The 71934-nt window shown below is 40.5% G+C and overlaps 2 protein-coding genes across 3 annotated transcripts; both read right to left on the bottom strand.

The window, feature by feature from the left end:
- Nucleotides 1-20130: 20130 nt before the first annotated feature.
- On the bottom strand, nucleotides 20131-36728 carry YEATS4 (YEATS domain containing 4). Of its 2 annotated transcripts, XM_007528398.3 has the most exons (7): nucleotides 36456-36728; nucleotides 33895-34014; nucleotides 31104-31170; nucleotides 30915-31009; nucleotides 26398-26490; nucleotides 26196-26283; nucleotides 20131-20773 (listed from the first exon to the last, which is right to left on the bottom strand). In XM_007528398.3, exons 1-7 carry the CDS (start codon nucleotides 36504-36506, stop codon nucleotides 20604-20606), a joined length of 684 nt encoding a protein of 227 aa, XP_007528460.1. In that variant the 5' UTR covers nucleotides 36507-36728; the 3' UTR covers nucleotides 20131-20603. The 2 variants fall into 2 exon arrangements, with proteins under 2 accessions (XP_007528460.1, XP_016046019.1); XM_016190533.2 differs by lacking the exons at nucleotides 30915-31009; nucleotides 31104-31170 and having other exon boundaries at nucleotides 36456-36725.
- A 10805-nt stretch (nucleotides 36729-47533) lies between these two features.
- Nucleotides 47534-50676, bottom strand: LYZ (lysozyme). The gene is made up of 4 exons (XM_007528399.3): nucleotides 50499-50676; nucleotides 49469-49633; nucleotides 48266-48344; nucleotides 47534-47945 (listed from the first exon to the last, which is right to left on the bottom strand). Exons 1-4 carry the CDS (start codon nucleotides 50632-50634, stop codon nucleotides 47879-47881), a joined length of 447 nt encoding a protein of 148 aa, XP_007528461.1. The 5' UTR covers nucleotides 50635-50676; the 3' UTR covers nucleotides 47534-47878.
- Between the last annotated feature and the right edge of the window lie 21258 nt (nucleotides 50677-71934).

Raw genomic sequence — 71934 nt, forward strand, 5'->3', positions numbered from 1 at the left:
CGGTCCTTGCACTTTGCGCCACTTGCGCTTAACCTGCTGCGCTACCGTCCGACTCCCAATAGTTAAACATACCCAGGTCCAGGAAGTTCTAGCCCGGGGAAGGGTCATGGGACCCCTTTTTTTGTGAATGGGGACTCTTTCTCATCAGAAGAGCCAGGAGACCCTGTATGCTACTGACTACACAAGCAACTGGGTTGATACAGATGCCTTTCACCAAGGTAGGGGATTTATGAAGGAAGGATCAGAATGAAAGAGGATAACTTAAGTTTTGGATACATTTGATGGAGATACTTAAAGACATCTAAAAACAAGAGGTAATTGAGCATAGAGTCCTAAGTCTAGCATGGGAATTTGGACTGGTAATCTAGTCTTAGAGCAATTAGTGTAAAAACAGTACTGGAAACCTTGAATAAATAAGCAAATGCTGGTTCAAGGTAGAACCCTAGATAATTAAAAAATAAAATAAAATAAAAATGTATTTGTAAGATAAACAGAAGAGGGAATTCTAACAGACTGAAAAATATTAGCCAAAAAGGTTGGTGAAATAATTTTGGAAGGGTTGGGAAAACAACAGAATGGTTACACAAAAGATTTTCATATTTAAGACTCTGAAGTCCCAGTCTCAGTTCTTAGCACCACCATAAAGCAGAGCTGAGCAACACTCTGATCTCTCTTCCTCTCTGTGGGTATCATCCTTTGTTAAAAAAAAAAAAAAAATCAGGAGTAGATAGCATTAATGGTTATGCAAAGAAACTCTCATGCCTGATACTCCAAAGTCCCAGGTTCAGTCCCCCACACCACCATAAGCTAGAGCTGATCAGTGAGTGATCTGGTTTAAAAAACAAAGTGGTCTGGGAGGCAGTGCAGTGGATAAAGCACTGGACTCTCAAGTGTGAGGTCCCCAGTTCAATCCCCAGCAGCACATGTACCAGAGTGATGTCTGTTTTTTTCTCTCTCCTCCTTTCTCATGAATAAATAAAATCTTAAAAAAATAAAAGAATCTTACAGGAAGAAAGGAAAAGATTCCAGGAAAAGAAAACTGTTCAGTTGGATATGGCCCCAGGATCACTGGTTGGAGCAATGAAAGGAAGAAACTGAAATTAGGAGGTTAGGAAACATTTTTTTTTTTAAATCAGACTTTTTTTTTATATATCAGAGCACTGCTCAGCTCTTGCTTATAGTTTTCAGGTGATTGAACCTGGGGTTTTGGAGACTCAGGCATGAAAGTCTGTTTGCATAACTATTATACTCCCTACCTCCGCAAATGAAACAAATTCTTCAAGATAATTTTTGGAGTCACTCACTAAATAAGAAAGTGACTGCTCCTGACAAGATTAAATAAAAGGATTACGTGTATTTTGTACTTCATGTTTCCTCAGCAAATCACTATGGCAAAGAGCAAACTGAACTAATATGGTCAGTTTAGAACATCTCACTTTATTTTTATTTATTTATTTTTTACTCTTAAATTACAGAGCAGAGCCTAGAGCTCCCTCTTGTGGTTAATTATTGATTTGTGTGTTTTCCTAGACTTGAGAAGCATTAGAACAAGGATCAGCAAACCGACCCTGAGGCTGCATCTGTCAAGATGTCTATTTTGGTATGGCCTGTGAATGAAAAATGTTTTCTTATAATTTTTAGTGTTTGAAAAAAAATCAAATGAAAGAAAAAAATGTCTTATTTTGGTATCAAGGTTTTTCTCTGGGCCTTCATGCCTGCATGATCCGACCACTACCAGCAGATTCTTTTTTCTTTCTTTCTTTCTTTCTTTCTTTCTTTCTTTCTTTCTTTCTTTCTTTCTTTCTATTTTTCGAGAGTGAGAGACACAGAGAAAAAAATAATGTCTCAAAACTTCCCAGTGAGGAAAGGAAAGCCTCTTTAACAAAGCTGCTGGTAAATTTTGTACTAAAGGCTAGAGAGATGCAATCTCAGACATGATTCAGTAGGTAGCTCCCAGGTTTGAGCCTCAGTACCACATATGCCAGACTGATGTTCTGTTTTACTATCTCTTTCTTTCTCATGTTAATATATAAGTAAATATTGTTTTAATTTTTTATATTTATTTATTACCTTTTTTGTTGCCCTTGTTGTTTTATTGTTGTAGTTATTATTGATGTCATTGTTGTTGGATAGGACAGAAAGAAATGGAGAGAGGAGGGGAAGACAGAGAGGAGGAGAGAAAGATAGACACCTGCAGACCTGCTTCACCGCCTGTGAAGCAACTCCCCTGCAGGTGGGGAGCCGGGGGCTCGAACCGGGATCCTTAAGCCGGTCCTTACGCTTTGCGCCACCTGCGCTTAACCGCTGCGCAACTGCCCAACTCCCTATAAGTAAGTATTTTAAATAATTATGGCGATAACAGTTCTATTATGTACAAGTGAATCTATACCTGTGAGTATTATGTAGATGTAAGGAATCTGAGTAAGAGGGCTGGGGACGCAGCATAATGGTTATGGAAAAAGGCTCTCATGCCTGAGACTCTGAGGTCCCACGTTCATTCCATAGCCTCACCATAAGCCTGAGCAGTGCTTAGGTGTACCTCTCTCATGAAAAAATAAAATAAAATAGGAAGTCGTGCGGTGGCGCAGCGGGATAAGCGCATGTGGCACGAAGCGCAAGGACCAGCCTAAGGATCCTGGTTCGAGACCTGGCTCCCCACCTGCAAGGGAGTCCCTCCACAGGCGGTGAAGCAGGTCTGCAGGTGTCTATCTCCCCCCATTTCCCTCCTCTCTCCATTTTTCTCTGTCCTATCCAACAATGACGTCAATAACTACAACAATAAAACAACAAAAGGGAATAAATAAATAAATATAGTTAAAAGAATAGAAATACATACTTTAAAAAAAAGGTGGGAATACGGCAGTAGCGCAGCGGGTTAAGCGCATATGGCGCAAAGTGCAAGGAACGGCATAAGGATCCTGGTTGGAGCCCCTGGCTCCCAACCTTCAGGGGACTCGCTTCACAAGCGGTGAAGTAGGTCTGCAGGTGTCTATCTTTCTCTCCCCCTCTCTGTCTTCCCTGCCTCTCTCCATTTCTCTTTGTCCTATCCAACAACGATGACATCAACAACAACAACAATAAAACAACAAGGGCAACAAAAGGAAATAAATAAATAAATAAATAAATAAATAAAAGGTGCTTGGTGAATCGGACAGCCTCATGTAGAAAAGTGAAACTAGTGTGAGTGGGAGAGTACAGGTCTTGGAAAAGGATGACAGAGGACCTAGTGGGGGTTTTATTGTTATATGGAAAACTGAGAAATGTCATGCATGTACAAACTATTGCATTTACTGTGAAATGTAAAATATTAAGCCCCCAATAAAGGAAAAAATTATTTAAAAAAAAAAGTGAAACTAGACCACCACAAACACCATGAATTAAAATTAGCTCAAAATGAATCAAAGATCTGTATATTATATCCGAGACTATAAAACATCCAGAAGAACATATCAGTGAAACATTTCAGGACTTTAACATTAATGATGTATTTGGAAAGGGTGAGGGTAGATAGCAAAGAGACTCTCATGCCTGAAGCTCCAAAATCCCAGGTTCAATCCCCCAGACCACCATAAACTAGAGCAGTGATCTGGTTAAAAAAAAAAAAAAAGTATTTGGAGACTCCACCCCATGGTCAAAGTAAACTAAAACAAGATTGAACTAGTGGATTAAATCAAATTGAAAAGCTTTTATACACAAAAGAAAATTCCATAGGGATAAACAGGAAACCCAGAAAATGGAAAAATATACTTGCACTTTGCATTTCTGACAAGCAGTTGATATCAAACATCTATAAAGAATTCATATAGCTCAACAAAAAGAAAAAGAACAACCCAATAAAAAAGTGGCCAGCGGGAGTCGGGCTGTAGCGCAGCTGGTTAAGCGCAGGTGGCGCAAAGCACAAGGACCGGCATAAGGATCCCGGTTCGAACCCCGGCTCCCCACCTGCAGGGGAGTCGCTTCACAGGTGGTGAAGCAGGTCTGCAGGTGTCTATCTTTCTCTCCTCCTCTCTGTCTTCCCCTCCTCTCTCCATTTCTCTCTGTCCTATCCAACAACGATGACAACAACAATAATAACTACAACAATAAAACAACAAGGGCAACAAAAGGGAATAAAGAAAATAAATATTAAAAAAAAGTGGCCAGAAAATATGAATAGGCAGTTCTCTAAAGAAGACAGACAGGGCTCAGGTGGTGGCACACCTGGTTAAGTACACACATTAGGGGATCGCGCTGTAGTGCAGTGGGTTAAGCGCATGTGGCATGAAGCACAAGGATTGGGTCTTGATTTGAGCCCCTGGCTCCCCACCTGCAGTGAAGCAGGTCTACAGGTGTCTAGCTTTCTCTCCCCCTCTCTGTCTTCCCCTCCTCTCTCCATTTCTGTCTATCCAACAACAATGATATCAATAACAACAATAATAACTACAAAAAAAAAAAAGGGCAACAAAAGAGAAAAAAAAAGTACACACATTAGAGTGTGCAAAGACCCAGGCTCAAGCCCCGGTCCCCACCTGCAGGGGAAAAGCTTCACATGTGGTGAAGCAGGGCTACAGGTGTTTCTCTGTCTCCCTCCCTGTCTATCTCCTCCTCCCCTTTCAATTTCTCTTTGTCTCTATCCAATAATAAATAAATAAAAAGATAAAAAAAAAGAAGAAGATAGACACATGGCCCACAGACATATGCAGAAATGCTTCACTTCACACATCACCAGAGAAATACAAATTATTATTATTTTTTTTAAATTTCTTTATTGGGGAATTAATGAATGTATTTACTGTTGAATGTTTTACATTCAACAGTAAATACAATAGTTTTTACATGCATAACATTTCCTAGTTTCCCATATAACAATACAACCCCCACTAGGTCCTCTATCATCCTTCATGGACTGTATTCTCCCCAACCACCCACCCCAGAGTCTTTTACTTTGGTGCAATATGCCAATTCCAGTTCAGGTTCTACTTATGTTTTCTTTTCTGATCTTGTTTTTCAACTTCAGCCTGAGAGTGAGATCATCCCATATTCATCCTTCTGTTTCTGACTTATTACACTTAACATGATTTTTTCAAGATCCATCCAAGATCGGCTGAAAATGGTGAAGTCACCATTTTTAATAGCTGAGTAGTATTCCATTGTGTATATAGACCACAACTTGCTCAGCCACTCATCTGTTGTTGGACACTTGGGTTGCTTCCAGGTTTTGGCTATTACAAATTGTGCTGCTAAGAACATATGTGTACACAGATCTTTTTGGATGGATGTGTTGGGTTCCTTAGGATATATCCCCAGGAGAGGAATTGCAGGCTCATAGGGTAGGTCCATTTCTAGCCTTCTGAGAGTTCTCCAGACTGTTCTCCACAGAGGTTGGACCAATTGACATTCCCACCAGCAGTGTAGGAGGGTTCCTTTGACCCCACACCCTCTCCAGCATTTGCTGCTGTTACCTTTTCTGATGTATGACATTCTCACAGGAGTGAAGTGGTATCACATTGTTGTCTTGATTTGCATTTCTCTGACAATCAGAGACTTGGAGCATTTTTTCATGTGTTTCTCAGCCTTTTGGATCTCTTCTGTGGTGAATATTCTGTCCAAGTCCTCCCCCCATTTTTGAATGGGGTTATTTGTTGTCTTGTTGTTGAGTCTGGCAAGCTCTTTATATATGTTGGTTATTAAACTCTTATCTGATGTATGGCATGTAAAGATCTTCTCCCATTCTGTGAGGGGTCTCTTGGTTTGGGTAGTGGTTTCTTTTGCTGTGAAGAAGCTTTTTAATTCGATGTAATCCCATAGGTTTATACTTGTCTTAGTCTTCTTTGAAATTGGATTTGTTTCATTGAAAATGTCTTTAAAATTTATGCAGAAAAAAGTTCTGCCAATATTTTCCTCTAAGTATTTGATAGTTTGTGGTCTAACATCCAAGTCCTTGATCCACTTGGAATTTACTTTTGTATTTGGTGAAATACAGTGATTCAGTTTCATTCTTCTGCATGTTTCAACCCATTGTTTCCAACACCATTTGTTGAAGAGACTCTGCTTTCCCCATGTAATAGTCTGGGCCCCTTTATCAAAGATTAGATGTCCATAGGTGTGGGGCCTCATTTCTGGGTTCTCAATTCTATTCCACTGGTCAGTGTGTCTGTTCATGTTCCAGTACCAAGCAGTTTTGATAACAATGGCCCTATAATACAGTTTGAGATCTGGGAGTGTGATGCCTCTAGTTCTGTTCTTTTTTCTCAAGATTGTTTTGGCAATTCTAGGTCTTTTCTGGTTCCAGATAAACATTTGTAGCATTTGTTCTATTCTCCTAAAAAATGTGCTTGGGATCTTGATGGGGATAGCATTAAATTTGTAGATGACTCTGGGTAATATATTCATTTTGATGATGTTAATTCTTCCAACCCATGAACATATCTTTCCACTTCTTGGTGTCTTTTTCAATTTCTTTGAGTAGTGACTCATAATTTTCAGTATACAAGTCTTTCATTTCTTTGGTTAGGTTTAATCCTAGATATTTTATTGTTTTTGTTGCTATAGTAAAAGGAATTGATTTCTGGATTTCAATTTCTTCTAACTTAGTGTTTGCATAGAGGAATGCCATTGACTTTTGAATGTTAATTTTATAGCGTGGTACCTTACTGTATTGCCTGATGATTTCCAAAAGCTTCTTGCTGGATTCCTTAGGTTTTTCCATGTATACTATCATGTCATCTGCAAATAAGGAGAGTTTGACTTCTTCTCTTCCAATCTGTATTCCTTTAATTCCTTGCTCCTGCCTGACTGCTACAGCAAGAACTTCCAACACTATGTTGAATAGTAATGGTGATAGTGGGCAGCCCTGTCTAGTACCTGATCTGAGATCTGAGTGGAAATGCTTCCAGTTTTTCATCATTGAGTATGATGTTGGCTGTAGGTTTGCTATATATAGACTCCACTATCTTCAGGAATTTTCCATCTATTCCCATTTTTTGTAGTGTTTTGATCATAAAGGGATGTTGTATTTTGTCAAAGGCTTTCTCTGCAACTATTGATATGTCCATGTGGTTTTTGGTCTTGCTTTTATGGATGTGGTGGATCATGTTGGTTGATTTATGTATATTAAACTAACCTTGCATGCCTGGGATAAACCCCATTTGGTCATGATGAACAATCTTCTTAATATACTGCTGTATCCGGTTGGCTAGAATTTTGTTCAATATTTTCGCATCTATGTTCATCAGAGATATTGGTCTGTAGTTTTCTTTTTTGGTTGTGTCCCTGTCTGCTTTTGGTATCAGAGTGATGTTAGCTTCATAGAAGCTGGAAGGGAGTATTCCAGTGTCTTCAACCTTCTGGAAGACATTTGAAAGTAGAGGTTTTCGTTCTTCTTTGAAGGTTTTGTAGAATTCATTTGTAAAACCATCTGGTCCAGTACTTTTATTTTGGGGAAGATTTTTGATAATTGTTTCAATTTCATTAGCTGTAATGGGCCTGTTCATGTTATCTACTTCCTCTTTACTTAGTTTTGGAAGTTGGTAGGTATCTAAGAGATCGTCCATTTCTTCCAGGTTCTTTAGGTTGGTGGCATATAGTTGTTCATAGAAGCCTTGCATGATATGTTGAATTTCTGCAGTGTCTGTTGTGATAACTCCTTTTTCATTTAGTATTCGATTTATTTGGTTCTTCTCCCTTTTTTGTTTTGTGAGTCTGGCTAAAAGTTTGTCGATTTTATTCACTCTTTGGAAGAACCAACATTTACTATTGTTGATCTTTTGTATGGTTTTCTTATTCTCAATGTTTGACTTCTGCCCTAATTTTAGTGATTTCTGTCCTTCTGGTTGCTTTAGGGTTCCTTTGTTCTTCTTCTTCTAGGTCTTTAAGATGTGCAATCAGGCTGTTTATTTGTGCTTTTTCTTGTTTCCTAATGTATCCTTGTATAGCTATGAACTTCCTCTTAGTACCACCTTAGCTCTATCCCAAATATTTTGATAGCTTGTGTCTTCATTTTCATTGAAGTCTCGAAACATTTTGATTTCTTCCTTGATTTCCTCTTTGACCCAGAAGTTGTTAAGAAGTGTACTGTTGAGCTTCCACATTTTGGGACTGTTACTAATCTTTTGTTGATTGTTAAGTGTTAGCTTAATTCCACTTTGGTCTGAGAAGATGCTTGGGATGATTTCAATGCTCTTGAATTTGCTGATGCTGTGTTTGTGGCCTAACATATGGTCTATCCTTGAGAATGATCCATGTGGATTTGAGTAAAATGTATATTCCAGTTTCTTGGGATGAATGACTCTGAAAATATCTAATAGTTCTAGTTTATCTACCTCTTCATTTAGCTCCCTTATGTCTTTATTGATTTTCTGCCTGGATGATCTGTCAAGTTGAGAGAGTGGGATGTTGAAGTCCCCTACTATGATTGTGTTGCTGTTAATATATTGCTGTAGCTCTTTCAGGAGACATTTGATGTACTTAGATGGCTTCTCATTGGGTGCATAGATATTAACAATTGTTAAGTCCTCTTGATTGACTGATCCTCTGAGCATTAAGTACTGTCCATTCCTATCTTTTAAAATCTTATCTATTTTAAAGTCTATCTTGTCAGATATGAGAATAGATGTTCCTGCCCTTTTTTGTGGGCTGTTGCCTTATATGATAGTTTCCACCCTTTCACTTTAAGTCTGTTTGTCTTGTTGAGTTAGGTGAGTTTCCTGTAGACAACATATTGTTGGGTTGTGTTTTCTGATCCATCTTCCTACTCTGTGTATTTTAATAGGTGAATTCAGGCCATTGACATTTATTGATATCAAAGACTGAAGATATTTTAACGCCATTCTTGTAGAGTTTTAGAGTGTTTTGATATATGTCCTATTTGTGGTGGTCTGGTTGTTTATAGACCTTTCAGAACTTCTTTCAGGGCAGGCTTGGTGATGGTTGCTTCCTTCAACTGTTGCTTGCCTGAGAAGGTTTTGATGCTTCCATCTAGTCTGAATGACAGTCTAGCAGGATATAGTATTCTTGGCTGAAAGCCTTTCTCATTGAGTACTCGTTAGATATCTTGCCATTCTCTTCTGGCCTGTAGTGTTTGTATGGAGAAGTCTGCTGCTAATCTTATGGGTTTTCCTTTGTAGTTGACTCTGTTTTTCTCTTGCAGCCTTCAGGATCCTTTCTTTATCCTTATTCCTTTCCATTCTAAGTATGATATGTCTTGGTGTCTTTAGGTCTGGGTTAATTCTGTTTGGGATCCTCTGGGCTTCTTGAATCTTTATGTCTTTGATGTTGTCTAGTTTGGAGAAGTTCTCAGCTATTATGGCCTGAAGAATGCTTTCTTTCTCTCCTTCTGTTTCTTCCTCTGGTATACCAATAATGCATATATTGTTTCTTTTGAAGTCATCCCATAGGACTCTTGTTGTTTTTAGCATCTCTTAATCTCTTTTTGAGATCTCTTACTTCTTTTTTAGTTGTCTCTAATTCGTCCTCGATCTTGCTAATTCTGTCTTCAGCCTCATTGATTCTGTTCTCTCTGCCCTCTACTGTTTTCTGGAGTTCATCTATTTTGTTGCCCTGTTTTGATACTGTTTTAGCTTGTTCAGCTAGTTGCGTTCTTAGCTCAGCGATTTCAGCTTTCAGCTCTCTAATAACTATGGGATAGTTAGTATTTTCTTCCAGAGTCTCATTTGTTGTTCCTGTATTTCTGATTACAATTTTTTCAAATTCTTTACTCACTCCTATGATTATTTCCTTAGATAGTGTTTGGATATTGAACTCATTATTTTGTGCTTCACCCTCTGGGGAACTTTTAGCTGGACTCTTGTCCTGGTTCTTTTCACCAATATTTCTTCTTCTTGTTTTAACCATTTTATATATTATGTTATGAGTTCCTTCTCTCAGTACTTTTCAAATTACTGATCACTATTGTCTGGATTGACTTGTGTCTAAGTAAGTTAATTAAAGGATTCATAGTTGTGGAAGTTAAAAGTTGTTTCACTAGTATTTTAATCCCTGAGTTGGAGCTCAATGGTTTAAAAGCCTCTTTTTTTTTTTCTTCCCTGTAGGCTATGGGAGCCTGAAGGCTTTTAAACTATAAGTAGGCTTCTTAGCTTAATCCCTGACTCCTGACCAAGAGATAAAGGAGGGTGTGGCAGAGATAATCCAGTGGTTATGCAAAGAGACTTTCACAGCCCCACAGCTATGCCTCCGAGGTATAGGTCTTCTCCTGAGTTTCCTGGTTAGATCTATGTCCCCTGGTGTCCCTCCCTGTCGCTGCTCCAGATTCTGAGGACAGTAGCAATGGAGACTCAGAGTTGCACTTGGTGAGTCTCTGGGGAGTCCTCTCCTCCCTTCAGCTGTCCCCTTGTTGGTGGAGCAGACTGGAGGTGGTGTCTCAACTGATAAACTGCTGGACTGTTAGCAGTCAATTAAATTCTCCCTAGGCTCCTCTCTGTCACCAGCAACATGTGTTTGTACTCACCGGTGATTTAGTGGGTTCCTGTGGTCATTCTAGTCCTGTCTTGTTTCGGTCCCAGGTGGTCTCCTTTGGTATTCCTAGTTGATCTGGGAGAGGACAGGAGAGGAGAGAAAGAGATCTGCTACTGCTTGTAGCTCTGCCTCCATAAGTCTCTGGAAATGCAAATTAAACCACATGGAGATTCCACCTCATACCTGTGAGAATGGGCTTCATTAACAAAACAAGAGAAGGTAAGTGCTGGAGAGGACTTGGAGACAGAGGAACTCTACTACACTGCTATGGGAGTGCAAACTGGTGCAAACAGTATGGAGAAATCTTAAACAAACACAAGTGGAAATACCTTATGATCTAGAAATTCCACTCCTAGGCATTTACCCCAAAGATATAATAACACTGATTCAAAGGGATGTATGCACCTCTATGTTCATGGGGTTTTAGTCACAATGCAAAAACTTGGAAACAACCAAAATGCCCTTTGGGAGCCAGGTGGCAGTGCACCTGGTTGAGTGCACATGTTACAATATACAAGGACCCATGTTCAAGCCCCCGGTCCCCACTTGCAGGGGGAAAACTTTGCAAGTAGTGAAGCAGTGTCTCTCTCCCTCTCTCCCCCCCCTCTTGATTTCTGGCTAAATAAATAAAAAGATAATACAAAATGCCTTTTGACAAATGAGTGGATAAAAAGTTATGGGACATACACTCAATGGAGTACTACTCAGCAATAACAGTGGTGATATTGTGTCCTTTTCGACAAAACAGATGCAACTGGATAAGATTATGCTTAGTGAAGCAAGGTGGTAAAGGACAACTACAGAATGGTTTCACTCCTATGTGGAGTATAGAGAATTGAATACACAAATGTGAAAGAAAGAAAAAGGTGTGCACATATCTAAGGCTGTAGGAGAACTCCAGTGGTTATCTAAGGGGGTGGGGACACAGACTTTTGGTGATGGGAGCAATGAGAAAATATACTTCTAATGAAAAAAAAAGAAAGAAGAAAAGAAAGGCACAGAGTGGTCCGGGAGGTGTCGCAGTGGATAAAGCATTGGACTCTCAAGCCTGAGGTCTTGAGTTTAATCCTCCTTTCTCATTAATAAATAAAAATATTTTTAAAAAGGAAAGAGAGGTACAGAAAACTGAGAAATGTTATACATGTACCAACAACCATATTTATTGTAAACCATTAGTACTCTCAATTAAAAAAAAAAAAAGAAACAAGAAAAAAAAGTTTCTCCCTCTTTTCCACCCTCTGACAAGAAAAGCAGCCAAGGAATGGTGAAATTGCACACACACAAGACCCTAGCATATTATTATTTTAAAAAAATATTTATTTATCCCTTTTGTTGCCTTTGTTTTTTATTGTTGTAGTTATTATTGTTGTCATTGTTGGATAGGACAGAGAGTAATGGAGAGAGGAGAGGAAGACAGAGAGGGGAAGAGAAAGATAAACACCTGTAGACCTGCTTCGCTGCTTGTGAAGCGACTCCTCTGCATGTGGGGAGCTGGTGGCTTGAATTGGGATCCTTACACCCCAATCCTTGAGCTTCGTGCCATATGCACTTAACCCGCTGCGCTAACGCCGGACTCCCAAAACCCCAGTTTATTAAGCAAATAAACAACGACAACAGACAACAAAGGTTGACATCAGAGATAATACTAAAGAAAAAGTATCTGAAAAAGGTCTCTGTAAGACATTTCAAATACCTATGCTATATTATGTCCAAACAGGACTTGAAACCAGAAATCTCTGACATGTTCCTAATGGCTAGCAAGTTTTTATCTCACTATTTTTGTATTCATGCAAAACATGTTCAAATTTTATATAGTCTCAAATAACTCCAATTAGTTAAAGAAAAGAGATTTGAGATGTATTTAGGCATAAACAACAGGCAATTTTTTTTTTTTTAAAAAGCTAATGCCTGCAGAAGAGTCGCTACACAAGCAGTGAAGCAGGTCTGCAGGTATCTGTCTTTCTCTCCCCCTCTGTCTTCCCTTCCTCTCTCTATTTTTCTCTGTCCTATCCAACAACAACGACATCAATAACTACCACAGTAAAACAACAAGGGCAACAAAAAGGAAAAATAAATAAATAAATAAATAAATAAGCTAATGCTTTGAACATGAGAAGAATTAAGTATTATTGAGGGGAGAAAAAAAAAAGCCCATAGCTATAGATTACTAATCTGAGTCACCTTGCTGACTGACTCAACACCTAGCCACAGCCCCTTAATCTCCTATCTGTAAAGTATGGGTAGTCGTACTAGCTACCTACAGTCCAGTTTTGAAAAATAAGACTTAACACTTTGATCTTCATTAAAGAAGTGAGCTGCCTAATTACCTGAGTTTTCTTAAACTGCTTCTAATCTTTAACTAGATTAAATTATTATGCTTGGTTAAAAAAAAATACAAGGACAACAGAAGGGAAAATTAAAAGAAAAAATTCTTTAAAAAAAGAGAGAGAGAGAGAGAGAGAGAGAGAGAGAATACGGGCAGTAGTAGCACAGTGGGTTAAGCGCACGGATTGGCGTAAGGATCCCAGTTCAAGCCCCCGACTTCCCACCTGCTGGGGGATCGCTTCACAAGCGGTGAAGCAGGTCTGCAAGTGTCTTATCTTATCTTAACTTCCTTTTTTTCTTTCTTTCTTTCTTTCTTTCTTTCTTTCTTTCTTTCTTTCTTTCTTTCTTTCTTTCTTTTTGTCTCCAGGGTTATTGCTGGGGTTAGGTGCCTGCACTATGAATCCACTGTTCCTGGAGGCCATTTTTCCCATTTTGTTGTTCTTATTGTAGTTGTTGTTGTTATAGCTATTGTTGTTGTTGGATAGGACAGAGAGAAATTGAGAGAGGAGGGGAAGATAGAGAGAGGAAAGACATCTGCAGATCTGCTTCACAGCTTGCTAAGCACCCCCCCCCCCGAGGTGGGGGCTAGAACCTGGATCCTTGGGGGGGGGGCTTGCACTTTGCGCCATGTGCACTTAACTTGCTGCGCTACTGCCCATCCCCCATAGGTGTTTTTCTCACCCCCCTCTGTCTTTCCCTCCTCTCTCGATTTCTCTGTCCTATCCAACAACAACGACAGCAATGACAACAATAATAATAACAATGATAAACAACAAGAGCAACAAAAGGGAAAAAATAGCCTCCAAGTGCAGTGGATTTGTAGTGCAGGCACCGTGCCTCAGTGATAACAAATGACAAAAAAACAAAAACAAATACAAACTTTTGTACTTGTAAGAAGAATGAAAAAAAAAAGAAGCAAAAACTTAATATTTAGAAGTATAGTCTAGGGGGTCGGGCGGTAGCACAGAGGGTTAAGCACACATGGTGAGAAGCGAAAGGACCAGTATAAGGATCCCGGTTTGAGCCCCCGGTTTGAGCCCCCGGTTCCCCACCTGCAGGGGAATCGCTCACAGGTGGTGAAGCAGGTCTGCAGGTGTCTATCTTTCTCTCCCCCTCTCTGTCTCCCCTCCTCTCTCCATTTCTCTCTGTTTTATCCAACAATGACGACAACAATAATAACAGCTACAACAATAAAGCAACAAAGGCAACAAAAGGGAATAAATAAATATTTTTAAAAAACTGGAATACACATTTTACTCAAGTCCATATGGGTCATTCTCAAGGATAGACCATATTTAGGCCACAAAGACAGCATCAGAAAATTCAAGAGCATTGAAATCATCCCAAGCATCTTCTCAGAACACAGTGGAATCAAACTTAGCACTTAACAATCAACAAAAGATTAATAATAGTCCCAAAATGTTTCCAACAGTACACTTCTTAACAACTTCTGGGTCAAAGAGGAAATCAAGGAAGAAATCAAAATGTTTCGAGACTTCAATGAAAATGAAGACACAAGCTATCAAAATACTTGGGACACAGCTAAGGCAGTACTGAGAGGGAAGTTTATAGCTATACAAGCACACATTAGGAAACAAGGAAAAGCACAAATAAACAGCCTGATTGTACATCTTAAAGACCTAGAAGAAGAAGAACAAAGGAACCCTAAAGCAACCAGAAGGACAGAAACCACTAAAGTTAGGGCAGAAGTCAACATTGAAAATAAGAAAACCATACAAAAGATCAATGAAAGTAAATGTTGGTTCTTCAAAAGAGTGGACAACATCGACAAACCTTTAGTCAGACTCACAAAACAAAAAAGGGAGAAGACCCAAATAAACCAGATCATAAATGAAAGAGGAGATATCACAACAGACACTGCAGAAATTCAACATATCACGTGAGGACTCTATGAACAACTCTATGCCACCAAGCTGAGAACCTGGAAGAAATGGATGATTTCCTAGATACCTACCAACTTCCAAAACTAAGTAAGAGGAAGTAGATAACATGAACAGGCCCATTACAGCTAATGAAATTGAAAGCCAACATCACTATGATACCAAAAGCAGACAGGGACACAACCAAAAAAGAAAACTACAGACCAATATCTCTGATGAACATAGATGCGAAAATATTGAACAAAATTCTAGCCAACCGGATACAGCGGTATATTAAAAAGATTGTTCATCATGACCAAGTGGGGTTTATCCCAGGCATGCAAGGTTAGTTTAATATACATAAATCAACCAACATGATCCACCACATCCATAAAAGCAAGACCAAAAACCACATGGACATATCAATAGTTGCAGAGAAAGCCTTTGACAAAATACAACATCCCTTTATGATCAAAACACTACAAAAAATAGGAATAGATGGAAAATTCCTGAAGATAGTGGAGTCTATATATAGCAAACCTACAGCCAACATCATACTCAATGATGAAAAACTGGAAGCATTTCCACTCAGATCAGGTACTAGACAGGGCTGCCCACTATCACCATTACTATTCAACATAGTGTTGGAAGTTCTTGCCGTAGCAGTCAGGCAGGAGCAAGGAATTAAAGGGATACAGATTGGAAGAGAAAAAGTCAAACTCTCCTTATCTGCAGATGACATGATAGTATACATGGAAAAACCTAAGGAATCCAGCAAGAAGCTTTTGGAAATCATCAGGCAATACAGTAAGGTATCAGGCTATAAAATTAACATTCAAAAGTCAGTGCATTCCCCTACACAAACACTAAGTTAGGAAAAATTGAAATCCAGAAATCAATTCCTTTTACTATAGCAACAAAAACAATAAGCTATCTAGGAGTAAATAGAACCAAAGAAGTGAAAGACTTGTATACTGAAAATTATGAGTCACTACTCAAAGAAATTGAAAAAGACACCAAGAAGTGGAAAGATATTTCATGTTCATGGGTTGGAAGATTAACATTATCAAAATGAATATACTACCCAGAGCCATCTACAAATTTAATGCTATCCCCATCAAGATCCCAAGCACATTTTTAGGAGAATAGAACAAATGCTACAAATGTTTATCTGGAACTAGACGAGACCTAGAATTGCCAAAACAATCTTGAGAAAAAAAAACAGAACTGGAGGCATCACACTCCCAGATCTCAAACTGTATTATAGGGCCATTGTCATCAAAACTGCTTGGTACTGGAACATAAATAGACATACTGACCAATGGAATAGAAATGAGAGCCCAGAAGTAAGCCCGCACACCTATGGACATCTAATCTTTGACAAAGGTGCCCAGACTATTAAATGGGGAAAGCAGAGTCTCTTCAACAAATGGTGTTGGAAAATATGGGTTAAAACATGCAGAAGAATGAAACTGAACCACTATATTTCAACAAACAGAAAAGTAAATTCCAAGTGGATCAAGGACTTGGATGTTAGACCACAAACTATCAGATATCAGTGGAAAATATTGGCAGAACTCTTTTCCGCATAAATTTTAAGGACATCTTCAATGAAATGAATCCAATTACAAAGAAGACTAAGATAAGCATAAACCTATGGGACTACATAAAATTAAAAAGCTTCTGCACAGCTAAAGAAACTACTACCCAAACCAAGAGACCCCTCACAGAATGGGAGAAGATCTTTACATGCCATACATCAGACAAGAGGCTAACAACCAGAATATATAAAGAACTTGCAAATCTCAACAAGACAAATAACCCATCCAAAAGTGGGGGGAGGACATGGACAGAATATTCACCACAGAAGAGATCCAAAAGGCTGAGAAACACATGAAAAAATGCTCCAAGTCTCTGATTGTCAGAGAAATGCAAATAAAGACAACAATGAGATACCACCTCACTCCTATGAGAATGTCAGAAGAGGTAACAGCAGCAAATGCTGGAGAGGTTATGGGGTCAAAGGAACCCTCCTCCTCTGCTGGTAAGAATGTAAATTGGTTCAACCTCTGTGGAGAGCAGTCTGGAGAACTCTCAGAAGGCTAGAAATGGACCTACCCGATGACCCTGTAATTTCTCTCCTGGGGATATAGTCTAAGGAACCCAACACACCCATCCAAAAAGATCTGTGTACGCATATGTTCTTGGCAGCACAATTTGTAATAGCCAAAACCTGGAAGCAACCCAGGTGTCCAACAACAGATGAGTGGCTGAGCAAGTTGTGATATATATATACAATGGAATACTACTCAGCTATTAAAAATGGTAACGTCACCGTTTTCAGCCGATATTGGATGGACCTTAAAAAATTCATCTTGGGAGTTGGGCTGTAGCACAGTGGCTTAAGCGCAGGTGGTGCAAAGCACAAGGACCGGCGTAAGGATCCCGGTTCAAGCCCCAGCTCCCCACCTGCAGGAGAGTTGCTTCACAAGCGGTGAAGCAGGTCTGCAGGTGTCTATCTTTCTCTCCCTCTCTCTGTCTTCCCCCTCCTTTCTCCATTTCTCTCTGTCCTATCCAACAACAACAACAACAACAACAACAGTAATAACTACAATAATAAAACAACAAGGGCAACAAAAGGGAATAAATAAATAATAAATAAATTTAAAAAAAAGAAAAAGAAAAATTCATGTTAAGGGAAATTCATGTTAAGTGAAAAATTCATGTTAAGTCAGAAACAGAAGGATGAATATGGGATGATCTCACTCTCAGGCCGAAGTTGAAAAACAAGATCAGAAAAGAAAACATAAGTAGAACCTGAAATGGAATTGGCGTATCGCACCAAAGTAAAAGACTCTGGGGTGGGTGGGTGGGGAGAATACAGGTCCATGAAGGATGACAGAGGACCTAGTGGGGGTTGTATTGTTATATGGGAAACTGGGAAATGTTATGCATGTACAAACTATTGTATTTACTGTTGAATGTAAAACATTAATTCCCCAATAAAAAAAAAGCGGTGAAGCAGAGCTACAGGTGTTTTTCTATTTCTCCCTTCCTCTCAATTTCTGATTATCTCTTATTTAATAGATAATAAAATTTAAAAAATAAATATATGTATATTTTTAAAGAATTAAACTAGTCAAAGGAGACACATAATGCTTTTTAAAATCTTTGTTTATTGGATAGACACAGCCAGAATCAAGAGGGAATGGGGATGATGGAGAGGGAGAGAGACAGAGAGACACCTGCAACACTGCTTCACCACTTGTAAAGATTTCCCTCTGCAGGTGGGGACTAGGGGGATAGAACCTGGATCCTTGCATATTGTAACATGCCACTCAACCAGGTGTGCCACCACCTGACCCCTAATTTTTTTTTTTTTTAAGGATAACTATGTTTATCACTCTGGCATTTTCAATGCAAGGAATCAAACTAGGGACTTCATGCTTTAGGCATTGACATAGTTGTCTCTGTATGAGCCATACATTAATGCTACATATTTCCTTTCTTTTTTTTTAATTTTAATTTTTATTTTTTTGTTGCCCTTGTTTTATTGTAGTCATTATTATTATTGATGTTATCGTTGTTGTTGGATAGGACAGAGAGAAATAGAGAGAGGAGGGGAAGACAGAGAGGGGGAAAGATAGACACCTGCAGACCTGTTTCACCACTTGTGAAGTGACTCCCCTACAGGTGGGTTGCAGGGGGCTCAAAAGGGGATCCTTACACCAGTCCTTGAGCTTTGCGCCATGTGCGCTTAACTAGCTGTACTACCACCCAACTCCCTAATGCTACATACATTCTAAAATATTTGTTTCTTAATGTTCCTAAGTTGCCAATGTGGTTTAGTCAATATGGTCTTAAAATGATTCATGGCTGAAGACTGTTTAGATGAGTAAAAGTAGAGGGGAGGGGGAACCAGCCGGTAGTGCAGTGGGTTAAACACGTTTGGCGCAAAGCACAAGGACCAGCGGTAAAGATCCCGGGACTCCCGGTTCGAGTCCCCGGCTCCCGACCTATAGGGCTTCACAGGCGGTGAAGCAGGTCTGCAGGTGTCTATCTTTCTCTCCTCCCTTTGTCTTCCCCTCCTTCCTCCATTTCTGTCTCTCTGTCCTATCCAACAACGACATCATCTACAACAAGGGCAACAAAAGGGGATAAAAAAATCTTAAAAAAAAAAGTAGAGGGGTGGGTTGGAAGTGGTGTACCTGGCTAAGTGCACACATTACAGTGCGCATGGACCTGGGTTCAAGCCCCCAATCCTCACCTTCAGGGGGAAAGCTTCACAAGTCGTGAAGCAGGGCTACGGGTGTCTATCCCCACCTTCCCTCTCAATTTCTGGCTGTCTCTATGAAAAAAAAAAAGTTTAAAGAAGAAAGTAGAGGGGCTCACTACATGAATCTGAACAGGAGAGTAAGGAGGAAAAGGCAGATAAATCATCAATGACACATGGCTATTTAAAAAAAATATTTATGTATTCCCTTTTTTGTTGCCCTTGTTTTTATTGTTGTAGTTATTGTTGTTATTGATGTTGTCGTTGAGGAGGGGAAGACAGAGAGGGGGAAAGACAGACACCTGCAGACCTGCTTCACCGCCTGTAAACCTGCAGGTGGGGAGCGGGGGCTTGAACTGGGATCCTTCTGCCTGTCCTTGCACTTTGATGCACCTGCGCTTAACCCGCTGCGCTACCGCCTGACTCCCACATGGCTATTTCTTTAGGTGTCTTCTAACTTGCAGTGAAATTAAATATTTTGTTTCTTCTTTTTAACCAGTGCACTGTTCAGCTCTGGTTTAGGATGATGTGGGAGACTGAACCTGGGACTTTGAAGCCTCAGGCATGAGAGTCTGTTTGCATGACCATTATGTTATCCTCTACCTCATATTTTTCTATTTTATTTACTGGGCAGGGACAGAAATAGAGAAAAGGTGAAAATAGAGAAGAGACACGTGTGTCTCTGCTTTATTGCTTGTGAAGCTTTTCCTCTGCAGATTGAGGCTGGGTGCTTGCACCCAGGTACTTGTACATTGTAACAATGTGGGCTCAACCAGGTATACCACCACCTGGCCTCATATTTCTTCTTCTTTTTTTTAATATTCAGTGCAGTATTTATTCCCAAGAGTCAAAAGGTGGTCACAACACAAGTGTCATTAAACAGGTGAATGGACAAACATATATACATCATAAAATTTTATTCAATCACAAAAAGGAATAAAGTTCCAATACATGATACAATGTGAAAATAATGTGCTAAGTGAGATATGGGGAGGGGGGTGCTTTTATGATTCTCTCTATAAAATCTATGGCACTGTAGTTGTCAGGATGAACAATGCTAAGATAGGGATCTCGGCACTGAAGAGTTTCTCTGTGCTACAGTGAGTGTCACTAAAGGATGTGTGGTCACAGTACTATGGAAATACACTAGCTGCGGCTCCAGGCGTTTCAAAGAGGAAGAAACACATCACAAGGCAGAGACAGGTTCCATAAACTACATTTATTGAATACTTCCCGAGCACATCAAATATGAGAGTTATGACAAGGGAGGGAAGCACATAAGGAAATTAAATATACACATTATCTCACCATTAATTTATATTAACTTGGTACAAGATTTGTACAAGTTATACTTTATAGTGAAGTTTTGATGTCTGTCAAAGGATAAGCTATATATACAATGCAATAAAAAATTCTAAGTTGTGCTTAACATCATAGAATTACCCTAAAAAATGGCTGATAAAACACCTATACAGCATTTCAGTGTACATGTACATTTCACATTAAAGGTTGTTTAAAAAGTACAAACATTTTGATGCTATAGCTGAGAAACCAATAATTATATATACACACATAAATAGTTTCTCTAAGAAACATAGTACTTGAAATTCATTTTCCCTTTAATATTCACTTATTTTCACTTTAGCCTGTTATCAAGTTCTCTTCAGAACGGCTTATATCTCTTTTGTCTGGTCGTCTTCTTCGAGTTTCCTAATTTCATTTTTTAAACAGTTTATAGTTTCACGACTTGCTTTTAATCGCTCTTTGAGCTCTGCAATTTCAAAGCTTGTTTTTTTTTTCGCTGCTTCTAATTTTTCTCTGGTCTTCACTTCAATTTCTGCAACTAAGGAGAAGAAATACTTTTATTGAATTATTTCACCTTCTTACATGACTAAGCTACGTTATCTAGTAACGAGTTATGGACATATACTTATGTCAATACTTTCATAATGAAATGTGGACAACTTAACATGCATAACACTAAATACTAGAGTGGTGCTGGTGGTGGCAGGGTATGACCCAGGTTCAGTCCCTATACCATATGCCAGAACTGAACAGTTGAGCAGTACTAGGACTAAAATAAGGAAGTCTGAACTCACAAAAGAGGATTTAAATATTTAAGTAAGAAAGAAATCCTAGCTACTGAATATTTTAATTCAGCTGAAATTTGCTTTTCTCCATAACATAGCTGTAGCCATGTAAGTCTTCCACAGGTTTACTATCTTTTCTGCAGGTGTCTCTTTCTCTCCCCCTCTGTCTTCCCCTCCTCTCTCCATTTCTCTTTATCCTATCCAACAATGACAACATCAATAACAACAATAATAACAGTAAAACAACAAGCGCAACAAAAGGGAATAAATACAAAAAGTTAAAGGGCTGACTAGCAGTGAAAAATGTCTGCTAGGGAGTAGGGCGGTAGTGCAGTGGGTTAAGTGCAGGTGGCGCAAAGATCCTGGTTCAAGCCCCTGGATTCCCACCTGCCGGGGAGTCACTCACAGGCGGTGAAGCAGGTCTGCAGGTGTCTTTCTTTCTCTCCCCCTCTGTCTTCCCCTCCTCTCTCCATTTCTCTCTGTCCTATCCAACAATGATAACATCAATAACAACAATAATAACAGTAAAACAACAAGGGCAACAAAAGGGAATAAATAAACATTAAAAAAAGAAGAAGAAAAAGAAAAACGTCTGCTAGTGGTCTGGGAGGTGGCGCAGTGGATAATATGTTGGACTCTCAAGCATGAGGGCCTGAGTTTGATCCAAGGCAGCACATGTACCAGACTGATGTCCAGTTCTTTCTCTCTTGCTCTGTCTCTCCTCCTATCTCTCTCATTAATAAATAAATGAATAATACTAAAGAAAAGAAAAATGTCTCCTAAACCTCTACCAACCAACACTTAATCCTAAAGATATTCAGTTAGGCTTGTTATCTTTTCAGAGATAATTTACTCAAGGAAAAGCATATACTTAAATGTGATTTCTTCTCCACCACTAGAACAAGCAATATACAATTCATTGCTTTGCACCTTGCTATTTCACTTAATAGTATTTCTGAAAAGTTCATTTTATATTACAGAACTGTGTCCTTTTTAATTGCCACCAGGGTTATTGCTGGGGCTCGGTGCCAGCACTATGATTCCACTACTCCCTGTAGCCATTTTTTCCTACTTTATTTGGTAGGACAGAAAGAAACTGAGAGGAGGGGGAGAGAAAGACAGACACTTGCAGACCTGCCCCGCTGCTCGTGAAGCATCCCCCTGCAAGTGGGGAGTGGGGCTTGAACCCAAATGCTTCCACATGGTATTGTGTGTGTTCAACCAGGTGCACCACTGCCTGGCTCCCCATCTCCTTTGGATGCCTACAGAGGACCTCATTACACAGAATGCATAATCTCATCCCCAGTCATCCCCCCTTTCCCCGACCATTCCTCTTAAAATTTATTTTATTTTTGGACTCGGGTGGTAGTGCAGCGAATTAAACGCAAGTGGCAGAGTGCAAGGACCAGTGTAAGGATCCCAGTTTGAGCCCCCCACTTCCCCACCTGCAGAGGAGTCGCTTCACAGGTGGTGAAGCAGGTCTGCAGGTGTCTCTCTTTCTCTTGCCCTTTCTGTCTTCCCCATTGCTCTCTGTTGTTATTCAACGACAATAATAGTAACTACAACAACAATGAAAAACAAGGGCAACAAAAGGGAATAAGTAAATAAAATAAAATTTTTTTAAAAAATCTAAAATTTTATTTTAATCAGAGCTCAGCTCTGGCTTTATGGTGGTACTGGGGATTTAACATGCCTGTGGTGCCTCAGCTCTGAATGTTTTTGTATAACAATTATGCTACATCCCTGTCCTAATCTTGTCCCTTTTGACATGTAGTCAGCATATACCTGACATTTTCCCCCCTATAATAAGTAGTATTATGATGACTACACTATGCATAATTATTTCAGTATACTTACAGGATAAATTCCTACAACTGTAATTATTAGGATAAAGAATAGTTTTCACAGAGTCTGAGTTAGTTTACCTTTTTAATTCATTTAATTATATTCAACTTATTGGTGAAACAAATCAGTTGTCTTTCACTTCTTTTACTAAGCGTAATCATCCTCTGTTCCATCCATTTTATCCCAAAAGACGGAATGGCTTCTACTGTTTAGTGGCACAGCAGTATTCCATTAAACGTGTGTATCCCATGGCTTCATTATCCAGTCATCTGTCAATGGCTATTTAGGCCAACTCTATTTTTGTCACTGTGAATAGTACTGCTCTAGGTGCTTGGCTGATGGAGAATAATACTTTTTTTATGATGCCATATTATCTTGATTTTTCTTAATAATTGGTGATAACTGCTTCTTTTTGCATTTGAAGTAGTTAAAAATGTTTGACTGAACAGGCTGACCATGAGGATCTTTTCTTCTGCATTCCAGAAGGTGGCGCTAGAATTTAAGTTTTGGGTTTTTTTCTACTGGAGTTGCACTAAGGGGAAAGAAAGAACTATAGGGTTGGTGGAACACATTTCTGTGCAGAAAAATTCATCATGACTTTTCTAACAACCCAATAGTTTCCAAGTGGAGGGACATGTGGGCTGGAGATACCCACAGTCTGTAGAGAGATCCTCTACTGCGGACAAAGAAGTGATAGGCAAACATTGCTGAAATCCCGAAATAAACAGTATGAAATATGTTTGTTTCAATGCCCTTAAAAAAAATTACTATTTTCTTTTTTAAAAATTATTTAAATTTAATTTTTAATTTTATTTGACAGGACAGAGAGAAACTGAGAGGGAAAGGGGCACAAAGAAAAGAGAGAAACTTGCAGCACTGTTTCACCACTCATGAAGCTTCCTTCCTGTAGATGGGGCCGGGTGCTTGAACCCAGGTCGTTACACACGGGAAAGAGTTCACGCACCAGAATCCTCTCTGGCGTTTTTTTTTTTTTTTTTAAACCAGAGTACTGCTCAGCTTTGGCTTTTAGTGGTGTGAGGGACTGAACCTGGAACCTCCAAAGAGATCTTGGACCCTCAGGTATGGGAAGCTTTTTTTTTTTTAAATATTTTATTTTATTTTATTTATTCCCTTTTGTTGCCCTTGTTTTATTGTTGTAGTTATTATTGTTGTTGTCGTTGTTGGATAGGACAGAGAGAAATGGAGAGAGGAGGGGAAGACAGACAGGAGGAGAGAAAGATAGACACCTGCAGACCTGCTTCACCGCCTGTGAAGCGACTCCCCTGCCGGTGGGGAGACCGGGGTTCGAACCGGGATCCTTATGCCGGTCCTTGTGCTTTGCACCATCTGTGCTTAACCCGCTGCGCTACAGCCCGACTCCCAATGGGAAGCTTTTTGCGTAACCACTGCACTATCTCCCTAGGCAGCCCTTTTAGTACATAAAATAAAGTCTATTTATGTGACATTATTTTATGTATTTATTACTAACATAGAAGAGAAAGAGAACCAGAGCAGCACCCTTGGTACATGAGCTGCTGGGGATTCAACTTGGGAACTTCATGCTTGAGAGTCTAACACTGTACCACCTCCCAGACCACTATGAGATGTGATATATATATATTTTTAACACTACTCAGCTCTGGCTTATGGTGTTTATAGGGACTGAATCTGTAGTGCCTCTGGCATGAAAGTCGTGATACAGAAGGTACAATGAATAAAATGTGCTTATTTTTTCTTTTTTAAATCTTTATTTATCAGATAGAGACAGCCAAAAATTGAAAGGGAAGGGGGGTTATAGGAAGAGAGACACCTGCAACACTGATTCACCACTCATGAAATTTCCCCTCACAGGTGGGGACTAAGGTTTTGAACCCAGGTCCTTGTGCACTGTAGTATGTGCACTTAACCAGGTGCACCACCAGCCAGCCCCTATTTTTTATTTTCTACGTAGAAAAAAAATGAGAGATACACATGGAATGGAGACAGACAGGCCAGAGCGCCACTCCAACACGTGTAGTGCTGGGGATCAAATCAGGAACCCTTGGCATGCAAACACGGCGCTGTAAAAGTTGATCTATTTTCCCAGCTGCCACCCTGGCGTATTATTTGCCTCTTTTTCCTTCCCTTTTTCCCTCCCCAACCACATGGGCTTCATCTCAGAAATCTGAGTACATCTGGAAAGAAAAAAGTTCCTCCAGCTACAATGTGTGCATTGGGCAGCTGCTGGCGTTGACGAAAGCCCACTGCATGTCCCCTTTGGACAGGGAGGTGCTTGGGCAGCTTCCTGTTTTTTTTTTTTTAATTATTTTTATTGTTGTAGTTATTATTGTTGTCATCATTGTTGGATAGGACAGAGAGAAATGGAGAGAGGAGGGGAAGACAGAGAGGGGGAAAGACAGATACCTGCAGACCTGCTTTACCGCCTGTGAAGCGACTCCCCTGCAGGTAGGGAGCCGGGGGCTTGAACCAGGATCCTTACACCAGTCCTTACGCTTTGTGCCAGGTGCGCTTAACACGCTGCTCTACTGCCCGACTGTCTCCTTTGTCTGTTCTAACCCCCCCACCACCCAAACCCATCTCTGCCCCACCTCTTATGACAGGGTTCTCTCCCCAGGAATCACAACAAATCCATTGTTTCCTTTAAGTTTTGCCTGGTTTTGCATGCTCCAGATTTTCCCGTTTCCTAGCAACTGACTTCCTTGGGTATACTGGTCCCAAGGTTATGTCTACCCAGTTCTGGGTGAGTCACTGGACTCTCAAGCAGAAGGTCCACAGTCTGCTGCTCTGTATCTTATATGCCAGAATGATGCTCTGGTACTCCATATGTCTCTCCCACAAAAATAGTCTTTTTTATAAATTAAGATTAATGAAAAGCTATGTGTAAATATAATTAGGGAATAAAAGACAAAAATATTTAGTAGAATGGGCGAGATTGCCTTTTCCCTTTTTTGAGAGTAGGCTTACCCCAGGAATAAATTAAAACAATAAATATTTTGGCTTTTAAGTCCTAAAAAAAAAAAAATCTCTATTTGTTGTTATGAAAAAATTAATAGTTATGGGACCAGGAGGTGGTGCACCTGGTTAAACACACACATTACAATGTGCAAGGACCAGGTTCCAGCCCCTGGTCCCTACCTGCAAGGGAAGAGCTTCACAAGTGATAAAGCAGGATTACAGGTGTCTCTCTGTCTCCCTCTCCCTCCCTTCAGTTGATCTCTGTCTCTATCTAATAATAAATAAAACTAAATTAAAAAAATAGTCATTAACTATATAACTATCACCACTATAGTAATTAGTCTTTAGTACTAATTATGAATTCATGGCACTTACATTCTGTTTCATGCTTATAGGCTCCTAAAGTTAGCTGACGAGATGTTGTTAGTAACTGTTGCATCATTGCTGTTGGGTCTTGAAATATCTAAGCAAATAGAATGAAAAAAATAAATAAATAAAAAGAAACACCCCATTACTAAAATGTTCTCTAACTTTTAAAGGTTAAAAGATTCTCATTATATATATAAAATCTTCTTACCATTTCATCATAGAACTCTGAAACCACAGTCTTTTTTCCCAGCATTGCATTGGTATCTGACTGAAAAAGCTTTAATAAGTGATAGAGGGTTACCTATGGAAAAAAAAAAAAAAGAAAATAGAAATTACATTTGTGTAGTGGTTTTCTTTTATATATATATATATATATATATATATATATATATATATATATATATATATATTTATTTGTTCCCTTTTGTTGCCCTTGTAGTTATGTTGTTGTTGTTGGACAGGACAGAGAGAAATGGAGAGAGGAAGGGAAGACAGAAGTGTGTGTGTGGGGGGAGATAGACACCTGCAGACCTGCTTCACCACTTGTGAAGTGACTCCCCTGAAGGTGGGGAGCTGGGGGCTGGAACCAGGATCCTTATGCAGTGGTTTCTTTTCTTTGTTCACTGGGGTTATTGCTGGGGCTTGGTGCCTGCAGGACAAATTTACTGCTCCTAGTGGCCATTCTTTTCCTTTCTTTTTTCTTTGATAGGAGAGAGAAACGGAGATGGGGAAGACAGAGAAAGACTGAGAAACATCTGTAGTAATTGCTGCACTGCTTGTGAAGCTTTCCCACTGCAGGTGGTGAGCAGAATGTGTAGTAGTTTTCACTGTGAGAGGGGAAAGACCACAGCACTAAGTCTTCACCTTGAATGTAGCAGGGGCCAGGCTCAAATCTGGGTCGCACACTAGCAAATCAGTACACTATCCAAGGCAGCTATTTCACAGAAAGAAAAAAGGAAAAAAATGGCCACCAGAAACAGTGGATTCATAGTCACCAAACCCCAAAGGTAACCCTGGTGGCAGAAAAAAATAAAGAAAAAAATAAAAATTAACACAAGACATAGCCATGAAAATTACGCTGGAAAACATAAAGATGTGAATTTTTTTAAAAAAATTATTATTTCTAATTTGATAGGCTAGGAAAATACTGACAGGGAAGGTGAAACAGAGGAGGAGACAGAGACATCTGCAGCACTGCTCTACCACTCGCAAAGCTTTTCCCTGCAAGGACTTGTCTTGGGTCCTTGAGCACATTAACATGGGTGCTCAAGCAAATGTGCTACCTCCCGGCCCCAAAACATGAATTCTTTTACTAACATAAGTGAAAATAGATAAATAGTAACAAATATTCTGTGAAGATTTAAGTTTAAAAATCCACTGTGGGAAGAAACAGAATTGATACTTTTAGAAGGGATGATCTAGTGGGGGTTGATAGCATAATGGTTATGCAAAGAGACTCTCACATTGGAGTCTCCAAAGTCCCACCCATTCAATCGCCCACACCACCATAAGCCAGAGCTGAACAGTGCTCTGGTGTAAAATAAATTAAAAAATAAATAAAATTTAAAAAAAAATAAGAAGGAAAGACCACTACTAAAATGTTTGATTAAGGCAACATAATTTCTTTACTGATCTATCTGATCACTACACAATAACATAATAACTTAGTGGGTCACTGACAAGAGAAACATGTTGCCAAACAACTTCAAGTAACACCATTAAGTCATTAATTAAAAAAAGAGACTTCAAAATAGGTAGAATAAGGTATCACTTGAGTGAAATCAAACCTAAATTGAGTGAATGAATGATAAATGCTAGATATTAATATTCTCCATGCTAGAAGATAAACCCAAATATATTCTTTTAAAAAAATATTTATTGTGGTCTAGGAGGTGGCACACTGAATAAAGCACTGGACTCTCAAGTATGAGGTCCTGAGTTCAATCCCCGGGAGCACATGTACCAGAGTGATGTCTGGTTCTTTCCAGCTCTCCTCCTGTCTCCTTAATAAATAAAATATTCTTAAAAAATTATTTATTTATCCTTTTGTTGCCCTTGTTTTATTGTTGTAATTATTAATTGCCGTCGTTGTTGGATAGGATAGAGAGAAATGGAGAGAGAAGAGAAAGATAAACACCTGCAGACCTACTTCACAGCTTATGAAGCGACTCCCCTGCATGTGGGGAGCCGGGGGCTGGAACCGGGATCCTTACGCCAGTCCTTGTGCTTTGCACCACCTGCGCTTAACCCGCTATGCTACCTCCCGACTCCCCCCAAACTATATTCTTATTTGACACAATGACTGAAGGAATTCCTATGTGAGAAGAATAAAAGACACTAATACAAATTTGACTGTACAAAAAAAACAAAAAAAACAAAAAACAGAGCAGCCATCTTCCAGTAAACTGTCAAAATGACTAACACAAAGGGAAAGAGAAGAACCCGCTATATGTTCTCTAGGCCTTTTAGAAAAGATGGAACTGTTCCTTTGGCCACATATATGCCAGTCCATAGGAAGGTTGATATTGGAGACATAAAAGGAATGGGCACTATTCAGAAAGGAAGGCCCCACAAATGTTACCATGGCAAAACTGGAGGAGTCTGCAATGCTACCCAGCATGCTATTGGTACTGTTGCAATCTCTCTCAAAAATAAAATTAATAAAGTATTAAAAACACACAAACAAAACTTAGTTCTGCCAAAATCCATGAATGTTCTCAAGCACATGGGTTGGGGTCAGGTGGTGGCACATCTGATTAATCACACACATTACAGTGCCCAAGGACCCAGGATCAAATTCCTGGTCTCCACCTGCAGGAGGTCAGCTTCACAAGTGGTGAAGCAGGACTGCAGGTATCTGTCTCTTTCCCTCTGTTTCCCACTTTAGTTTCTCTCTGTGTGTATCCAATAAAAAAAAAAATAAAAAAAAAAATAGAATCAAGCACATGGCTTAATGTCTGAGCCTTAGTATTTTCTTTTTTAATATTTATTTATTTATTTATTTATTCATTCCCTTTTGTTGCTTTATTGTTGTAGTTATTATTGTTGTTGATGTCGTCATTGCTGGATAGGACAGAGAGAAATGGAGAGAGGAGGGGAAGACAGAGAGGAAGAGAGAAAGATAGACACCAGCAGACCTGCTTCACCGCCTGTGAAGCGATTCCCCTGCAGGTGGGGAGCCGGGGGCTGGAACCGGGATCCTTAACACTGGTCCTTGTGCTTTGCACCACCTGTACTTAACTCACTGCACTACTGCCCAACTCCCAGAGCCTTAGTGTTTTCACCTCTAAAATGAAGGCATCACCAGCCTCACAAAGCTACTGAAAAAACAGAGTAAAAGCTTTAAGAAACTCTGTATTACAAAGCAACATTCAGAAAAGGTGGAAAGGCCATCTTTTATCAAAATGAGAACTATTCTGGTATCTTTTACCAGAATGAGGATTCATAAAATGATATGAAGTAAAAGTTGCCAATACTGATGGCAGCTTGAAAAAAAGGAAATGACCTTTTTTATTCTTTTTTTATTTTAAAAAAATATTTATTTGTAAAGGTTTTTTTTTGTTTGTTTTATTTTCCCTTTTGTTGCCCTTGTTGTTTTTCATTGTTGTTGTAGTTATTGTTGTTGGTATTGATGTTGTCGTTAGATAGGACAGAGAGAAATGGAGAGAGGAGGGGAAGATGGGGGGGGGGAAGAGACGACGACAGACACCTGCAGACCTGCTTCACCGCCTGTGAGGCAACTCCCCTGCAGGTGGGGGGCCGGGGGCTCGAACCAGGATCATATGCTGGTCCTTGTGCTTTGCACCACCTGCGCTTAACACGCGGTGCTACCGCCCAACTCCCAAAATATTTATTTATTCTCTTTTATTGCTCTTGTTTTTATTGTTGTTGTCACCTGTGAGGGGACTCCCCTGCAGGTGGGGAGCTGGGGGGCTCGAACCAGGATCCTTATGCCAGTCCTGCTTTGCTTCACCTGCTGTGCTACCGCCCAACTCCTGGAAATGACCTTTTAACTTAGAGTTTCAATCATAAAAAAATGGATACTCCCATCACAGACAGCATGTGAAGTCTACTTAGTACTGATAACCAAATCTACTAAGACATTTTTGTTATAATATCTATTATTTATTTTCAATAAACATTCACTTTCCATTTTTTTGGTACTTATGTATTGGACAAAGACATTCAGAAATTGAGAGGGATGTGGGTGATAGAAAAGGACAGAGACAGAGACACCTGCAGCCCTGCTTCACCACTTACAAAGCTATCCCCTGCAGGTGTGGACTGGGAGCTCGAACCTGGGTCACTGCACATTTTAACATGTGTGCTCGACCAGGTGTGCCACCAACTACCCCAACATTCATTTTCGATCCCTTCTTTCTACGTTTCAAAAATAGAAGTCTGAAAAGCATTTTAGTTAAAAATGAAAGACTTGGATGAGGAAGATAGTGCAGCTGTGGTACGCATGTGAGAGGTCCCAGGTTCTATCCCCACCACCTCCAATAGCTAGAGTTGAGGAGTCCTCTGGTTAATAATAATAACAATATAATTAAATAAAATTAAGGTAAAAAAAATCTCATAAAAAGTAGAAAACCTTATTAACTCATGGCAAGACACATTATACCATAATGTACAGAAAGTATATTTGAATAGAATAAAAATATAACAAGCTGTCCTATGTCTCACATTAAATAGTTTACATGTACTAAAGTTAACATTACTCACAGGTCGTTCATTAGGATCAATGAAAAAGATTTTGATGATTATTTCAAATTCACCCCATCCTGTTTCAGTAATTTCATATGGAGGCTTAGTAACAACTGTAGAAAGAGGGGGGGGGAACACGTAAATTACTGATGTAATCCCTTAGGTTTCTAAAAACTTGTATATTAAGAATAAAAAACTGTCCTGTACCTCTAAGAGGATTGCCATAGCTTTCATGTAATTTAAACTGGATCTTCTTCACATATGCTGACATATCCTAAGGTACAGAGAAATTAGTTAGTTCTGCCATCTACTTATAAAAAAAAAGAAGGGAAATGCACCAAGCACTTCCTAGTTTAATAAAACAGAATTCCCAGGGTTGGGAGATAGCCCAGATGGCAGTGCTGGTACCTTACCATGCACAGAGCACTGGGTTTGAGCCCTTGGCACAACAGAGAACTACTAACAACACCTAGAACTTCCATGGATCATGGAGTGGTGCCATGGTCTCTCAAAAAAAAGAAAAAAGAAAAACTCGCCCTGGGAAAACTGGCAATGTAACATTAAAAAACCTATTTCCCCAGTAATCCAGTTCTAACTGGAAAGCTTTAAAAAGTACTGATTTGGGCTGGGGAGAGAGCATAATGGTTCTACAAAGCCTTTCAAGCCTGAGGCTCAAGGCTCAAGGTTCCTAGCACAGCATAAGCCAGAACTGAGCAGTGTTCTGGTCTCTTTCTCTCTCTCCGTATCTTTCCCTTTGTATCTACTCTTTCTCATTAAAATAAATATATATACACACATATATATTTTAAAAAGCATTTATTTATTGAGAGAGAAATAACCAGAGCATCACTCTGGCATACCTAATGTCAGAATTCTACAGCGGTACCACTCCCGGACAACTGGGAAAGTTTATGTCAAAGGAAACATTTTTTTTTTTTTAATTCAAAATATGTAGGAACACATATATTCCAACCCATGCTGAAAATCCTGTTTTTTTTTTAAAGAATTTATTATTTATTCATGAGAAAGGAGAGAAAGAACCAGACATCACTCTGGTACATGTGTTGCCGGGGATCAAACTCAGGACCTTATGGTTGAAAATCCGATGCTTTATCTGCTGCGCCACCTCCCAGACCACCAAATCTTGCTTTTATAGACATCTCTACAAATAATACTTTAGCTCAATTCTTATTTTTTTCAAAAAAACAGTATACTTCCAATAATTTTGCAGAAATAATCATATAAACCAAAGCAAATCTACAGTCAACCTCTAAGAACAAAATTCTGTTACAGGACTAGAAGAAAAGCTTATCAGGTAGACAGATGTCTGTCTGCATGAACAAGGCCCAGCTTCCAGTCCTGGCATCAGCTGGGACTCAGGGCTATGACACCAGAGGAAGCTTTGGTACTGCGGGATCTTTCTATCTGAATGAAAAAGTGGGCCCAGGAGCTGTGAAATAGTACATGCATGAGACGTGAGACACCAACTCATTAAAAAAAAAAAAAGTAATTATATATAAACAGCCAAGTAAACAATCTAAAACAGATATAAAACTCCTTTTATTTTGAAGCAGAAAACATTTTCATTATTTCTACCACAAAAGAACTTCCTCTGATGAAGATAACTTAAAAATATAATAATTATAGAGGGAGTCGGGCGGTAGCGCAGCGGTTTAAGTGCAAGTGTGAAACACAAGGACCTGTGTAAGGATCCAGGTTCCAGCCCCTGGCTCCCCGCCTGCAGGGGGTCGCTTCACAGGCAGTGAAGCAGGTCTGCAGGTGTCTTATCTTTCTCTCCTCCTCTGTCTTCCCCTCCTCTCTCCATTTCTCTCTGTCCTATCTAACAATGATGACATCAATAATAACAATAAGAACTACAACAACAATGAAAAACAAGGGCAACAAAAGGGAAAATAAGTAAATAAAAAAAATTTTTTTAAATAATTATAGAGGGAGTCGGGCGTTAGCACAGCAGGTTAAGCGCAGGTGGCACAAAGCACAAGGACCGGCATAAGGATCCCGGTTTGAGCCTGGGGATCCCCACCTGCAGGGGAGTCACTTCTCAAGCGGTGAAGCAGGTCTGCAGGTGTCTGTCTTTCTCTCCCCGTCTTCCCCTCCTCTCTCCATTTCTCTCTGTCCTATCCAACAACAACGACATCAATAACAACAACAACAATAAAAACAAGGGCAACAAAAAGGGAATAAATATTTTAAAAACCTAAAAAAAAATAATTATAGAAAAATATAAAGCAGAGTAATAATAATGTTTATATTGTGAAGATTTATTATTATTAATAAGCAGAGAGAACCAGAGCATCCCTTTATCAATAGGCATATGAGGTACCAAACTTGTTAAAGAATGCAGCCTTATACATACATAACACTGCTGAGTGGCCTTCCAATCCCAATTTTGTATTCATTACTTTTAGGAGAGGGAGAGAGAAAAAAAACACCAAAGCACTGCTTCACCATCCACAGAACTAGGAGTGCCTCTTTAAAAAAATTTTTTTAAATATTTATTTTCCCTTTAGTTGCCCTTGTTTTTTTTTTATTGTTGTTGTTAATGTCGTCATTGTTGGATAGGACAGAGAGCAATGGAGAGAGGAAAGGAAGACAGAGAGGGGGAAAGAAAGACAGACACCTGCAGACCTGCTTCACCGCCTATGAAGGGACTCCCCTGCAGGTGGGGAGGGGGGGGGGTTAGAACCTGGATCCTTTCGCCAGTTCTTGCGCTTTGTGCCACATGCGCTTAACCACCGCGCTACCAGCCGACTCCCTAGGAGTGCCTCTTCCGAGGCTCACTCACAGGGTCTCAGACACAACAGGGCATAGGCTACCCCAGGTGATAACTAAGCGGTCCTACTCCTTCAACCTTTGTACAATACCCTAGTCCACTAATGTTATAATCTAAAAACTACTAAAAAAAATAACGCAACAATTTATCTTCACACAAGCTAAATTTCAGCTTTAAAGATTATAGAAAACAACAAGTGCTTACCTCGTTTTTATATGGCTTTACATACACTGTCCATTGATGGGTGTGCCCATCCTCTTCTCTTTTCTTTCCGAAATATCGAGCCACATTGCCATAGACTATTGGCTTAACAATAGTAACCCCCTAAAAGAAAAGGAATTTAAACAACAATAAGTATTCTATCACTATCCAAAGAAGCAGAACGAGGACTCTGAAAGTTTGTCTAAGGAATGGCTGGTTGGGGGCCAGGCTGTTCACTGTCGAGTCCATAGGTTACCGGGCACGAGAACCCGGGTTTGAGCCCCTGGTCCCCACCTGCAGGAGGACGCTTTACAAGTAGTGAAGCAGTGCTGCAAGTGCCTCTCTCTCTCTTTCTCACAATCTTCACCTTCTCCCTAAATTTCTCTCTGTTGTATCAAATATACAAGAAAAGAAAGAAAGAAAGAAAGAAAGAAAAGAAAGAAAGAAAGAAAAAGAATGGCTTGCAGCTCAGTAGCTTATAACACAGATTTCACGTAAGTCAACTTCAGACAATTCAGATAATTACAAGCAGATGAATGATGTTCCTCCTTTACAAATCGCTACTTAAGGAACGGGGAGAAAGCTCAGTGGTAGAGCACTGGACTTGTACGCCTGAGGTCCTATCACTCATAAAAATAAACTTGATCGGGAGTCGGGCTGTAGCGCAGCGGGTTAAGCGCAGGTGGCGCAAAGCACAAGGACCGGCATAAGGATCCCGGTTTGAACCCTGGCTCCCCACCTGCAGGGGAGTCGCTTCACAGGCGGTGAAGCAGGTCTGCAGGTGTCTATCTTTCTCTCCTCCTCTCTGTCTTCCCCTCCTCTCTCCATTTCTCTCTGTCCTATCCAACAACGACAACAACAATAATAACTACAACAATAAAACAACAAGGGCAACAAAAGGGAATAAATAAATAAAAATAAATATTAAAAATAATAATAATAAATAAACTTGATCTTGCCCCAAAAGAAAAGTCACCAGTTGGAGCTCCAGTGGCGCAATCGGTTAGCGCGCGGTACTTAATACAGAAAAGTCACCAACTTTGACCGCCATTACCAGGTGGTAATGTCATCAGCTTATGACTAAAAAAAGTCAGAGCTGGGGAGACAGCAATAATGGTTATGTAAAAGACTTTCATTCCTGAGGTTCTGAACTCCCAGGTTCAATTCCTGCACCACCGTGAGAGGTGAGCAGTGCTCTTGTAAAGAGGAAGAAAGAAGAAAAATTAACTAGACTGATGCACAGGTGTCCCCTCTATCATGTATCTTTTTTTTTTAGTATTTATTTATTCCCTTTTGTTGCCCTTGCTGTTTTATTGTTGTAGTCATTATTGATGTCGTTGTTGTTGGACAGGATAGAGAGAAATGGAGAGAGGAGGGGAAGACGGGGAGAGAAAGACAGACACCTGCAGACCTGCTTCACCGTTTGTGAAGCGACTCCCCTGCAGGTGAGGAACCGGGGGCTGGGGGCTCCAGCGGGGATCCTTCCGCCCGTTCCTTACGCTTTGTGGTATGCTTCTTTTTTATATATATTTTTTACCAGAGCACTGTTCAGCTCTGGCTTATGGTGGTGCGGGGGATTAAACCTGGGACTCTGGAACCTCAGGCACCACTATGCTATCTATCCTTCGCCCAGGATCTGTTTCTTTCTTTTTTTTTTTTTTTTTTTTGATTCCAGGATTATTGCTGGGGCTCAGTGCCTGCACTACGAATCCACTGCTCCTGGAGGCCATTTTTTCCCCCTTTTGTTGCCCTTGCTGTTTATTGTTGTTGTTGTTATCGTGTTATTATTGCTGTCATTGTTGTTGGACAGGACAGAGAGAAATCGAGAGAGGAGGGTAAGACAGAGAGAGGGAGAGAAAGACAGACACCTGCAGACCTGCTTCACAGCTCGTGGAGTGACCCCCCCCCCCGCAGGTGGGGGTGGGGGGGCTCGAACCGGAATCCTTTCGCTGGTCCTCGCGCTTAACCCGCTGCGCTCCCGCCCAGCCCCCAGCATCTGTTTAATGAAACAAACCTGACTACAGCTCTGCTGGGACACAAAGGATCAAACCAGAGCAGCACTGCAGACGGAGAGGTGGAGGTGGTTGGTGGTGGTGACGGCGGGGATAGGGGCAGGCAGTGAAGTAGGCGGGAAATTTGTCAGCGAATCAAAACATCACTAAGTCAATCTGTCCGACTGTGCTACAGGCTTGAATCAAAAACCAAAGAGGCGGGATGCCGTTGAGCGGGTGAGAGACACCGGGCTGTTTTAACAGGCTTTTTGATGGACAGCTGGGGCATCGCTTAGGGACTCTGCGAAGACCCTAAACTCGGGGCAGCCTCGCGGAGCTCTCGTAGCCCTGGGATCTCCGGGGATCTCGCTTAACCCCGCCTTTGTGAGATTGTCAGAGGGAGTCAGCGGCTCGAGTCCAGCCTCTGCCAGCTACAGGAGGCGCCTGGCCAGGACTCTCCACCCCGAGCAGTGGCGACAGTGTCCCGCTCTCCCGCGGCCAACACTGGGATGTCTGTTTGGGGGCTGCGATAGTTGGGGGGGGGGTTTCCTGCTGGTCCGAGCGGGCACTGACCTTCACTCTCCCGCCGGAGTCAGGTCCAAATTCGGCCATTCTCTTGAACATATTGTCCTATGGAAAAAGCCGCCGCCGCCGCCGCCAACGAAAGAGACCGGGGCCGGCGGGGTCGCCGCTCCCCTCAGAGGCCCCGCTCCTCCCGCGCGGGCCCGCGTGGCGCTTTCAGCCCGGGACGGCGAGTCACCGCGGCTCACCGCGCAGAAGTGGCGCCAACTTCTCGCGACAGGAGGGGGTCCCGGAAGCCCATTCAGCCCTGAGAGGGTGGAGAAACTAAGAAACGAGCTAAGAAACGGCGGCGGCAATGTGCGCAGGCGCGACGGACGAAAGCGCACACGCGTGCGCATGGGCAGCCAATTGCCGCCGGGTTCCCTCGAGCCTGTCAGCCTAGTGAGTGACGTCATAACCGCGACTCTAATTTGGAAATAAGAAAAATAAGAGATCTTGTCCGCGGTTCAATTTTTCTCTGTCTTCAAGCACATTTATGTACCTGACCAGCTAATTTCTTGGCAACAACTCCTTTCTTTTCTGTTTTTTTTTTTTTTCAGTTCAACGTGTGTAACGACCTCCGTTGCCCTCTGGAGAAACTGCTCTCAAGAAAGACAATGATCCCTGGGGCCGGGTTAGGTGCAGGTACTACCATGCTCGATGCAATTTCAACCAGCCGGTTCCCACCTGTAGGGCTGCAAGTGTCTCATCGCTCTCTCCCTATCTGCCCTTACATGTCAACTTCTGGCTGTCTCTACTCAATAAATAAATAAATATAATAAAAATTGAAAGAGAGAGAGAGAAACAATGATTCCCCAATGCAACTGACTCAACTTGATTATCAGTCTTTATGTCCTAATTTCCTTTTTTCTTGTTTGTGTCCTCATTTGGATGAATCACATCAGCTTGTTTTCCTTTTTTTAAGGACACGAGTTTCCGAACTGAAAGACCCTACCTCGTACCCAGTGCAAAGATTAAATAAATCCACATCATTATGCACTTTCAGAATAGTGGAGATAAAGAAAAGATCCCATACACTTCCAGGTTGTAAAGACTCCACAGTCAGAATTAGTTTAGGTTGCTCAGTAGCAACACTGGAATCTGGAGAGCAACGGAATTCTTTAGATTTGGTTCTGCAGTTGATCCCATTGCAATAGACGACTTTCAAGATTCTGCAGGAAATTTAATTCCAATTTATATTCCATACCGAGTCAATTTGCAACAAAATGTGACTAGAATAAAGACAATTTCATATACAATAAATCTTGAGGAGAGGGGAAGTGCCCCTCATAGGTACTATCTCAGTAAGATCTTGGAGATGTGGTTTATAAAAATGAGGTCATAATTTTTTTTTAAAATGGAAGTTTAGGGGCTGGGGAGAGCATAATGGTTATGCAAAAAGCTTGTTGTTCCTAAGGCTACAAGTTCAATATCCAGTTTACAAGTTCCAGGTTCAATATCCACCAACACAATAGGACAGAGCAGAGCAGTGCTCATAAATAGATAAATAAATAAATATTAAAGGGGGCCAGGCGGTGGTTTACTCGGTTGAGTCCACATATTACCATACTCAAGGAACCACTAGACCACCCACTCCCCATCTGTGGCCATGGGGGATGGAATGGAGCTTCACTAGCAGTGAAGCAAGTACTGCTAGTATCTCTTTATTCTTCTTTGTCTCCCCAGATCCTCTCAATATATTTCTGTCCTATCAAATAAAGGAAATAAAGAAAAAGAAAGAAAAAAAAAAGGCCTTCAAGAGCAGTGGATTCATCACGTAGGCAGCTAGCCTTAGCAATAAAAAAATTATAAAGGGGGGGTCGGGCGGTAGCACAGCGGTTAAGCGCAGGTGGCGCAAAGCACAAGGACCGGCATAAGGGTCTCGGTTCAAGCCCCTGGCTCCCTGGCTCCTGGCTCGGTTCAAGCCCCTGGCAGGGGAGTCGCTTCACAAGCGGTGAAGCAGGTCTGCAGGTGTCTATCTTTCTCTCTCCCTGTCTCCCCCTCCTCTCTCCATTTCTCTCTGTCCTATCCAACAACGAAGGCATCAATAACAACAACAATAATGACTACAACAATAAAACAACAAGGGCAAAAATAAATAAATAAATAATTATAAAGGACATTAAGAAATACAGGGAATTATAATATGGACAGAAAATACAGCCTCAAGATGATGTTTAAGGCATGTATTAGGCAAAGATAGCAAGAGAGACATTTAGATTTGGTCAGAAGTCTTTGTGGAAAAAAAAAAAAGAAATCTTGAATTACTGCTTTAGAAAGCTAAAATTAGTGCTAGAGAGACAGCTTAATGGTTATGCAAAAAACGTGGAGCACCTGGTTGAGTGTACATGTTACAATGGTTGTGTCCCCAGTCCTGGGTGGGGAAGCTTCAGAAATGGTGAAGCAGTGCTGCAGGTGTCTCTCTGTCTCTCTCCTCTATCACCTCTTTCTCTCTAGATTTCTGACTGTTACTATTCAATAAATAAATAAAGGTAATACCAAAACAAAAATATAAATAAAGTAACTAAATAAAAGATTTTTATGCCTGAGGTCCTGAAATCCCAGGTTAAATCCCCAGCACCACCATAAACCAGAGCTAAGTAGTGCTCTGGCAAGATCATCATCATCATCTCTAGTTTCTTTCTCTCATGTGATCCTCTCTCTAAAATAATATCTTAAAAATGTCAATATTGTGTGGTCCGGGAGGTGGTGCAGTGGATAAGGCTTTGGACTCTCAAGCATGAGGTCCCGAGTTCAGTCCCCAGCAGCACATGTCCCAGAGTTATATCTGGTTCTTTCTCTCTCTCCTTTTTAAAAAATATTTATTTATTTATTTTATTTAAGAAAGAATTAATTAACAAAACCATAGGGTAGGAGGGATACAACTCCACACAATTCCCACCACCCAATCTCCATAACCCACCCCCTCCCCTGATAGCTTTCCCATTCTCTATCCCTCTGGGAGCATGGACCCAGGGTCATTGAGGGTTGCAGAAGGTAGAAGGTCTGGCTTCTGTAATTGCTTCCTCGCTGAACATGGGCGTTGACTGGTCGGTCCATACTCTCTCTTTCCCTAGTAGGGTGGGTCTCTGGGGAAGCTGAGCTCCAGGACACATTGGTGGGGTCTTCAATCCAGGGAAGCCTGGCCGGCATCCTGATGACACCTGGAACCTGGTGGCTGAAAAAGAGAGTTAACATACAAAGCCAAACAAATTGTTGAGCAATCATGGACCCAAAGCTTGGAATAGTGGAGAGGAAGTGTTAGGGAGGTACTCACTGCAAACTCTAGTGCACTTCTTCTTTCTTACTTTGGTGCCATACTCCAAACTCAGTCAATTTCTGCTTTGCGTTTCTACTTCTTTTTTTTTTTTATGTGCATAACATGCATATCATTGCTCATTAATAAGTAAATAAATCATTTTTTAAAAGTCAGTATTTATCACACCAAAGTAAAAGACTCTGGGGTGGGTGGGTGGGGAGAATACAGGTCCATGAAGGATGATAAATGACATAGTGGGGGTTGTATTGTTAAATGGGAAACTGGAGAATGTTATGCATGTGCAAACTATTGTATTTACTGTTGAATGTAAAACATTAATTCCCCAATAAAGAAATAAATTAATAAAAAAGTCAATATTAAGCTTAAAAAGTAGAGGTAGTCGCTCATGAAGGGAAGAGATAGGTAAATATGCCTTGTATCTGATTAACATTGAAAATTTGTAACCTTGTAATCCGGGAGGTGGTACAGTGGAGAAGGCACTGAACTCTCAAGCATTAGATTCTGAGTTTGATCTCTGTACCAGAGTACCAAATTTCCATACCAGCACATCACAGAGTAATGTCTGGTTCTTTCTCTCTCTCTCTGCCAGAAGCCATTTCTCTGCTTGATAAGCTTTGAAACAATGGGAGCCCTCGAGACAAGTTTTATTTCCCCCTGGGCAGGCATTTCCCCTCAGGTAAACCATTTATCAGAAATCAAGTGACACAACACATAGTTGTGGTAATAAACATGGTTTCGGCCATTGTTTGTTGCAAGGAACATTCCACTTTGAAGTTTGCTCCCCCTCCTCCTCCACCAGCATTCCCTCCCCCTTTCCCAAAGCCTTATAATGCCTGTGAACACAATAAAATTTTGCAGCTTGATCAGAAACCTGTCTTGCTTTCGTTCTTTCGTGTCTCTTGTCCCTGTCATTCCAGGTCTTTAGGTTCCTAGCCCCTGTTCACTGCCCCGCTGGCTGGGGCATCTCTCCTCTTATCTTTCTCATTAATAAGTAAATAAAATCTTTTAAAAAAAAGTAAGAAAGAGTGCAGAGTGCAAGGACCAGCATAAGGATCCTGATTCATGCCCCCAGATCCCCACCTGCAGGGGAGTCGCTTCATAAGCAGTGAAGCAGGGCTGTAGGTGTCTATCTTTCTCTCCCCCTCTCTGTCTTCCCCTCCTCTCTCCATCTCACTCTGTCATATCCAACAACAACGACGTCAATAACAACAACAATAATAACTACAATAAAACAGCAAGGGCAACAAAAGGGAATAAATATAAAAAAGAAAGAAAATTTGTAACCCTGTTAAAATTTAAAAAATGAGGGTAGAATAGAGAGCATAAAGGTTGCAAAGAGACTCTCATGCCTGAGGCTCTGAAGCCCAAGGTTCAATTCCGTGCACCACCATAAACCAGAGTTGATCAGTTCTCTGGTAAAAAAAAAAGGGGGGGGGGATCAGGTGGTGGCACACTGGGTTAAGGACACATAATACAAACCCTAAGGACATGCTTAAGGATCCAGGTTTGAGCTCTCAGCTCTCCACCTACAGGGGGCTGCCCCCTGATTATCATTTTAAATAATTTTCTTTAGTAAGTTCTAAGATTTTTAAAAAATATTTATTTTCCCTTTTGTTGCCCTTGTTGTTTTATTGTTGTAGCTATTACTGTTGTTATTGATGTCGTTGTAGTTGGATAGGACAGAGAGAAATGGAGAGAGGAGGGGAAGACAGAGAGGGGGAGAGAAAGATACCTGCAGACCTGCTTCGCAGCTTGTGAAGTAACTCCCCTGCAGGTGGGGAGCCGGGGCTCGAACCAGGATCCTTAGGCCAGTCCTTGCGCTTTGCACCACATGCACTTAACCCGCTGCTCTACTGCCTGACTCCCCAGTTTTTTTTTTTTTTTTTTTTAATGAAAGCACTGCTCAGCTCTGCCTTATGGTGCTGGGGATTGAATTTAGAATGTCAGTGCCTCAGGCACTAAAGTTTTTTGCAAAACCATTATGCTAGCTCCCTAACACCTAAGAAAATATTAATTTGTTTATTGCTAATTAAATATTTTAAGAAATTTAATAGTGGCTCCTAAGAAATTATATTTTCTTATCTTTTTATTTATTTGATAGAGACAGAGAGAAATCAAGAGAGTAGAGGCGTATAGAGAGGGAGAGAGAGGAAGCAGGGCGGTGCTGCAGCGGGTTAAGCGCACATGGTTCCAGTCTCCCCAACTGCAGGAAGTTCGTTTCACAGGCGGTGAAGCAGGTCTGTAGGTGTCTGTCTTTCTCTCCCTTCCTCTCTTGATTTCTCTCTGTCTTGTCCAACAAGAACGACAGCAATAACAACAACAATAATAACAACAACAAAGACGATAAACAACAAGGGCAACAAAAGGGAAAATAAATAAATAAAAATACTTTTAAAAGAAATTAAAAGAGTGAGAGGGAGAGAGACAGAAAGACAGCTGCAGTACTTCTTCACTGCTTGAAAAGCATCCTCCCTGAAGGTAGGAACCAGGGACTTGAACCCTAATCCTTGCACATTGTAGCACATGCACTCTGCCAGGTGTGACACTGCCCAGCCCCATGGAAAAATTTTATTTTTGCATTTTTATTGGTTACTTAATATTGATTCATAAAATGAAAAGATGTGGTCCAGGAGGTGGCACAGCGAATAAAGTATTGGGCTCTCAAGCATGAGGTCCCAAGCTCAATCCCTGCCAGGACATGTATCAGAATGATGTCTGGTTCTTTCTCTCTCCTCCAATCTTTCTCATGAATAATAAAATAAATTTAAAAAATAAAATAAAATTATAAAATAACAGGGTAAGGGGTATAATTACATATTATTCCCACTACCAGATTTCTGTGTCCCTATTCCCTCCATTGGAAATTGTAGTGGTTTTCCCAAGGTCACAGATATGGGCTGACTATTATTTCTATTAAAAAAAAATACATTATGTCGGGAGTCAGGCTGTAGCAGGTTAAGTGCAGGTGGTGCAAAGCACAAGGACCAGCATAAGGATCCTGGTTCGAGCCCTGACTCCCCACCTGCAGGGGAGTCGCTTCACAAGTGGTGAAGCAGGTCTGCAGGTGTTTATCTTTCCCTCCCCCTCTCTGTCTTCCCCCACCTCTCTCCATTTCTCTCTGTCATTATCCAACAATGACGAAAATAATAATAACTACAACAATAAAATAACAAGGGCAACAAAAGGGAATAAATATATATGTATATTTTTAAAAGTCATTTAACAAAGGCTTTAAAAATAAAACCATATGTCTATATCCCATTCCCCCTCCCCACTATGATCCTGCCTTCTCCTCCTGTCTAAGTCACACCTACACCTATTACTATTTTCAAGTGTCCGACCTTTTTCCCTCTTCTGGCTCATGATCCTGATGGACTTGGAGTTCAGAGCCCTCTAGTCATCTTCCCCTAACATTTCTCCCTCTCTCGGAGTATGGACCAAAATTCTTTTGGAGGGTATAGGGAAGGTGGGAGTACTGGCTTCTGTAATTGCTTCTTCACTGGACATGGGCACTGGCAAGTCAATCCATACCCCCAGCCTGTTTTTTTAGTTTTTTTTTTTAGTATCTTTATTTATTGGATAGAGATAGCCAGAAATTGAGAGGGTTGAAGGAAATGCAGAGGAGAGAGAAAGAGAGACATCTGCAGCACTATTTCAGCACTTGTAAAGCTTTCCCCCTGCAGGTTGAGACGGGGGGGTGGGGTGGGGTGGGGTTGAACCCAAGTCTTTGCACATTATAATATGTGCTCTCAACCAGGTGCACCACCACCTGCCCTGTACCCCTTTTCTCCAGCCTGTTTCTGTCTCTCCCTAGTTGGGTAGGACTCTGGAGAGGAGAGGTACGGTTCTGAGACACATTGGTGAGCTCTTCTTCCTAGGGGAGTCAGGATGGAATCATTGTAGCATCTGCAACTTGGTAGCTGAAAGGAAGTTAAGATACAAAACAGAACAAAATGTTTAATAACCAGGAACCATATGAGAGATGGTTAGGTCTTCTCTTCAAAGGAACACAAATAGAACAACTGTTTTAAAATTTTTTTAAAGAATTTATTTATTTATTTATTTATTTATTTATTTATTTATTTATTTATTCAAACCAGAATGTAGAAATAGAGCAGATGAAAAGAGTGATCTTAGGGTGGAAAGAAGCTAGGAAGTTCCTAGGGGCCCATTCAAGAATATATATATTGCCTCCAGGGTTTTTGCTAAGGCATTGGATCGACCTTCTCGTGGTGCATCCCGTGAGTACCCATTCATTGGGGAAACTGACGATCCTTCCTAGCCGACTGAATCCACATGGATCCCAGTCACTTTCAAAGCCAGCAACAAGCAGCTCCTGACAGCTTTCAACCTGACGCTGTTGACTGGCTACGGAAGAAGGGCAAACGCTAGAAGAAGAAGAAGTGCCTACACTATGAATCCACTGCTCTTGAAGGCCATTTTTTGCCCTGTTGTTTATCATTGTTGTTGTTATTATTGCTGTCATTGTTGTTGGATAGGACAGAGAAAAATTGAGAGAGGAGGGGAGACAGAGAGGGAGAGAGAAAGATAGACACCTGCAGAACTGCTTCACCGCTTGTGAAGCAAATCCCCTGCAGGTGGGGGGGGGGCTGGTACTTGGATCCTTACACTAGTCCTTGGGCTTCACCCCACATGCGCTTAACCCGCTGCACTGCCAGCTGGCCCCCTTTCTCTTAATCTCTTTCTTTATTTTTAAATTATATTTATTTATTGGATAGAGACAGCCAGAAATTGAAAGGAGAGGGAAGATAGAGAGGGAGAGAGACAACTGCAGCACTGCTTCGCCACTTGTGAAGTCTTTCTTCCTCCTGCAGGTAGGGTCTGGGGGCTTGAACCTGGGTCTTTGCACATTTTAACATGTGTGCTCAACCAGATGCACCACCACTCCATTCCTTCCTTTCTTTCATTCTTTTTTTTTTATTATCTTTATTTATTTATTAGATACAGACAGACAGGAATCAAGAAGGAAGATGGTGTAGAGAGGGAGAGAGACAGCGAGATACCTGAAACACTCAGAAAAGATTTTCCCCTGCAGGTGGGGGCCTGGAGCTCCAACCAGGGTCCTTGAGCATAGTAATATGTGCACTCAACCAGATGTGCCACCAACTAGCCCCAAGGGGAAAAATGTGTATATATATTAAATATCTTTTGATATTTTATTTTTAAAATTGATATATATATATGTATATATACATATAGATAGATATAGATATGTTTTACCAGAGCACTGCTCAACTCTGGCCTATGGTGGTGCAGGGGATTGAGCCTGGGACTTTGGAGCCTCAGGCATGAGAGTCTCTTTTCATAACCATTATGCTATATACACCCACCCTTAATATTTTATTTACTTATTAATGAGAGGGATAGGAGAGAGAGCAAACCAGATGTCACTCTGGTACGTGTACTACTGGGGATCAAACTCAGGACCTAATGCTTGAGAGTCCAACATTTTATCCTCTGTGCCACCTCCCGAACCATCAGAAAATATTTTATAAAGTAAGTCTCCTGTGATCCTAGGAGATAGCACAACGAATAAAGCCTTAGACTATCAAGCATGAGGTCCTGAGTTTTATCCCTGACATTGCATAACCAAATATGAAATCTTTCTCATAAATAAATAATACAGGGCAGAGGAGATAGCAAAGAGACTCTCAGGTCTGAGGCTTCAAAGTCCCAGGTTCAATCCCTGCACCACATATGCCAAGGTTGAGCAGTGCTTGGGTAAAAATAAAAATAAAATAACTATAATAACAGTAGTAGAAACTGCTCCACTCTCTGAAGGGAGGCTGGGTCAACATACTCTGCTACTTCCAGGTAGACTGGACCTGAAATGAGTGCAGGTTAGAATGTTCCTAACTATACTCAGAACACACACACACACACACACACACACACACACACACACACACACTTAAAACATTTTTAAAAAATTTTTATATTTATTTATTTATTTATTTATTCCCTTTTGTTGCCCTTGTTGTTTTATTGTAGTTATTATTGTTGTTGTTGATGTCATCGTTGTTGGATAGGACAGAGAGAAATGGAGAGAGGAGGGGAAGACTGAGAGGGAGAGAGAAAGACAGACAACTGCAGACCTGCTTCACCGCCTGTGAAGCGACTCCCCTGCAGGTGGGAAGCCAGGGGATCATACACACTTTTTTTTTTTTAATTATTTCCTTTTGTTGCCCTTGTTGCTATATTGTTGTAGTTATTATTGTTGTTCTTGATGTTGTCGTTGTTGGATAGGACAGAGAGAAATGGAGAGAGGAGGGAAAGACAGAGAGGGGGAGAGAAAGACAGACACCTGCAGACCTGCTTCACTGCCTGTGAAGCGACTCCCCTGTAGGTGGGGAGTGGAGGGCTCGAACCGGGATCCTTACGCCGGTCCTTGCACTTTGAGCCACCTGCGCTTAACCCACTGCGCTACCGCCCGACTCCCCATACACACTTTTTAACAGTGTGGTTCAGCTCTGGTTTATGGTAGTAAGGGGTGTTGAATCTGGGACCTGGGAGCCTCAGGCATGAGAGTTTGTTTGCTGGTGCAATTTGAGCAGCAACGGGGTCATCCAGAAAAGAGAGAAGGAATGCTTGGGGTGCATGAAATACTCTGAGTCATGAGACAGAAGTGATAGCATGTGGGGACCCTGTCATCAGCAGAGAGGCTCCTCATCCAGGTAAGGTGTTTGTTGGGGTGGGAGGTGGACAGGGAAGGTGTGACCACTGTAATGGTGGCAGGAGGGAGAATTTCACAGGAGGTTGTAGCCTTTCAATACAAAGTGAAGCCAGGTTATCTACTAAAAGCAGAGACGTCTGGATGGTGAGTGGCTGGATGTCTATGCTGAAGAAAAATATGGAAGTAAAATACTAGTTATTTTAGATAGTGGAGACACGAATTCAAAAGGATTGCTCAGGAATGACAAAGGGCAGTGACCACTTGAGGGCCCATCTGAGGTCTGTGGCAATGAATTTCAAGTATGCTCGTTTGAAGCCAGGCCCCTGTGCATGACAATGTGTGTGCTCAACCAGCTGAGCCATCACCAAAGCCCTTCGTGTAATTATTATGATTATAATTTTGCTACCAGGGTTATTGCTGGGGCTTTCTTTCTGCACAACCCCACTGCTTGAGATGGACATACAATTTCTACCTTTGACTTCCTATAAGATCTTAACATCCTTACTGCTTGAGGGACTGTTGTGTGACTGAATGGTTTCTAAGACGACACCTGAGATCTTTTCTAGGAAAATATGTAAGTCATAGCAAATGCTTTGTGAAAACAAAATTCTTTATATAAGCTGTCACCAGCTTTTGTCATTCGCTATCTTGTTTCTTTTTAAAATTCACATTGCCTAACAAAGAAATTTTTTTAACCTTTTTTTTGGGGGGATGACTTTACAGATGAAGACATTAGTCGTCTATATACTGCTGAGGTCTTGCCTACGATCACTTTGCTTTAAGATAGTCTTGTGTCACATTTTTTTTAATGTCTTGATTTTTAATTTTTTAAAATATTTATTTATTTTCCCTTTTGTTGCCCTTGTTGTTTTATTGTTGTAGTTACTATTGTTCTTGATTTTTTTTTTTTTTTACCAGAGTACTGCTCAGCTCTGGCTTATGGTAGTGCAAGGAATTGAACCTGGGACTTTGGAGCCTCAGGCATGAGAATCTCTATACAACCTTTATGCTTTCTACCCCAACCCTGTCACATCTTTATCTAGTATTGAAAAGTACTTATACCATTCAAAATTAAGTCTAGATTATTATTTTGTCAAGAAATGAATGCACTGGAGATAGATATTTTTAATTTTTTATTAGTGATTTACATAATTATAGGGGCACAATTCCACACCTCTCCCACCACCAGAGATCTGTGTCCCCATTCCCTCCACTGAAAGAGATAGATTTGACAGCCACAATTTTTGAGAAAACTTCATGACCAATAGTTGTATCAGCAAACTTTAAATTGTAGGCATAATAGCAAATGATAAACACATTGGTAAACATTAAGTTTCTAAGAAGAAAAAACACACATTTTGCTCCTGCTTCTGTAAATATGCGATATGCTTGAAAAATCCAGTTACTACTCGCTTAATCTGAAAAAGAGATGGAATGAGCTGAAGAAGGGAAATTCTGCTATTATACACCACAGCCCTGAATATACGGAGTGAGATTTTGGTTTTTGCAGTGTTTTTTCCATGCCACCCTGCAGAGAAAGAAGGAAGATTCTGAATCAGGTTCAGTAGATCATTTTTAGGTAAAACATTGCTTAATGTAAGTCTGAAAATCAATAGCACATGTTGGTCTCTGTAAATATTCTTTTGGTTCTCTTACAATTGGGTAAAACAGCTTCCCTTTTATAACATAACAAAGTAGGGGCCAGGGAGATAGCATAATGGTTATGTAAATGACTTTTATTCCTATGGTTATATGGTTCCTGGTTCAGTCCCCAGCACCATTACAAGTCAGAGCTGAGGAGTGCTTTGGTTAAAACACAAATAGATCAATAATAAGACTAAGACATACCATGCTTGAATGCCTTGTGGGTCACGGACAACTCTCTTTGCACACTGTACAGCTTGACTAATGTCATCTTGCAGCAAAACTGTAAAAGAGACAAGGAATGAAAACACCTTCCAAAGAAATTTCATTTTAAATTTCAGTTTAGTCAGCTTTACTTTCTTTGGCTAAGGAAAGAAACGGGGCAGAGTGCCAGCTTCCTAAATGTGAGATCTTGTTTTCAACCTCCAGCACCACATTAAAAAGCCCAAACAAACAAAAAACAAAAACTATTTTCTGGGAGTCCGTGTGAATGCTAGTTTCTTTCTCTTCATTCCATCGCATTAGGCTTGAAATCAAGTATATTGCTTTATTATTATTTATTTATTTAAAATTATTTTTTGGTCATCACTGGGTCTTCACCATGCCAGGCTGACTTTCAAATGCAGACACAGAGACAGTGTGGCCTGGAAAGTGGCATAGAGGATAAGGCTTTAGACTGTCAAGCACGAGGTCCCAGATTCAGTCTCCTGAATCACAGTTAAGTGGGATTAATGGCACTGTTCTTGATAAAACACTCACCAGTCCATTTACCATAATTAACAGGTCATTCCAGAAATCTTTGTGTATTTCCAAACAGCAACCTTTTTATTATATTTGCTCTTGGATTTCTTAGGGAATTACGAATATGGAAAGAAACAGTTTGATTTTTTTTAAGTTTTATTTTATTTTATTTATTTATTTTCTCTTTTGTTGCCCTTGTTTTGTTTTGTTGTTGTTGTAGTTATTGTTGTTACTGATGTCATCATTGTTGGATAGGACAGAGAGAAATGGAGAGAGGAGGGGAGACAGAGAGGGGGAGAGAAAGATAGACACCTGCAGCCCTGCTTCACTGCCTGTGAAGCAACTCCCCTGCAGGTGGGGATCCCGGGTTCGAACAGGGATTCTTACGCTGGTCCTTGAGCTTTGCACTATGTGCGCTTAACCTGCTGCGCTAACGCCCGACTCCCAAGTTCGATTTTTTTTTTATTGAATCTTTATTACTTATTTATTTTACCAGAGCACTGCTCAACTCTGGTTATGGTGGTGCTAGGAATTGAACCTGGGACCTCAGGGCCTCAAGCATGAAAGCCATTTTATAACTGTTACGCAATTTTTCCAACCCAAATCTTTATTCTTCTAAGTATAGCCAGATGGGTCCTGTGTCACCACTCTGATTTCCTGTCTTACCACTGCAGGGTATGCCACAGGCATTGACTGCTCTTGGGGTTTTGCCATCATTGCACCAATAACGACTGTTGATCTGAAATATTCCATAATCAGTGCTTCGGCTTCCAGGATTGTAGTTCAACGCTCGTGTGTTGTAATCACTTTCCCATTTGGCCAAACACACCCCTGAAAAAACCCATATGTTTAGTAACACTCAGCAACACCACCTGAGTTGTTTTACACATCATAATCAATTCTATTTACCTAGTTATATTTCTAAGTACTTTTAATTATAAAGAGGTTTTTTTTGTAAGATACTAGTACTTTTGTGTTAAATGATTCTTGAGATTGCTTTGTCTAGCAAATCACTTTGTAATATTAAGGAAACAAGACAAGGTCCTTTAAAAAGATAGCATGCAAAAAAAAAAATAGCACATTTTTGAGAGTATTAGAATAGCTATTTCTATCATTGTTACCACCTTTCCTTATTTCCATCCCTCAGGCATGATTCAGCCTCATAGTATGCTAATGTAAAATTTATCAGAAAAAATAAATATTTTTCTGAGAGAAATTTTCTTTGTAGTAACTAGAAATGAATTTGGATATCAAACTAGAATCTGGGGAAACAAAATATAGAATAGGAAGGATGATTTCTTGATATCCCACCCAGACATACATACACTGACCAATACATTAAGATTTATCTCCTATGAGTTATACAGTCATTCACAGCCATTTAAAAATATTGAGGAGAGTGGCCTGGGAGGTGGTACAGTAAATAAGGCATTAGACTCTCAAGCATGACGTCCTGAGTTCAATCCCTGGCAGCGCATAAGTGATGTCTGGTTCTTTCTCCCCTCTCCTGTATTTCTTACCCTTATGCCTTCGTCTATATGATCCTATGGTTCATGGTTTTAACTTCTATAAACATACCAGCTCTCAAAGATAAATTAAAAGTTAATTCACCGGAAGTCCCTTTCTAATCATTCGTCCTTGATTAGCATCTGTTCCACACCTGACTAATAAGAGGTATAAAGTAGAATGAACTTACAGTTTGCCAGGCTAACTCCCCTGTAGCCATCCATTCCAGCTTTTTTCAGATATCTGGCCAACTCACACCTGTCCCAGACCTTGCCTTGGGCAGTGATGGAGAGGAGGAGAAGCCCCAGAACAAGGAGGACCTTCATGTTGACTGCAAAGGCAGACCTCTTGGCTGACAAGGGTGAGCTGGCCCCAGTATTTAACATCATTTTACAAGGAAGTAAAACTACGTTCTTCCTACCGGTTTGGGGACTCCACCCTTAGAGATATTTGGAAAATAGGAGTGATCTGTTGGTCCAATGACTTATGTTTACACTGGAGCACTGCTCAGCTCTGGCTTCCTGATGCTGGGAAATGAACCTGGGATCCCAAAGTTTCAGGCATGAAAATAATTTGCATAACCATATTTCCCAATGACTTTTTAAAATTTACTCATTTTATCTATTTATGACTAATTGTAAGAGTACAATGTAATCTTGTAACTGCCAAGGTTCTGTATCCCTACCTCTCACCTCCCTCAGATAACAGATATTCACCACAGTTCTTACAAAGTCTTAGCAACATATTTTTTAATGTTTTTTTTTAATTTATTTCATTTTAATGAGAGAGAGAGAGAGAGAGATACAGAGAAAAAGACCAGAGCACTGCTAAGCTCTGGTTTCTGGTGGTGCTGAGAATCTAATCTGGGGCCTTGGTGACTCAGTCATGAAGTTTTTTGCATAACCATCATGCTCTCTCCCTTACCCCCAAGGATCTTCTTTAATGTTTTTCTTTTAATTAATTAATTAATTAATTTTTTACCAGAGCACTGCTCAGCTCTGGCTTATGGTAGTGCAGGGGACTGAACCTGGGGCTTTAGAGCCTCAGGCATGAGAGTCTCTTTGAATAACCATAATGCTATCTACCTCTGCCCTAATGTTTTTCTTTTAATGTTCAAAACAAGTTATTCTGATATATTGAAAATTAAGCTATAGGAAAAAAATCAAGCTATAGGAAAGAGATGTAATCTGGGACCAGGCGCACCTGGGTAAGTACACACATTGCAGTGCACAAGGTTACAGGTTCAAGCCCTGATCCCCACCTGCAGGGAGGAAGCTTTATGAGTAGTGAAGCAGGGCTGCAGATGTCTCTCTGTCTCTTTCCCTCTCTGTTCCTCCCCTCTCAATTTCTCTCTATATGTATCCATTAATAAATAAATAAAAACACTGAAAATGTTTAAAAAGTGATGCAATGTTATTGCTTAAACATTTGACTTAGGAAGAGTTGAGAAATAACACTATTTTCAAAACACTTTATCCTAGTTTCTAATGAATTTGAACAACTGTAAAAAAAAAAAAAATAGGAGTTCAGCGGTAGCACAGCAGGTTAAGTGCATGTGGCACGAAGCTCAAGGACTGGCATAAGGATCCTGGTTTGAGCCCCCGGCTCCCCACCTGCAGGGCAGTCGCTTCACAGGCTGTGAAGCAGATTGGCAGGTATCTTTCTCTCCCCCTTTCTGTCTTCCCCTCCTCTCTCCATTTGTTTTTTAATTTATTTATTTCAAAAAGGAGACATTAACAAAACCATAGGATAAGAGGGGAACAACTCTACACAATTCTCACCACTAGATCTCCATACCACCTTCCCTCACCAGATAGCTTTCCTATTCTTTATCCCTCTGGGAGTATGGACCCAGAGTCATTGTGGGATGCAGAAGGTGGAGGGTCTGGCTTCTGTAACTGCTTCCCCAATGAACATGGGCCTTGACTAGTCGATCCATACTCCCAGCCTGCCTCTCTCCATTTCTATCTGTCCTATCCAACGACAATGATGACTTCAATAACAACAACAATAATAACTGCACAACAATAAAAAATAACAAGGTCAACAAAAGAGAAAATAAGTGGATAAAGCATTGGATTCTCAAGCATGAGTTCAATTCCTGGCAGCACATGTACAAGAGTGATGTCTGATTCTTCTCTCTCTGCTGTCCTACCTTTCTCATAAATAAATACATAAAAATCTTTAAAAATATTTTACACAACTGAAAATTAACTCTTATCTTTTTTTAAAAAGATTTTATTTATTTATTCCCTTTTGTTGCCCTTGTTGTTTTATTGTTGTAGTTATTATTGTTGTTGTCGTTGTTGGATAGGACAGAGAGAAATGGAGGGAGGAGGGGAGACAGAGGGGGGAGAGAAAGACAGACACCTGCAGACCTGCTTCACCGCCTGTGAAGAGACTCCCCTGCAGGTGGGGAGCCGGGAGCTGGAATCGGGATCCTTACACCGGTCCTGTGCTTTGCGCCACGTGCGCTTAACCCGCTGGGCTACCGCCCGACTCCCAACTCTTATCTTTAACTCCTAATTTTAGTGAATTGTTTTGTGTGCACACACCGTTATTTTCACCTTTTCAACTATAATTACTTTATATATACTTTGCCTACTTTTTTTTTTTTTTTTTTTTTTACCAGAACACTGCTCAACTCTGGCTGCTGATGATACAGGGGGTTGAACCTGGGACTTTGGAGGCTCAGGCATGAGATTCTCTTTGCATAACCATTATGCTATCTACCCCTGCCCTGCCTATTTGTTTTAATAGGTACACGGTACAAAACCAAGTTGTGTTGCTCAGGGCCCTATTAACTTTTTTGTTACAATTATTCATTTATATTTAGAAATCAATATTTTTCTTTTTTTAAATATTTATTTATTCCCTTTTGTTGCCCTTGTTTCATTGTTGTAGTTATCGTTGTTGTTACTGATGTTGTTGTTGTTGTTGGATGGGACAGAGAAAAATGGAGAGAGGAGGGGAAGACAGAGAGGGGGAGAGAAAGATAGACACCTGAAGTCCTACTTCACCGCTTGTGAAGTGACCCCCCTGCAGGAGGGGAGCCGGAGGCTCGAACCGGGATCCTTACGTCAGACCTTGTGCTTTGTGCCACCTGCGCTTAACCCGCTGCGCTACCGCCTGACTCCCCAATATTTTTCTTTTACACATAGTAACAAATGAGAAAAGTTCTGAACTCATTCTTCACAATGCCATCCCTCATAGTTCCTTTTTTTTTTTAGACTTCATTTATTAATTAATGAGAAAGATAGGAAGAGAGAGAGAGAAAGAAACAGACAACACGAGATCTGTTTCTCTCCTCTCCTCTCCTCTCCTCTCCTCTCCTCTCCTCTCCTCTCCTCTCCTCTCCTCTCCTCTCCTCTCCTCTCCTCTCCCGGATCATCTAGAAATACCAAAGAAGACCACCTGGGACCGCAACAAGACAGGACTAGAACGACTACAGGAACCCACCAAATCACCAGTGAGTGCAAACACATGTGGCTGGTGACAGAGAGGAGCCTAGGGAGAGACTAAGTGGCTGGTAACAGTCTGGAGGTTTATCAGTTGAGACACCACCTCCAGTCTGTTCCACCAACAAGGGGACAGCTGAAGGGAGGAGAGGACTCCCCAGAGACTCTCCAAGTACAACTCTTAGTCTCCATTGCTACTGCCCTCAGAATCTAGAGCAGCGGCAGGGAGGGACACCGGGGGACAGAGATCTAACCAGGAAACTCAGGAGAAGACCTATACCTTGGTGGGATAGCTGCTGGGGCTGTGAAAGAAACAGACATCACTGTGGTAAATGTGCTGCCAGGGATTGAACTCAGGACCTCATGCTTAAGAGTCCAGTGCTTTATCCATTGCACCACCTCCCGGACTACAAATTCCTTTTTTTTTTAATTATCATTAAATTTTTTTCCTAATTTTTATTAGCCAGGACAGAGAAAAATTGAGAGAGACTGGGGAGATAGAGAGAAAGATAGAGGGAGAGAAAGACACTTGCAGACCTGCTTCACCACTTCTAAAGCAGACCTCCTGTGGGTGGGAAGCAGAGCTTAAACCCAAGTCCTTATGCTTAGTAATATATGCACTTAATATATGTGCTATCACCTGGCCCTGATAGTTCCTTATTAAAGCATAGGAATTATTATGGAAGGAATTTATTTATTTATCTATTTTTTTTAATTTTATCAAAGCACCACTCAGCACCAGCTTATAGTTGTGCTGGGGATTGAATCTGGGACTTTTGATACCTCAGGACTTTTTGTATAACTGGTATCTCCTTAGCCTAAGTAAGAAAGTTTATACACACAGAGAAGAGTAACAGAATATGCCTATTCACCCCCAGTTCACTATTCTTCTTGTTCAGTAGTGGCTTACTTTTTTAAAAAAATATCAGTTATTTTGGATATAGAGAGAAACTGAGAGGGAAGAGAGAAAGAGAGAGAGAGCGAGAGATACAGGACTCTTTCACCTCTTGTGAAACTTCTCTCTGGCAGGTGAGTACTGGGGCCTTGAACCAGAACCTTTGCATGCTAACACATACACTCAAGCAGGTTCACCACTTTCTGGTACTATGACTTAATTTTTTCAAGTATGCTGAAGTAGGTCAGGCTTTGTTTTGCTCTTTTACTTTCTGAGGACATTCACATTCCTGAGACCTGCAAATAGACTGAAAGGAGAGCTCTCTGCTCATCTCTCTTCTTTACCTGTCATTTTCATCTTCTCTGACTATACCTGTCATTTCCCCTTTATTTCTCTCTGGCCTCTCTATTTCTCTCCAATCAATGTGTTTCATGCATGTAGTCTAGTTCATCTATGAAATCTTATTCTTATGAAGACCAAGAACTTGGGTACACTTTTGGTACATTGACTGGGAAGCTGGGAAACTAGGTATGAAGAGTCACTTGAACCAGTATGGACTATAATAAGGAGGTGTCCTTGCTCTATTCATTCAAATCTGTGTCCTACAGCTCACCAGTCATTACTGCTCATACTGGGGGAATTCAGGGAGGTTCACTGTCGTGTGTGTGTGTGTGTGTGTGTGTGTGTGTGTGTGTGTGTGTGTGTGTGTGTGTATTCTTTTTAATAAGAGGTATTTAGGGACTGGCTGCGGCTGGGCTATGGAACACCTGGTTGAATGCACATGTTACCATGCACAAGGATGTGGGTTCAAGCCCCCAGTCCTCATCTGCATGGGGGAAGCTTCACAAGTGATGAAGCAGTGCTGAATGTGTCTTTGTTTCTCTTTCCCTCTTTATCTCCCCATTGTCCTTCCAATCTCTCTCTGTCCTGTCAATTAATGAATAAATAAGTAATTAAAAGACTTATTAATTGGGTATGAGAGATAGCATAATGGTTATGCAAAAGTACTTTCATGCCTGACACTCCAAAGTCCTAGGTTAGATCCCCTGCACCACTGTAAGCCAGAGATTAGCAGTGTTCTGGTCTCTTTCTCTGTGTATTTTTTCTGTATCTCTTTCTCTCATGCATTAAAATAAAATAAAATAAATACACTTTAAAAGATGTATTGATTTATTTCCTTATTATATTTATTTATTTATTGGATAGACACAGCCAGAAATTGAGAAGGAATGGAGTGATAGGGAGAGAGAAGAGGTCAGGTGGTGGCACACCTGGTTGAGTGCATATTACAATGTGTAAGGATCAAGGTTCAAGCCCCTGGTCCCCACCTGCAGGGGGAAAGCTTTGAGAGTGGTGAAGCAGTGGTGCAGGTGTCTCTGTCTCTCTCCCTCTCTATCACCCCTCCCTTCCCTCTGAATTTTTGGCTGTCTCTAATAAATAGATTATTAGAGAGAGATACAGAGAGACCTGCAACACTACTTCACCACTTGCAAAGTTTTTTGTTTTTTTTTTGCAGGTGGGGACCAGGGGCTTGAACCTGGGTCCTTGCCCATTGTAACATGTGCTCTCAACCAGATTCACCACCACCCAGCCCCTTGTATTAATTTATTAAGGAGAGAGAACCTGAGCATCTCTCTGATATATGTGATGTCAGGGATCAAACTCGGGAACTCGTGCTTGAGAGTTCAGTGTCTTCTCGTGCCATCACCTCTTGACCCACTTATTCTCTACTATATCCTCAAATCCATACAACTTCCTGTCTAGAGATGGAGATATTTCCTTTCCTCTTCATACTCTAGAGGCCTCTTGTCTCTGACCAGTACACATTCACTGTACATAACCTTCTCTTCACTTTTGAGTCAGGACTCCTTCAGATCTGGACTGGAGAAATTGGGGTTAATTCTGCAACACCTAGATTCAATTGACTCAAGGTGATACCTGCTAGTTCTTTTCAGAAGGGAGGCAGAGAACATTTCTCAAAAGAAATCAGAATCTACAAAACACTTTCTTCCTTCCTCCCCTTCTATCTTTTTCATCCTTTCCTCTGGAGACTTTTACAGGGATCTCCATTCCTCCTTCTGCTTGTCAGCCTTCCTTCTTCTGCTGTTTGGAGTTGCTTAATAATTTGGTAATTCGGTCACTGTTTTTGCAAGAGACTGACTTAGTTTTGCCAATGTATTATTATTTTTTTCTCCTGGAACCTGCCCAGTGGCACACTCATCACTTGGACGATCTTGGGTTTTCCCCCAAGAGACAGGCTATCCTTAATGTAGTGACCTTGTCATTGTTTCTCCATCTCCCAGCACAAAGATGGAACCACTCCTTCTCCTGTTTTTGTCCTTGTGGCCACTTCCGCATCCTGCCTGGAGTGGGACTGGAGCAGATGCAGTAAACTGGCTTTCCAGAGAGAAGTAGCTCTGGCTGGTTGCCAGCCTGGGATCAGCTAATATCTATGACAAGTGGTGTTACCCAATGTCCTTCAGTATCCTGATCACTTTTAGATATTTGGTGTCTTCTTGACTGGGGTACTGATTCCTACTCAGGCCATGCTTTTGTCCTCGGACTTCCTTCCAGTCGAGTCTGTCTCCAGTGGAAGCCTGGCTTTGTTACCTTTTTTTGTTTTTAAAGAATTTATTTATTTATTCATGAGAAAGATAGGAAGAGAGAAAGAACCAGACATCTCTATGGTACATGTGCTGCCAGGGATTGAACTCAGGACTTCATAGTTGAGAATTCAATGCTTCATCCATTTCGCCACCTCCCGGGCTACCTTTTTTTTTTTCAATCTTTATTTATTGGGTAAAGACAGCCAGAAATTGAGAGAGTAGGGGGTCTTAGAGAGGGAGAAAGAATGAGACACCTGCAGCACTGCTTCACCCCTCATAAACTTTTTCCCCTGCAGATAGGGACTTGGGGCCTTGTCCATTATGACATGTGTGATCAACCAGGTGCACCACCACCCGGCCCAGTCTGGATTTAAAAATTTTAAAAAAAGGGAGTCGGGCGGTAGTGCAGCAGTCAGGTTAAGCGTATTTGGCACCAAGTGCAAGGACCGGCATAAGGATCCCAGTTCCAGCTCCCGGCTCCCCACCTGCAGAGGAGTCGCTTCACACTCAGTGAAGCAGGTCTGCAGGTGTCTATCTTTCTCTCCCCCTCTCTGTCTTCCCCTCCTCTCTCCATTTCTCTCTGTCCTAGCCAACAATGACGACATCAACAATAAAACAACAAGGGAACAAAAGGAAATAAATAAATAAATAAATAAATATATAATTAAAATCTTTTCTCATACATATATTTTCCAGGAAACTAAAAACCCAGTTTTGGTTAAAATACTGTGGATTTGTTCACCAAAAGATTATAGAATACTTTGTTAGCATTACTCATCCCACACATAATCCTCTCTCAGTTATCCCATCTAATAGTCTGTGTTATCATCTGGTTTCCAATCTCTAGTCTCATTTCCAAGACAGCAGTGTGGCAGCCCACCTCCAGAAAGGCTATTTACTACATGACCTCCAGAATGCTGGCAAAAGAAGGGGAGATCCAGCTAAAAATCTAGAACCTATCTAGTTCTAGAATCTTCCTCATTGGCCCCTTCAAAAGATTATCAAATAGCTGAGTTAATTTATTGATTATTCTTATTAAAAAATTTTACTAGTAATTTAATATTGATTTACAAAATTACAAGATAACAGGGGTATAACTTTGCACTGCTCCTACAACCAGAGTTCCCTCCATTGGAAGCTACAGCAGTTCTCCTAAAGTCATAGATATGGGTTAACTATTTCACTTACTTATTAGATTTATACTAGGATTACAAAATTTTTTAGCTCAACCAATTTAAACAAGCCAAAAGAAAAAGACACAAAATTAAGGACTTTTATATAGTTATTTAATTATAATTATATTTATTTATTCCCTTTAGTTGCCCTTGTTTTATTGTTGATGTTGCTTTTGTTGGATAGGACAGAGAGAAATGGAGAGAGGAAGGGAAAACAGAAGGAGGGAGAGAAAGATAGACACCTGCAGACCTGCTTCACTGCCTGTAAAGCTAATCCCCTGCAGATGGGGGACCTGGGGGCTCGAACCGGGGTCCTTATGCCAGTCCTTCAGCTTTGCGCCACGTGCACTTAACCCACTGCGCTACCACCCGACTCCCACTTAATTATAATTATATACATATACTCAATCTGGAAAAGAAACTCCATCTTTGTGAGGGGTAGGACAGGAAACAAAACAGAGAAGACATCTCAAACAGACTATTACCCTGGTCTGAGTGAGCTGAAGCTCATACTTGCTGGCCCAGTGCTCTGCCACTCTAATTTACTTTTCTGACTGTCAGTGCTGTCTGGTCCTCACACTTGCAGGTCCTATGTGCTGTCACACATTTTCTTTTGAAAATAAAGGAAGGAAATGTTTCTTCCAAATTCATACTTGCTCTTTCCCAGGAGATACAAATTTAATAAAGAAGAGGACATCAGCACACCACTACTAAGCATCCTCCCTTCCACTACTGTGATTTATTTTATAAGTAGGTCCCCTTTTAGGGAGCAGTCTAAAGTACTGCGGAAAAAATCTTTTTTAAAAAAGATTTGTTTTTTTTTTAAAAAAATCTATCCTTAGGGATTAAGAGGGCAATAGATAGTTATTACTGTAATCAAATTATTTGACCACAGAATGTGAGCTCAGATTTACAGGGATGCAGAGGTCACTTAAGCTCCTAAGCTGAATATGGGCCCCAGATCGATGGGGTTTATAGTCAACAATATTTATACACCTTTCCCATATTTGGGAACTACTCTCTTCTCTGATCCAGCTTTCTGTTCCTTTTCCTAGCCATGACACCATCTTCTCAGACAAGAACTTGGATCCACCCACATATCAGATGTCAGGTTCAGGAAAAAATAAAAATAATAATAATAATAAAACCTAGTATAGTCATGGGCTCTTTGGAATACACCTAAAATTGGTCTACTAACGGAGACCCCCCCCCCCAGCTCTTCATCTGAACTATTCCAGCCTTTAGGTTCATGATTAGTCAACAATTTGATGGCCTTATTTGTTAACTCTTTTTTCAGCTACCAGGTTCCAAATGCTAATATGATTCCAAACGGACTTCCCTGGACAGACAACCCCACCAATGTGTCCTGGAGCCCCGCTTCCCCAGAGCCCCACCCCATTAGGGAAAGAGAGAGACAGGCTGGGTGTATGGATTGACCTGCCAACGCCCATGTTCAGTGGGGAAGCAATTACAGAAGCCAAACTTTCCACCTTCTGCACCCCACAATGACCTTGGGTCCATACTCCCAAAGGGATAAAGAATAGGAAAGCTTTCAGGGGAGGGGATGGGATACAGAGTTCTGGTGGTGGGAATTGTGTGGAGTTGTACCCCTCTTATCCTATGTTTTTTGTCAGTGTTTCCTTTTTATAAATAAAAAGAAAATAAAGTAGAGAGAAGTGAAAACAATTCTAAAAAAACTGAGAGAAACCAGAGCTTCTCTTTTGTTTTGGCACATGCAATCATGCAATGCTGGACACTGAGAATCCAGTGCTTTATCTACTGCGCTACCTTTGTTGTATTACAGGATCAAATCTTAAGGAAGAAAAAGTCACTCAGGCTGGGAAGAAAGCATAATGGTTATGCAAAAGATTCTCATGTCTGAGGCACAGAGGTCCAGGTTCAATCCCCAACACCACCATCAGCCAGAGCAGAGCAATGCTCTGGCAAAAACAACAACAACAACAATAAAATTCAATAAAATTCCACTCTATATTGGACTTCTGATCTGCTCTTAGAGAACTGACAAGTAGTCCAAAAGACAGCCGGTAAGGGGCCTGAGAAGAACTGAGCAATAGATTCAAGAGATTTAGGAGGCTGAATAATCGAGACTAGTCTCTTGAATCTGCTCAGTTCTTCCCAGGCCCCTTACCAGCTTTCCTTTGGACTACTTGTCAGTTCTCTAAGAGCAGCTCAAGAGTCCAATCTAGAGTGGAATTTTATTGAATTTTATAGTATTTTATTTTTACCAGAGCATTTCCTGACTGGAGATGAAGGAAAAAGGAGTGGTGAATAAACTAGTTTTTGTTTATCAAATGTGTACAAAATACTAATTTTTTTTTTTATCTCTCTGGTATTTGTTATGACTTCTCTCATTTCATTTACAAATCTATTTACTAGGCTCTTAACTTTTTCTTTATTGGGGGATTAATGGTTTACAGTAGACAGTAAAATATAGTAGTTTGTACATGTGTAACATTTCTGTTTTCCATATGACAGTCTAACTCCTCCTTAATTTATTTATTTTGAGAAGAGACAGAAATTGAGAGAGAAGGTAGATATAGAGATGGAGAGAGAGAGAGAGAGAGACCTGCATTACTATTTCACCACTCATGAAGTTTGTCCCCTACAAGTGGAGAACTGGGTCCTTGTGCACTGTAATGTGTGTGCTCAGTCAGATGCATTGCCACTTGGAACCAGTCTTAATTATTTAAAAAACATTAGCTATATCGCACCACAGTAAAAGACTGTGGGGTGGGTGGGTGGGGAGAATACAGGTCCATGAAGGATGATAAAAAAAAAGTGGGGGTTGTATTGTTAAATGGGAAACTGGGGAATGTTATGCAATGTTATGTTATGTACAAACTATTGTATTTACTGTTGAATGTAAAACATTAATTCCCCAATAAAGAAATAAATTAAAAAAAAAACCATTACCTATTATTCTTATATGTACATATGCAGGCATTAATTTTTTTTTTAATTTCAACCAGAGCACTGTTTAACTCTGACTTTTGGTGGTTCAGGGGATTCTTAATTCCATTTTACAGGTAAAAAATATATATGCTTCAAAGAAATAAAGTCATTTGACCAAAGAATTATAGCTAGTAGAGGTCGGGCAGTAGCACAATAGGTTAAGTGCACATCGCGTAAAGTGCAAGGACCTGAGAAGGATCCCAGTTCAAGCCCCCCGATCCACCTGTAGAGGAGTCACTTCACAGCAGTGAAGCAGGTCTGTAGTTGTCTGTCTTTCTCTTCCCCTCTGTCTTCCCCTCCTCTATGCATTTCTCTCTGTCCTATCCAACAACAATGACATCAGTAACAACAACAACAATAATAACTACAATAGTAAAACAACAAGGGCAACAAAGGGGGGGGGAAGCAAATTAAATAAATAAATAAATAAATGTAGCTAGTGACTGAGTCGGAGTGTGGATGCAGGTCAGTCCTGTGGACTCTGCAGTCAACCATACTAGCTTGTAAAAACTGAAGTGTAACGGGAACAAATTCAATTGGGCCCCACTTTTTAATCCCTTGATGTGCTGTAACTTCCTTATCTACCCTTCATCTAATTTCAGTTCCTGATATAGCTGTATAAATATATTTCTATCCTTTTTTGATATATAATTCTTTTTTATTTTCTTATTTGTTAGAGAGAGAAAGATCTAAAGCTTCCTCACCTAGAAGAGGGGAACAAGGGGCTTAAACCTGAGTCCTTGTTCATGGCAGCGTGTATGATTAATCAGGTGTGCCAACTTCTAAGCCCCAGCATTTAATTGATTAATTAATTTTGTTTACCAGGGCACTGCTCAGCTCTGGCTTATGGTGGTGCAGGGGATTGAACCTGGAACTTTGGAACCTCAGGCATGAGAGACTCTTTGCATAATCATTATGCTATCTCTTCCCCCTACCCCAGTATCTACTTATTTTTAAAGGGTGAATTTTTTTGGTCTGGGGAGATAGCATAACGATTATGTAAAAAGCCTCTCTGTCTGAGGTACCAAAGGCTCCAGGTTCAATCTTCAGTATCACCAAAATGTAGAGCTCAATAGTATTAATACTCTGGTGAAAAAGAATAAATAGTGGTTTTCTCTATAAAATTGCATTCATAGTGGGCAGTGCCATTATATATATATATATATATATATTTTTCCCCCTACTAGTATTGTTTTTACCAACAGGGTTATCACTGGGGTTGTGTACCCGTATAGTTCCATAGCTCTCAGTGGACTTTTTTTTTTTTTTTTTTAAGATAGAAGGTAAAAGACAGAGAGGGTGGATCTGATCTAATAGCTTGCTTGGATAGTGTGCTGTTCTCTTTCTATCTCTGCCTCCTCATTCTATTATGAAGAAGGTGGAGAATGGAGACAGAGAGAGGAGGAGAGAGATGACCTCTCACATAGCATCCCCCATGCAAGCACTCCCATATGGTGACTGGGGGCTGGATCCACATACTCCACATGTGAGTGTGTGCTCTTAACAGGTGAGCTATTTTCCCAGCCTGCCCCTCTATATGTTTTCTTTTCTTTTCTTTTTTTAAAGGGGACTTACTTTTCTTTAAATCTTTATTTATTGGATAGAGTCAGCCGGCAATTGAGAGTGAAGGGGGTGATAGGAAGGGAGAGAGACAGACCTGCAACCCTGCTTCACCACTCGCAAAGCTTTCTCCTTGTAGGTGGGGACCAGGGACTCAAATCCGGTCCTTGCGCATTGTAACACGTGCGCTCAACCAGGTGCGCCACCCCCCCTCCACCCATCTATAGTTTTATTTTTAAAATGTCTACGATTTTTTAAAAAATTTAAACCAGAACACAGCTCAGTTCTGGATATTGGTGGTGCTGGAGATACAGCCTGGGACTTTCCTTTTGAAAATCCCCTGTGGGATGAATGCAGTATTTCTTCAGTCCATTTGAGGCTATATTAAATATAAGAATGCAAAGCAAATTCTTTTTCTTTTCTTTTTTTTTATTTTATTTATTCCCTTTTGTTGCCCTTGTTGTTTTATCGTTGTAGTTATTGTTGTCATCGTTGTTGGATAGGACAGAAAGAAATGGAGAGAGGAGGGGAAGACAGAGAGGGGGAGAGAAAGACAGACACCTGCAGACCTGCTTCACTGCCTGTGAAGTAACTCCCCTGCAGGTGGGGAGCCGAGGGCTCGAACCGGGATCCTTACATCAGTCCTTGTGCTTTGCGCCACCTGCGCTTAACCCGCTGAGCTACCGCCCGACTCCCTCTTTTCTTTTCTTTTCTTTTCTTTTCTTTTCTTTTCTTTTCTTTTCTTTTCTTTTCTTTTCTTTTCTTTTCTTTCTTCTTTCTTTCTTTTTTTTTTTTTTGCCTCCAGAGTTATCACTGGGGCTCCGTGCCTGCACTAGGAATCCACTGATAGTGGAGGCCATCTTTCTGCCATTGTTATTGTTGTTGGCTAGGACAGAGAGAAACTGAGAGGGAGAGGGGAGGTAGAGGGGGTAAACATAGACACCTGCAGACCTGCTTAGTCGCCTGTGAAATGAACCCCCTGCAGGTGGGGAGTCGTGGGCTCCAATCGGGATCCTTGCACCAGTGTCCAGGCACTTTGCACTTTGTGTTCTTAACCCCGTGTACTACCGCTCCGTCCCAGCATTTTATTTCTAAGACTTGTGAGAATGATGGTGGTTATCTTTGGAGGTGAGAGGGTGACAACACAAAACTTTGTTGGTAGGTGTGGTGTGAAACTATACACTAGTCTTACAATCTTGTAACCTACTATTAATCACAAATAAAAAATAAGTATAAGTCTCATAATTATGTAAATCAATACTAAATCACTAATAAAAATAAAATAAAAATAAGTAGAAGCATGCAGGTCTGGGGCGATCACTCAGTCTGTTAAATCATCAACTTGTCCAGAGGCCAGAGATTTAATCCTGTCACTAAATTATGCCTGAGCTGAGCAGTAAGTACTCTGATCTCTCTCACCCTCTTATCTTATAATAAATAAATCTCCTCCCACCTCACCCCCATTATGTCTGGGGCTCTGTGCTTGAATGATGAATTCACTGTTGTAGGCAGCCATTTTTTCCCCTTTTTTTCTTTTTTCTTTTCTTCCTTTACTTGATAAGACAGAGAGAAATTGAGAGAAGAGGGGGAGATGGAGGGAGAGAGACAGATAGACACACACTTTACTTGTTTCACTGCTTGTGAAGCTTCCCCTCTGCAACTGGGGAGAGGATGTTGGAACCTGGGCCCTTGTGTATGGGTAACATGTGCACTTAATCAGGTATGTCACCATCCCTCTAAATAAATAAGTCTTGCAGTCTGGGAGGTGGTGCAGTGATAAAGCTTTGGACCCTCAAGCATGAGGTCCTGAGTTGGATTCCCCAGTAGCACATGTGCCAGTGTGATGTCTGGTTCTTTCTCTCTTATCTTTCTTATAAGTAAATAAAATCTTTAAAAAAATAAGTCTTTTGGAAAAAAAAAACAGTATGCTTGGCATATGAACAAGTGGTAATATAATTCTGAATGATTCTGATTTCTTTGAGAATACATCCTGGATACTCTTACTGTTTCTGTAATCTTGAAGTTTCCAGGGCCAAAGCATTTAGAATTTGGCCTGTATCTCACTTCTCCTTTTCATGTATAAACAAATCTCCTTCTCCTGAAAACACACACTGTCTAGTCAAGTTACAAAATTCCCTCTTACACAACTGAGCACTCAGCATTGCAAAATTATATTGACAAAGCTAACTGGTTTCTCACGCATCTGGGACAATGGAGTCATCTTTGCAACAAGACAGGTGTTGTTCCCACTTAAATTTCCTCTTTCCAGAACTGCATTCTGATTTCAGTTCTTCATTCAGTTTGACCAGTGGGATTAAGTTCCTGTATGACCCTGTCCATTTTCTTTTCTTTTCCTTTTTTTTTTTGTCTCTAGAGTTATTGCTGGGGCTCAGTGCCTGCACTACAAATCCACTGCTCCTGAAGGTCATTTTCCCTATTTTGTTGCCCTTATTGTAGTTGTTATTGGATAGGACAGAGAGAAACTGAGAGAACAGGGGAATACAGAGAGGGGGAGAGAAAGATAGACCACTGCAGACCTGCTTCACAGCTTATGAAGCAACCGCCCTGTAGGTGCGGAGCTGAGGGCTGGAACCAGGACTCTTATGCCAGTCCTTGAGCTTTGCACCACCTGCGCTTAACCCACTGTGTTCCTGCCCAGTCACCCACATTTTCTTTTTTTTTTAATTTCTTTATTGGGGAATTAATGTTTCACCTTCGACATTAAATGCAATAGTTTGTACATGCATAACATTTCCCAGTTTTCCATATAACAATACGACCCCCACTAGGCCCTCTGTCATCCTTTCTGGACCTGTATTCTCCCCACCCATCCACCTACCCCAGAGTCTTTTACTTTGGTGCAATATGCAAATTCCAGTTCAGGTTCTACTTGTGTTTTCTCTTCTGATCTTGTTTTTCAACTTCTGCCTGAGAGTGAGATCATCCCATATTCATCCTTCTGTTTCTGACTTATTTCACTTAACATGAATTTTTCAAGGTCCATCCAAGATCGGCTGAAAATGGTGAAGTCACCATTTTTTGATAGCTGATATATATATATATATACCACAACTTGTTCAACCACTCATCTGTTGTTGGACACTTGGGTTGCTTCCAGGTTTTGGCTATTACAAATTGTGCTGCTAAGAACATATGTGTACACAGATCTTTTTGGATGGGTGTGTTGGGTTCCTTAGGACATATCCCCAGGAGAGAAATTATAGGGTCATAGGGTAGGTCCATTTCTAGCCTTCTGAGAGTTCTCCAGACTGTTCTCCACAGAGGTTGGACCAATTTACTTTCTCACCAGCAGTGCAGGAAGGTTCCTTTGACCCCACAACATCACCAGCATTTACTGCTGTTACCTTTTCTGATGTATGACATTCTCACAGGAGTGAAGTGATATCTCATTGTTGTCTTTATTTGCATTTCTCTGACAATCAGAGACTTGGAACATTTTTTCATGTGTTTCTCAGCCTTTTGGATCTCTTCTGTGGTGAATATTCTGCCCATGTCCTCCCCCCATTTTTGAATGGGGTTATTTGTTTTCTTGATGTTGATATTTGCAAGCTCTTTATATATTCTGGTTATTAGCCTCTTGTCTGATGTATGGCATGTAAAGATCTTCTCCCATTCTGTGAGGGGTCTCTTGGTTTGGGTAGTAGTTTCTTTTGCTGTGCAGAAGCTTTTTAATTTTATGTAGTCCCATAGGTTTATGCTTGTCTTAGTCATCTTTGTAATTGGATTCGTTTCATTGACGATGTCTTTAAAATTTATGCGGAAAAGAGTTCTGCCAATATTTTCCTCTAAGTATCTGATAGTTTATGGTCTAACATCCAAGTCCTTGATCCACTTGGAATTTACTTTTGTATTTGGTGAAATACAGTGGTTCAGTTTCATTCTTCTGCATGTTTCAACCCATTTATTCCAACACCATTTGTTGAAGAGACTCTACTTTCCCCATTTAATAATCTAGGCACCTTTGTCAAAGATTAGATGTCCATAGGTGTGGGGGCTTACTTCTGGGCTCTAAATTCTATTCCACTGGTCAGTATGTCTATTCATGTTCCAGTACCAAGCAGTTTTGAGGATAATGGCCCTATATTACAATTTGAGATCTGGGAGTGTGATGCCTCCAGTTCTGTTCTTTTTTCTCAAGATTGTTTTGGCAATTCTAGGTCTTTTCTGGTTCCAGATAAACATTTGTAGCATTTGTTCTATTCTCCTAAAAAATGTGGTTGGGATCTCGATGAGGATAGCATTAAATTTGTAGATGGCTCTGGGTAGTATATTCATTTTGATGATGTTAATTCTTCCAAGCCATGAACATGGAATATCTTTCCTCTTCTTTGTGTCTTTTTAAATTTCCTTGAGTAGTGCCTCATAATTTTCAGTATACAAGTCTTTCATTTCTTTGGTTAGGTTTATTCCTAGATATTTTATTGTTTTTGTTGCTATAGTAAAAGGAATTGATTTCTGGATTTCAATTTCTTCTAGCTTAGTGTTTGCATAGAGGAATGCTACTGACTTTTGAATGTTAATTTTGTAGCCTGACACCTTACTGTATTGCCTGATGATATCCAAAAGATAATTGCTGAATTCCCTAGGCTTTTCTATGTATACTATGATGTCATCTGCAAATAGGGAGAGTTTGACTTCTTCTCTTCCAATCTGTATCCCTTTAATTCCTTGCTCCTGCCTGATTGCTATGGCAAGAACTTCCAGCACTATGTTGAATAGTAATGTTGATAGTGGGCACCCGGTCTAGTACCTGATCTGAGTGGAAATGCTTCCAGTTTTTCACCATTGAGTATGATGTTGGCTGTTGGTTTGCTATATATAGACAACACTGTCTTCAGGAATTTTCCATCTATTCCCATTTTTTGTAGTGTTTTGATCATAAAGAGATATTGTATTTTGTCAAAGGCTTTCTCTGAATCTATTGATATGACTATGTGGTTTTTGGTCTTGCTTTTGTTGATGTGGTGGATCATGTTGATTGATTTACATATATTAAGGCAACCTTGCATGCCTGGAATAAACCCCAGTCATGATGAACAATCTTTTTAATATACTGCTGTATCCGGTTGGCTAGAATTTTGTTCAGTATTTTAGCATCTATGGTCATCAGGGATATTAGTCTGTAGTTTTCTTTTTTGGTTTTGTCCCTGTCTGCTTTTGGTAGCAAAGCGATGTTGCTTTCATAGAAGCTGGAAGGGAGTATTTCAGTGTCTTAAATCTTCTGGAAGACATTTGAAAGCAGAGGTTTTCGTTCTTCTTTGAAGGTTTTGTAGAATTCATTTGTAAAACCATCTGGTCCAGGACTTTTATTTTTGGGAAGATTTTTGATAACTGTTTCAATTTCATTAACTGTTATGGGCCTGTTCATGTTATCCACTTCCTTTTACTTAGTTTTGGGAGTTGGTAGGTATCTGGAAATTGTCCATTTCTTCCAGGTTCTTTAGCTTGGTGACATATAGTTGTTCATAGAATCCTCACGTGATATGTTGAATTTCTGCGGTGTCTGTTTTGATTTCTCTTCTTTCATTTATGATCTGATTTATTTGGGTCTTCTCCCTTTTTTGTTTTGTGAGTCTGGCTAAAGATTTGTCAATTTTTTCACTCTTTTGAAGAACCAACATTTACTTCTGTTGATCTTTTGTATGGTTTTCTTATTTTCAGTATAATTGATTTCTGCCCTAACTTTAGTGATTTCTGTCCTTCTGGTTGCTTTAGGGTTCCTTTGTTCTTCTTCTAGCTCTTTAAGATGTGTAATCAGGCTGTTTATTTGTGCTTTTTCTTGTTTCCTAATGTGTGGTTGTATGGCTATGAGCTTCCCTCTCAGTACTGCCTTAGCCGTGTCCCAAATATTTTGCTAGTTTGTGTCTTCATTTTCATTGAACATAGAAACATTGTGATTTCTTCTTTGACCCATAAGTTGTTAAAGAGTGTACTGTTGAGCTTCCACATTTGGGACTGTTACTAATCTTTCGTTGATTGTTAAGTGTTAGTTTGATTCCACTGTGTTCTGAGAAGATGCTTGGGATGATTTCAATGCTCTTGAATTTGCTGATGCTGCCTTTGTGGCCTAACATACAGTCTCTCCTTGAGAATGACTCATGTGGATTTGAGTAAAATGTGTATTCCAGTTTCTTGGGATGAATGACTCTGAAAATTTCCAATAGTTCCAGTTTATCTATCTCCTCATTTAGCTCCCTCATGTCTTTATTGATTTTCTTCCTGGATGACCTGTCAAGTTGAGAGAGTGGGGTGTTTAAGTCCCCTACTATGACTGTGTTGCTGTTAATATATTGCTGTAGCTCTTTCAGTAGATGTTTGATGTATTTAGATGGATTCTCATTGGGTGCACAGATGTTAATAATTGTTAAGTCCTCTAGATTGACTGATCCTCTGAGCATTAAGTAGTGTCCATCCCTAATTTTTTTAATCTTATCTATTTTAAAGTCTATCATGCCAGATATGAGAATAGCTGTTCCTGCCCTTTTTTTGTGGGCCATTGGCCTGTATGATAGTTTTCTATCCTTTTACTTTGTGTCTGTGTTTGTCTTATTGAGCTAGGTGGGTTTCCTGTAGACAGTATATTGTTGGGTTGTGTTTTCTGATCCATCTTCCTACTCTGTGTCTTTTAGTAGGTGAATTCAGGCCAAGGGCATTTATTGATATCAAAGTTTGAAGATATTTTAACACCATTCTTGTAGAGTTTTAGAATGTTCTGATATATGGCCTATTTATGGTGGTTTGACTGTTTATAGGAGACCTTTCAGAACTTCTTTCATGGTGATAGTTGATTCTTTCAACTGTTGCTTGTCTGAGAAGGTTTTTGTGCCTCCATCTAGTCTGAATGACAGTCTAACAGGATACAGTAGTCTCGGTTGAAAGCCTTTCTCATTGAGTACTTGATAGATATCTTGCCATTCTCTTCTGGCCTGTAGTGTTTGTGCTAATCTTATGGGTTTTCCTCTGTAGGTGACTCTTTATTTTTCTCTTGCAGCCTTCAGGATCCTTTCTTTATCCTTATTCCTTTCTGTTCTAAATATGATGTGTCTTGGTGTGTTTAAGTCTGGGTTAATTCTCTTTGGAACCCTCTGGGCTTCTTGAAACTTTGTGATGTTGTCTAGACTAGAGAAGTTTTCAGCTATTATGGCCCGAAGAATGCTTTCTTCCTCTCCCTCTCTTTCTTCCTCTGGTAAGCCAATAATGCATATATTATTTCTTATGAAGTCATCCCCTAGGTCTCTGTTGTTGTTTTCAGTATCTCTTACTCTCTTTTTGAGATCTTTTACTTATTTTTTAGTTGTCTCTAATTCATCCTTGATCTTGCAAATTCTGTCCTCAGCCTCATTGATTCTATTCTCTCTCCCCTATACTGTTTTCTGGAGTTCATCTATTTTGTTACCCTGTTCTGATACTGTTTTAGCTTGTTCAGCTAGTTGTGTCCTTAGCTCAGCTATTTCAGCTTTCAGCTCTCTAATAACCTTGAGATAGTTAGTGTTTTCTTCCAGAGTCTCACTTGTTGTTTCTGCATTTCTGATGACAATTCTTTCAAACTCTTTACTCACTCCTGTGATTATTTCCTTAATTAGTGTTTGGATGTTGACCTCATTATTTTGTGCTTCATCCTTTGGGGGGCTTTTAGCTGGACTCTTGTCCTGGTTCTTTTCTCCAATATTTCTTCTTGTTGGTTTAACCATTTTATATATTATATTATGAGGTCCCTCTCTCAGTACTTTTTAAATTACTGATCACTGCCTGGATTGACTTGTGTCTAAGTAAGGTAATAAAAGGGTTCACAGTGGTGGAAGTTAACAGTTGTTTCAATATTATTTTAATCCCTGATTTGGAGCTCAGTGGCTTAAAAGCCTCTTTTGTTCTTTTTTCTTGCCTGTAGGCTATGGGTGCCTGAGGGCTTTTAAACTCTAAGTAGGCTTCTTAGCTTAATCACTGACTCCTGACCAAGAGATAAAGCAGGGTATGGCAGAGATAATCCAGTGGTTATGCAGAGACTTTCACAGCCCCACTGCTAGGCTATCGAGGTATAGATCTTCTCTTGAGTTTCCTGGTTAGTTCTCTGTCCGCTGGTGTCATCCCAGGGCCTCCCTGCCACTGCTCCAGATTCTGAGGGCAGTAGCAATGGATACTCAGAGTTGTACTTGGTGAGTCTTAGGGGAGTCCTCTCCTCCCTGCTGCCATTCCCTTGTTGGTGGAACAGACTGGAGGTGGTGTCTCAACTGGTAAACTGCCGACTGTTACCAGCCACTTAATCTCTCCCTAGGCTCCTCTCTGTCCACCAGCCACACATATTTGCACTCACTGGTGATTTGATGGGTTCCTGAAGTTGTTGTAGTCCTATCTTGTTGCGGTCCCAGGTGGTATCCTTTGGTATTCCTAATTGATCCGGGAGAAGAGAGAAACAGAGTTGCTATCACTCATAGCCCTGCCTCTGCCTCTTCTTCCCCCACATTTTCTTTAATTGAATCAGAAATCAGTGATTTCAGCCTGCAGTGAGCTCTACTAGTATTGCCAAACAATGAGGGAGAAGATTAAAAAAGGATTGCAATAAAGGCATGTTCTATAGTTGGGTTGTATTCGCTCTGCTCCCTTCGAAGAACATTTTATTGCTACATTTAGCAAGCAAGTAAGATAATAAACTTAACTTATCAACAAATTTTGATGTATATATATTTAATTTAAAATTATACTGTTCTCCCTTTTGGCATCACTCTAGATTGCTTTTGTTATTTATTTATTCCCTTCTGTTGCCCTTGTTAGTTTATTGTTGTAGTTATTTTTGTTGTTGTTATTGATGTTGTTGTTGGATAGGACAGAGAGAAATGGTGAGAGGAGGGGAAGACAGAGAGGGGGAGAGAAAGATAGACACCTGCAGACCTGCTTCACCGCCTATGAAGTGACTCCCCTTCAGGTGGGGAGTCGTATTCCA

This window comes from Erinaceus europaeus, chromosome 7 (genome assembly GCF_950295315.1).
Source record: "Erinaceus europaeus chromosome 7, mEriEur2.1, whole genome shotgun sequence".
In the NCBI taxonomy this organism is placed as follows: Eukaryota; Metazoa; Chordata; class Mammalia; order Eulipotyphla; family Erinaceidae; genus Erinaceus; species Erinaceus europaeus.

Excerpts from the sequence above, each read along its gene's own strand:
- LYZ (XM_007528399.3), bottom strand. The coding sequence starts at position 50,634 with ATGAAGGTCCTCCTTGTTCTGGGGCTTCTCCTCCTCTCCATCACTGCC. Across the intron at positions 49,634-50,498 it reads GGGAGTTAGCCTGGCAAACT|GGGTGTGTTTGGCCAAATGG; the intron begins GTAAGTTCATTC and ends GGGTTTTTTCAG. Across the intron at positions 47,946-48,265 it reads CCACAAGGCATTCAAGCATG|GGTGGCATGGAAAAAACACT; the intron begins GTATGTCTTAGT and ends CTTTCTCTGCAG.
- YEATS4 (XM_007528398.3), bottom strand. The coding sequence starts at position 36,506 with ATGTTCAAGAGAATGGCCGAATTTGGACCTGACTCCGGCGGGAGAGTG. Across the intron at positions 34,015-36,455 it reads ACTCCGGCGGGAGAGTGAAG|GGGGTTACTATTGTTAAGCC; the intron begins GTCAGTGCCCGC and ends CTTTTCTTTTAG. Across the intron at positions 26,284-26,397 it reads CAGAGTTCTATGATGAAATG|ATATTTCAAGACCCAACAGC; the intron begins GTAAGAAGATTT and ends CTATTTGCTTAG.